The sequence below is a fragment of the Myotis myotis genome, unplaced genomic scaffold (assembly GCF_014108235.1).
Source record: "Myotis myotis isolate mMyoMyo1 unplaced genomic scaffold, mMyoMyo1.p scaffold_m19_p_4, whole genome shotgun sequence".
Lineage (NCBI taxonomy): Eukaryota > Metazoa > Chordata > Mammalia > Chiroptera > Vespertilionidae > Myotis > Myotis myotis.
In genome coordinates this window covers 17,532,494-17,604,582 of record NW_023416346.1, presented here as the reverse complement: position 1 = coordinate 17,604,582, position 72,089 = coordinate 17,532,494, and the positions used below count along the sequence as shown (strand labels likewise).

The 72,089-nt window shown below is 40.1% G+C and overlaps 1 protein-coding gene across 17 annotated transcripts; it reads left to right on the top strand.

The window, feature by feature from the left end:
• Nucleotides 1–26,011: 26,011 nt before the first annotated feature.
• On the top strand, nt 26,012–69,040 carry FMR1 (FMRP translational regulator 1). Of its 17 annotated transcripts, none has more exons than XM_036304497.1 (17): nt 26,013–26,326; nt 39,195–39,247; nt 43,096–43,189; nt 45,781–45,852; nt 46,131–46,279; nt 47,345–47,438; nt 47,527–47,643; nt 48,638–48,808; nt 48,900–48,978; nt 55,401–55,510; nt 56,177–56,314; nt 56,819–56,881; nt 59,125–59,211; nt 61,625–61,820; nt 63,445–63,552; nt 64,693–64,775; nt 67,053–69,040. In XM_036304497.1, the coding sequence occupies exons 1-17, from the start codon at nt 26,276–26,278 to the stop codon at nt 67,161–67,163; spliced, it is 1,776 nt and encodes a 591-aa protein (XP_036160390.1). In that variant the 5' UTR covers nt 26,013–26,275; the 3' UTR covers nt 67,164–69,040. The 17 variants fall into 17 exon arrangements, with proteins under 17 accessions (XP_036160397.1, XP_036160395.1, XP_036160399.1 ...); XM_036304494.1 differs by having other exon boundaries at nt 67,002–69,040; XM_036304496.1 differs by having other exon boundaries at nt 63,406–63,552.
• Nucleotides 69,041–72,089: the final 3,049 nt, after the last annotated feature.

Below are 72,089 nucleotides of genomic sequence, written 5' to 3'. Positions count from 1 at the left end.
TTTTATATTTCCCCTTCACCTGCACTGATATCTCCTATCACTAAATCTAAGCTACCACTGCCAACTGGAAGCATCTTTGCTAATACCTCTGCATTCCAAATAAACCACTGATGCTCAGGTCCATTGCTGAAGGTCCTGTGAAGAGCAAATTGAAGATGTGCACTCTTGTCACTGCTGAAAGAGATAGCATGTTATTTGTTCCTCAGAGAAAATCCTGGGCCCACTGCAGTTGATACGTTATATCCTCAGGAGGACAGCTTTATGAGCTCTTTTACTACTTCCCTTATATCTAGAATTCTGGTATGATTTCAGAGGTTTCAGTGCTAAGGCACAATCTGAATGACTGATATCACACTACTAGAAGCCCAGTGGATGAAATTCGTGCTCAGGTAGGGTCCCTAGGCCTGGCCGGTGATCAGGGCATTCTGGCTGCTGGCCGGGGCCTTCCTTCCCCAGCTGCTGGCTGCCTGACAGCGCTTTTCTTCATTCTACACCACCCCCTGCTGGTCAGCACACAGCATAGCAAGCAATTGAACTCCTGGTCTCCCGGTTGAACTCCCGAGAGGACAATTTGCATATTAACCTTTTATATATATAGACTAGAAGCCCGTTGCATGAAGATTTGTGCAATAGACCTTCCTTCCCCTGGCTGCTGGTACTGGTTTTCCTCTGGCACCTGGGACCCAAGCCTTTGGTCCGGCCACAGCAAGACTTGGCTTCTCTGCTGCGGCCGCAGTGAGGCTTGGCTTCTCCGCTGCAGCTGCAGCAAAGAAGCCAAGCCTCCTTCAGTCCTCATCTTCACTCCATGCCTGAGTATGCAAATTAACCAACATCTTTGATGGGTTAATTTGCATACTCGCTCTGATTGGCTGGTGGGCGTAGTGGAGTGATGCCAATTTGCATGTTTCTATTTTATTAGTGTAGACTAGGGGCCCATTGCATGAAATTCATGCATGGGTGGGGTTCCTCCACCTGGCCGGTGATCGAGGCCGATCAGGGCCATCTTGCCCAGTCCCGATTGGGTCCGACCAGGACCGTTGGCTGGGGAGGGACCACGGCAGTGCTCCAGGGTGTGTCCGGCCCTCTCTCACCCAGTCTCGATCGGCCCGACCCCAGCAGCAAGCTAACCAACTGGTCAGAGCATCTGACATCTGGTGGTCAGTGCACGTCACAGTAACTGGTTGATTGACTGCTTGGTTGGACACTTAGCATATTAGGCTTTTATATATATAGACTAGAGGCCTGGTGCACAAAATTCGTGCACTGTGGGAGGGGTGTCCCTCAGCCCAGCTGGCACCCTCTCTAAACTTGGACCCACAGGGATCGGGTCTAAATGGGCAGTTGGACATCCCTCTCACAATCCAGGACTGCTGGCTCCCAACTGCTCACCTGCCTGCCTACCTGATTGCCCTTAACCACTTCTGCCAGCCAGCCTGATCACCCCCTAACTGCTCCCTTGCCGGCCTGATCGATGCCACTGTTCCCCTGCCAGCCCAATTGCCCCCAATGGCTCTCTCCTGCCAGCCTGGTCCCCCACAATGGTCCTCCCCTGCCAGCCAGGTCACCCCTAACTGCCCTCCCCTGCAATCCTGGTCCCCTCCAATTACTCTCCCCTTCAGGCCTGGTCATCCCCAACTGCCCTCCCCTGCAGGCCTGGTCCCCCACAGAGGCCCTCCCCTGCTGGCCCGGTCCTCCCTGACTGCCCTCCCCTGCAGGCCTGGTCCCCCCCAACTGCCCTCCCCTGTTGGCTATCTTGTGGCAGCCATCTTTGACCACATGGGGGTGGCCATCTTGTGTGGAGTGATGGTCAATTTGCATACTTGTCATGACTAATTAGCATATCCTTCTCTTATTATTGTGTTGGAGTGATGGCCAATTTGCATACTGGTTGTGACTAATTAGCATATCCAGGCTAATTAGCATATCCCTCTCATTATATAGGATTGTAACTCACAGTGCAGAATGCTCGGCATGCACTTTCCCTCCAGCCCCTGGTCTTAGAGACCTCATGTCCTTCCAAGGTTCTGCTCACCCTCTTCAGCTGCCACACGAAGTAAATTGCATCATGTGCATGAAAACTCTTTGCAGGCTCCATATTTACTTCCCTGCAGTTCTGATTATCCCAACATAAGGAGAGACACCCTCATTATCAGGTAACACCATCATGGTAAGACCCCTGCTCAGCCTACTACAGGGGTTTTAAATAGGCCATGGGTTGCCCTAGATCAGGGGTGGGCAAACTTTTTGACTCGAGGGCAACAATGGGTTCTTAAACTGGACCAGAGGGCCAGAACAAAAGCATGGATGGAGTGTTTGTGTGAACTAATATAAATTCAAAGTAAACATCATTACATAAAAGGGTACGGTCTTTATTTTCAATAGTTTTATTCATTTCAAACGGGCCGGATCCGGCCCGCGGGCCGTAGTTTGCCCACGGCTGCCCTAGATGGTTTTGCTCAGTGGATAGAACCATGGCCTGTGGACTGAAGGTTCCTGGATTTGATTCCAGTTAAGGGCACATCCCTGGGTTGTGGGCTCAATTCCTAGTAGAGGGCGTGCAGGAGGCAGCAGATTGATTCTCTCTCTCCCTCTGCCTTCCTCTCTGAAATCAATAAAAATATATTAATAAAAATAAATAGGTCATGAACCAAACATCTCTGTTCTCCATCCATCCAGTCCCCTCACACCTTCTTTTGTCTTTGCCTCCTCCCCCACCTCACACACACACACTCTGCTGGGGTCTTTAAAATGGGGTCAGGATTTCTACTTCAACCAAGGGTGACACTTCCGCACAGCCCACCTTCCCCGCCCATCGCTGTCCCCAGTTCTGTGGGGTCTCTCCCTCCCTCCTCTCCATCTAACTTGGTGGGCCCTGCTCTGCCCCCTCCTCCTGAAACCTCCTGCCTGCAGCCTCCCCCTTTCTCCTCTGGGGGTGGAGCTCCCCAAAGGCGTGCAGGGTGGGACAGGGTGGGGCTGTGTGGGGCAGGCAAAGTGGTGAGGGTGAAGCAGTGCAGGGCAGGGCTGTGCAGGCCAGTGTGGTGGTGCAGACCTGTGCAAGGCAAGCCCAGGAAGGGCCTTGGAGGAGAGCTGGGGTGATGGGTCACAGGGAGGAGGAGGGAGGGACATGGAGCCTGTCTTGTGGGAGAGGCACCAGGCTCGATGACTGTCCCCATCCAGCAGCTTGGCTAGGCCCCTGAACAGCTGTCACCCTCAGCCCCTCACTGCCTCCTGCTTCCTTTCATGTTTTGGACTCGGTTTCTCTGACTCAGCCCCACCCCGCTTTCTGCTGCATCCCCCAGAGCCCAAGGCTGCCCCTTGGCCTCAGGCAGGCACACCTGGCCCCTCCCCCGTAATGGTGCTACCCACTCTCCTGGAGTAGTTAGTGAAACTTAACAAATAAAAAGAAGCAGCTCTGAAGATTATAAATTGTGCACTGAGAACACCAAAGGCTGCGGAGGGCTGTGTAGTCCATGGCTCTCTGATCACATGTAGCAGCCTATGGTGCCACCTGGTCCCTCCTGGTCCCCACCCGCCTCCACCTGGTGCTTGCTCCACACCCTGGCAGCTTCCTGAGGGCTCTCACCTCACACCTCACTTTCTAGTCCAGTCCACCAGCACCCACAGCAAGCTAACCTATTGGTTGGAGCATCTGCCCCCTGGTGGTCAGTGTGCATCATAGTGACTGGTCAAGCAGCCAACTCTGGTCAAGGGGACAATTTGCATATTAGGCTTTTATTATATAGGATACTTAAAATCAGTCCTCCTGTCTCATAGTGGCCTCAGTCCTTGAAACACATTTGCTTGATATCTCTACTCCAAATATAAGTTATTCCTAATAGGCTTCTCATCCATCGTGAAACACAGAATTATGATGGGTCTTTTTCCCATTGGTCTTCTGGACATGCTTAAATTCCAACCGTGAAAATACCTTAGGCTCATACCAGTACATTTTTATCTGATTGGTACTACTTACAACTGCAGTAATTCAATGTAACGTTTAGTTTGTCATGTAACATTTTTTTCCTCCAACATTTCCTTAATATTTTGATAATTTTTTATGTTGGAATAATTTCCATTTACAGAAAAATTAGAAAGACAATATAGCAAGTCCTCAAATAACATTTTTCTTTATATATAATTTTGTTATAATGTTAATAGGAAAAAATCAATTTCTAGCCAGGGCCACTGTCTGTGTGGCTTTCACATTCTTTTCATGTGTGCGTGGGTTTTCTCTGGGGACTCTAGTGTCCTCCACATCCCAAAGATATGCATATTAGGTTAACTTGTGTGTCTACATTGTCCCAGGCTGAGTGAGTGTAGATGTGTGTGAGCAGCCCTCTGATGGAAGGGCATCCTGTCCAGGGTAGATCCTGCCTTGTGCCCTGAACTACTGAGAGAGGCTCCTGTCATCCATGACCCTGAACTGGAATAAACAGTTGGAAAATAACCATATGACTTGCTTTTATCAATCTTTCCTAAATGTATGTATTGCTCACATTTATTTCAGTGATTAATATGAGAAGTTTTTTTGGCCTTTGTTTAGAAGTTTGGTAATGTTTTGTGATAAAAAAAAATATGTCAACTAGCCTATGATAAAACTGGTTTTGCTATGTTGTTTTGCTTAAACTCAGTTTCTAAGACCATGTGAATGACATTAATGAGGACCTACTGTATAGGGTTCCCATATAACCCTCGCCCAGTTTCCCTTATTGTTAATATATCACATTACCTTGTTATATTTGTCACAACTAAGAAACCAACTTCTGTATGTTACTAGTCACTAAAGCACAGATTTCATTTGGATAGCAATAGTTTTCCTTCTACCTTCCTTTTTCTCTTTGAGGATCCAATCCAGGATTATCTCCTTTGGTCTATTAGCATTCCTCAGTCTTTCCTTGTCCCTTTAATTTTAAGATGGTTGAAATATTTTTATGGCAGTTCTACATGAAGAGTCTAAACCCTCCTTTGTCTAGGACTCTAGATAGTAAGGTTATAGACAATTTTCTTCCCATTGATTCTGAAAAGACAGGTTTGCCAATAAAGAGGGTGTAAGAAAGGTCGTTGCTTCATAATAAACAAACACAGATTATATTTCTGAGGTTGGACTTTTCTTTACTCCTTCAAAACAGGCAACAATTTCATAGAGGCCAGGAACAAATATCTCTATACTTTACTCACACCTTTTGCTTGACTGACTCGTTTAAAATTATGAGCCAAGAGCTCCCCAGCTATTACTATTCTACAGTAGATATTGAGGATGCAAAGTGTGGTGCTCACAGCTCACTACATACCCAACACCATTATTATCTTCTTCCATAAGAAACTCAGTTTTGTTTAAAGCAGCAATGTGTCTGGCTAAGAAAGGTAATCCTCAGGCTTCCTTGCATCTATGTGTGGTCATATAACATCATCCTAGCCAATTATATCTAAGCAGAAGTCTACTGGTGAAGCTTCTGAGAAATCTAGTACTTTCCAGGTTAAAAAAAAAAAAGGAGTATCTTCCATGTGCCTTGTGTATGCTATCTCCTCTATTTTTCTGCATAAAATGTAAACTAAGGTCTGGAGAAATAGCAGTCAATTTGCAAGCATGGGAGTGTCAAGACTTGTAAGTGGGAAGCAGAAAGAGCCCACACACAACCTTCACAGTGCTTGTCTCCAGACTTCTTGTTACATGAAAATAGTGAAAAAAAATATAAAAAATAAAACCATTTACTTAAGTTAATATCTGTCAGGTTTAAGTGATATGTAAACAATTTAGTCATACTGATAAACAGCCACATTTGTAGCATGTACTGACCCAGTACTGCAGTAGACAGTAATAATCAGTAACCACTCTAATCTCTGAAAAATCAAGATGAGAAAAATGCCAGGAGATTGGACATAGGCAATATTTCACATTTCAGAAATGGACATAAGGACCTCCAAGAACTCTAAACATGATTCTCACTAGACATATTCATGCTTCCAAAGGACTTTGCTTGCAGCTCTTCAGGTTAAACTTCACTTAACATTGGCAGCTTATCAAGCCAAATGAATGATCAAACCAGTCTAGAAACATTTCTCTGCCCCAGTATCGTGAGCCCTTTTTGGAGTGACCCTTGGTGTGAGAAGAACAAGCCAATCATGTGTACTGTTTCCCAGAGTGAGAAAAGTTCTGGGTGAGTTTGTGGCTCATGATGGCAATGCAAGTAGAGGGCTAGGTCCATAGTCCAGCTGATACAACACTTAACTTTGTTCAGACATTGGTTAAACTCTTTACGGAGATATCACATTTGATGTACACAATGCTCCAATGAGGTACATACTATTATTATCCCCATTTTACAGATAAGAAAACTGAAGCACAGAGAGAGCAAATAACTTGCCCAAGAAGACTGGCTAAAGGAGAGTATCTTGTCCCTAATTCAGAAAACTTTAGAAATATATTATTTGATCAGTTCCCTCTTTGCAGCATTGGGACATTGCTATACACCCTACCTCCCTAAAAATTGCCCTTTTCTCATGCTACTAGTCACTGGCACTTTGAACTTAACACAAAAACAACATTCCCTCCACATCTCATGTAACACATGTGCATAACAAATGGCAATCAACAAAGCTCTAGTCCTTGGTATTTCAACATTAAGACTAGTAAACTTTGCTTTAATTCTTTGAATAGGGGGTATCAGCATTACTCTTTCATTATAGCTAAACTTATACCTGTTTCTCCTATTGTTTACCTATTAGACTGATACCTGGATTTTGTACCTCAGGTTGCAAATAGGTTAGATGCTCCATAAGTTAGAAGTGCATATGGGTGTGGTTATAGAAAAGCTACCTTATAAAGGCAATCAAATAGAGGTTTATTTTTCTTACACAAGAAGTCTGGTGGAAGGTGGCTGCTAGCAATCATTCAATGATGCTACTGAGTCACATACAAGGAGGAACTGGATTGTCTGGTATCAGGGCAGGAACTAGGGAGCGGCTTTCTCCCAGATGGAGGTGCTCACAGCAGTCTTTGTTCCTATGCTGGGACCTCCACATCACAGGCTTACTGGCAGCCATTTCTGTTTGCTCCACCCTGGTGCTTCTGTAAGACCCCACCTCACCCAATTTATAGCCCCACTCAAGCTGAGTGCAGCAGCTTTTGCATAAATGGACTGCCTTGCTCAGGCTAAAACCTGTCAAACAAAGTGAAGCTGGGAAAGGGAGCCCCAAATCCTATATAATAATCTTATATAATAAAAGGCTAATATGCAAATTGTCCCTTTGGGAGTTCAACCTGGAGATGGGGAGTTCGATCACTCGCTATGATGTGCACTGGCCACTGGGGAGTGGCACGGAACATGGCAGGTGACCAGCAGCGGCAGCAAGGTGCTGAGGGAAGGAGGAGACGGGGAGGCCAGGAACCGCACAGTGGTGGCGTGCGGGTGGTGAGGAAAGGAGGAGGTGGGGAGGCTAGAAGGCAGGGAACTGGGGAGGGGGGGGGACCGTGTGGTGCAGTGGTAGAACATAGGTGGCGAGAGGAGGAGATGGGGAGGCAGAGAGGCAGGGAGGCAGGGAGCCTGATTAGCCTTGATCGCTGGCCAGGTCTAGGGACCCTACCCATGCACAAATTTCATGCACCAGGCCGCTAGTGCAGTGATGGCGAACCTTTTGAGCTCGGCGTGTCAGCATTTTGAAAAACCCTAACTTAACTCTGGTGCCATGTCACATATAGAAATTTTTTGATATTTGCAACCATAGTAAAACAAAGACATATTTTTCATATTTATTTTATATATTTAAATGCCATTTAACAAAGAAAAATCAACCAACAAAAATGAGTTCGCGTGTCACCTCTCACACGTGTGTCATAGGTTTGCCATCACTGCTCCAGTCTATCAATCAAAGGCCCAAGACCTGACACCAGCACCACCCTGCTTTGCTTCACAGCTGGGCCTCGTCTGGGTACTTCCAAACCTGATACAAAGAGGAAAAACCTGCAGATCACTCTGTAGCTCCTGCTGGGTGGCCCCAGACAGAGGCTAACTTTTCACCTCCCTGGAGACCCAAGAGCCAGTGTACCCAGTGGTCAGTGTCAGACCATACCAGATTACAACTCTACACATGCATAAGCTACACACTCAAGGGGCAGCCTCACTGAAGCAAGTCCTGCTCCATAGGGGTGTCTCCTGCACAGTAGCTCTTCCATTGTAGACACAGCTGGTCCTCACAGCCAATTGGCCTGGAGGTCAATTCCTCCCAGTGACACCAACAGCAATCAAGTCTTAACTACAACAAAACTGCTCACAGCCCACAAAGGGGTACACCTAGAGCTCCCAGCTCAGGTGACTAGGTAGGCTGAGCCACTGGGCCCTATAGAACACCTACTACACAAGGCCAGTCTACCAACTTAAGGAGACATAACAGCTCTACCCAATACATAAAAACAAACACAAGGAAGCAGTCAAAATGTGGAGAAAAAGAAACATGTCACAAATGAAAGAAATGGAAGAAAGCAAACCACTCGATATAGAGTTCAAAACCACAGTTATAAGTTACTCAAGGATCATCTAAAAACTTCCAAAAATGAAAAGGGACCAGAAATTAAGCATACACTCACTGAAATAAAGAATAATACACAGGGATTCAACAGTAGAGAATTCTGAGAATCAAATCAATGCTTTGAAATATGAGGAAGCAAAAAACACCCAGAAAGGAAAAAAGAATCTAAAAATATTAAGATAGTGTAAGGAGCCTCTGGGACAATTTCAAGCATACCAACATTCACATTATGGGGGTTCCAGAAGAAGAGAGAGAGCAAGATATTGAAAATCTATTGAAGCATACATATGGCGTAGCAATATCATTATTTTTTTTTATTTTTTTTTAATATATTTTATTGATTTTTCACAGAGAGGAAGGGAGAGAGACAGAGAGCCAGAAACATCGATGAGAGAGAAACATCGATCAGCCGCCTCCTGCACATCTCCCACCGGGGATATGCCCGCAACCCAGGCACATGCCCTTGACCGGAATCGAACCCGGGACCCTTCAGTCCGCAGGACGACGCTCTATCCACCGAGCCAAACCGGTTTCGGTGCAATATCATTATTAATACTGCTCCTAGGGCAATGGAAACTAAAGAGAAAATAAACAAATGGGACTACATCAAAATAAAGAGCTTCTGCACAGCAAAAGAAACCATCAACAAAACAACAAGAAAACCCACTGCATGGGTGAACATATTTGCTAATGTTATCTCCGATAAGGGTTTAATCTCCAAAATTTACAGGGAACTCATACAACTTAACAAAAGGAAGGTAAATAATCCAATCAAAAAATGGGCAAAGGACCTAAATAGACACTTTTCAAAAGAGGACATACAGTAACCCAAGAGAGATTTGAAAACATGCTCAAAGTCACTAATCATCTGAGAGATGCAAATCAAAACAACAATGAGGTACCATCTCACACCTGTCAAAATGGCTATCATCAACAAATCAACAAATGACAAGTGCTGGAGAGGATGTGGAAAAAAAGGAACCCTGCTTCACTGCTGGTGGGAATGCAGACTGGTGCAGCAACTGTGGAAAACAGTATGGAGTTTCCTCAAAAAATTAAAAATGGAACTGCCACTAAATCCAGTAATCCTACTTCTAGGAATATATCCCAAGAAAACAGAAACACCAATCAGAAAGGAGATATGCATCCCTATGTTCCTAGCAGCACAATTTACAATAGCTAAGATTTGGAAACAGCCTAAATGACCATCAGCAGATGAATGGATTAGAAAACCATGGTACATCTACACAATAGAATACTACGCTGCTGTAAAAAGTAGGAATTCTTACCATTTGCAACAGCATCGATGGAACTGGAGAGCATTATGCTAAGCGAAATAAGCCAGTCAGTGAAAGATAAATACCACATGATCTCACTCATTTGTGGAATATAAAGAACATTATAAACTGATGAACAAAAATAGATACAGAGGCAAAGAAGCATCAAACAGACTGTCAAACTAAAGTGGGAAGGCAGGGGAGGGTTGGAGGGGGTAAGAGATCAATCAAAGGACTTGTACGCATGCATATAAGCATAACCAATGGACACAAGACACTGGGGGGGAGGGGGGAGGGCATGTGATGGAGGGTAGGGGAGGCCAGGGGGAGGTCAATGGGGAGAAAAGGAGACACATGTACTATTTGTAATACTTTAAAGAATAAAAAAAAAGAAAAAAAGAAAAGCTATTTGAAGAAATAATGACAGAAACCTTCCCCTACCTATTAAAAGAAATAGATTTACAGTCCAGGAAGCACAGAGAGTCCCAAACAAGAGGAATCCAAAGAGAACCACACGAAGACTCATCATAATTAAAATGCCAAGGGTTAAAAACAAAGAGAGAATCTGAAAAGCAGCAAGAGAAAAGCACTTAGTTACCTACATGGGAATGCCCATATGACTGTCAGCTGATTTCTCAACAAAAACTATACAGGTGAGAAGGGAGTGGCAAGAAATATTCAAAGTGATGAATAGCAAGGACCTACAACCAAGATTACTCTACCCAGCAAAGCTATCATTTAGAATTGAAGGTCAGATAAAGAGCTTCACAGACAAGAAAAAGCTAAAGGAGTTTATCACCACCAAACCAGTATTATATGAAATGTTGAAGGGTATTCTTTAAGAAAAGGAAGAAGGAAAAGATAAAAAATATGAACAAAATGGTAACAAATACATGCCTATCAATAATTGAATCTAAAAACCAAAATAAATGAATAAGAAATTTAATGAACAGAATAAACTGGTGAATAAAATATAATCAGAGGCATGGGGATGGAACAGACTGATGATTCTCAGAGGGAAGGAGGGTGGGGGGACGGGAAGAGATTAAGCAAAGATCTTATACGCATACTAGAGGCCCAGTCCACGAAATTCATGCAAGGGTAGGGTTCCTAGGCCTGGATGGCAATCAGGGCCGATCTGTGGGGCGACTGGTGGATGATTGGGGCCCCCGCTTGCACCCGACTGGGCCTGGCACTGCCCACTCTCCAATCGCCCCACCAGTCGCCCCAGAGATGGCAACTGGCAGGCGATCAGGGGCCCTTGTTCACACTCACACCCACCTTGGCCTGGCACTGCCTGCTCACCGGCCTCGTCCCCTGCTGCTACTGTCGGTTGCTCTCTTTGGGGCAACTGGCAGGGTGTTCGAGGCCCCCACTCACACCCGCTTTGGCGTGGGGCCGTCCGGCTCCAACATCCCTCTGCCATCCTGCTCTTGTCAGGGCTCATTGCCGACGACCGCCATGTTCCATGCCACCTACTGGTGGTCAGTGCACGTCTAACTCCCAGTCGTTGGAACCTCTGCCCGTGGGGACCATTTGCATTTTAGCCTTTTATTATATGCATACTAGTATATGCATTACCTATGGACACAGACAATAGGGTGGTGAAGGCCTGGGGCAGGGTGGGAACTGAGTGAAGGTGGGGCAATGAAGGGAAAAAAGAGGGACATTTGTAATAATCTCAACAATAAAGATTTTTTTAAAAAAGAAAAAAGTTGAGCAAATAGAAAAGTAATATTTTTTCTTAGACACACAGAGCAAACTGCTAGCCCAAAATGTGGAGGAGAGTCAAGTGAATACAAAGAATCATAACAGAGATCTGATTAAGGCAGAAGCTGCTGGAGCCAATTATTGCAGAAACACTTAAAGGGTGATTTTGATGAATTACTTGAAGGTAGGCATGGAGTAGGCTGAGGGCTGAAAACACCTGGGGGACCAACCTTAGGAGGAAGCCTACATTTTCTTAGGTTTTGCCTCCAGGACGCCCACCAGGTCCTCACAGTGAAGATCAGAGAAAAATTCTCTCATGTTTCCTTTAGGAGTCTAGGAGGTGGTGCAAAACAATTGTTTTTTTAAAATATAATTTTACTTATTTCAGAGAGGAAAGGAGAGGGAGAGAGAGAGAATATCAATGATAAGAGAGAATCATTGAAGGGCTGCCTCCTGCATGCCCCCTACTGGGCATCAAGCCCACAGTCCAGGCATGTGCCCTTGACCAGAATCAAACTTGGGACCTTTTAGTTCACATGACGACACTCTATTCACTGAGCCAAACTGGCTAGGGCAGCAATCATTTTTTCAATATATCCAGTGTTTTCCATAATAAAGGCCTATTCTCCAAAGGAAATACCTTACCAGAACCCTTCCTGAGAGAATTTGTAACCATTAGATATACCTGCAAGAAATGTTCAAAGTTGTTTAAGAAGAAGTATAATGACATAGGTCAACACTCAAATCTACATACTAAAGAAAGGGAGGACTTTTGAGGTGGGAGAAATGAAAGTAAAATAAACTCTTATGTTGCTTAATCATAATTAATCTAATCCTATATAATAAAAGGCTAATATGCAAATAGACTGAACTGCGGAACTGAACAACTGGTCACTATGATGTGTGCTGACCACCAGGAGGCACGCACAGAACATGGTGGGCATCGGCAGCACGCAGCAGAGTGTGAGACATGGCTGGTGTTGGCTGCAGTAGGATGGTGGAGCAGGTGAGTGGGGGCACCAGGCCAAGGCAGGGCTCTGGTCGCTATCATCAGGGTGAGCCTCTGGTGGTTACTTAAAATTCTCTGCTATTGCATACTGCAGTCCTGCCAGGTGCATGCACCCACTGACGGCACTTGAGCTGCTGCTCACACCTGCTGTAGGGGCAGGCCCCTGCTCGCACCTGCTGCTGGTGCTAGCTGATCACTCTGCACCGTCAGTGGGTGTGAGCTCTGGGCCTGCACTGTCAGTGTGTGGGAGTGATGGTGGGTGCAGGGCTGCTGGCAGACAGGGGACTGGGGGCTGTGACAGGAGGGGCCAGGCAGGGGCGTGGAGAATGGGCAAAGACCCTCCCCCCCATGCCCATGGCAGCCTCGTGGCCCACAGTTCCTTTCAAGTTGCACAAATTCATGCATTAGGCCCCTAGTAGATATATAATAGCAACAATCTATTGGTTGTTATAGTATAGGTATAAGTGAAATTAAATGACAGGATGGACAGGAGACAGGAACTGGCAACACTCTGTAACAGGTATCTGCTCTGCCAATGAAGCAGTATAGTGTTATTAAAAAGTAAACTTAAATGTAAATATATATTGCAAATTCTAGGGAAACCACTAACATTTTTAAAGAAGCATAATTGATATCCTCAGAGTGGAGAGAACATAGAATCATATACCATCTTTATTAAAACCAGAAAAGGCAGAAAAACTGAGGAAGATTTAAAAAGAAACAATGTTAAGAGCAAGAACAATGAACACAAAACAGTTACAAACATGGTAAAGTGGGCCTAGCCAGCTCAGCCAAGGGTTCCACAAGCCTGAGTGAGGGTGGTGAAGGATGGAGAAATGACAAAGAGAATAAACTGGGTCTAGGTGGATCTTCCTGTGCCTGGCTGAAGTCACAGAGAGAGATCCAGAGGCAAGCTGAGCCTTTATTTTATAGCCAGAGGTAAACAAGGTAGTGGTCACCATAGTTACCATGTTCTTATGAGTTTTACTTGTTTTGGCAGCACTTGCTGCACCTCCCACAGGCCATTAGCTTCCCAGATAAGATCTAGGGAGCGTCATAAGGTCAAGCCTAATTACGCTAAGAGGACCTGCCCTCTAAACTGGGACTTGTTTGTGGCTTTGCCAACAGGTCAGTCCGAGGTTTAATCCTATAGCCGCACCCTACAGTATACTAATTTAACTATATCAATAATTACTTTCAATGGGCAAAATAGATTTAAAAATAAAACAAAACTATATATTGTCTCTAAGAAATCCACTATAAATATATAAGACACAGCTAGATTAAAAATGAAAGGATGGAGAGATACAAACCATGCTAATAGTAATTAAAAGAAAGCTGAAGTAGCTATTTTTATTTCAGATAAATCAGACTTCCGAACACAGAAAATTATCAGGAATTAAAGGAGGGCATTATATAATGATAAAGAGATCAATTCTCCAAGAAGGTATAGAAATTCTTACTGTATATGCACCCAACAACCAAGTATGGAATACATGAGGCAAAAACTGATAGAACTACAAGGAGAAATAGACAAATCCATTGTTACATTTGGAGACTTCAATACCCCTCTTTCAGTAATTGATAGATTGAGAAGGCAAAAAATCAGTAAGAATATAGTTAAACTGAATACAGTGGGGCCTTGAATTACGAGTTTAACTCTTTCTGAGACCAAGTTCATTAAGGAGCTTGTTAAGGAGCTCGTTAACTCAAACTACTCTATCAACTCAATGCAAAAATTCGGCCAAGAGACAGCTGGTATCTCAAAAAACTCATTAGTTGGGACACTCGTAAGTCAAGGCCCCACTGTAGTTCCATCAATCAACTTGATCTAATTGACACCCACAGAGTACTTCATCCAACAACAGTAGTATACATATTCTTCTCAAATTCATATGGCACATTTATGAAGACAGACCACACTCTGGTCCATAAAACATACCTTAAATTTAAAAGAACAGAAATCAGAAGAAGAAAGATGGCTGCCGACAGGAAGGCAGACTGCAAGACAGTGTGAGAGTGAGAGAATGAAAGGAGAGTGTGTGGACGTACTGAGAGTGTAAATTTGTGGGTGAGCGATAGCTATACTCCAAGCGACTGCTGGAGACTACCGGATCAGGCTCCCCTAACCGGGCAGCCTCCACTTCTGCCGAAATCTCTCCCGGAGTGGCCGGCTCTGCTGCGGAGACCCCACCATCTTGAGTGGCTGTTATCGGAAGCGTATACATCCAGAGACCCTGCAACCACGGCACCCAGGGACCAGCTAAGAACCCAGGAACACCGGATCTCAAGCAGCATGAATACGTGGACCCAGAAGAGCCCTGATCATCCTCATGGAAAGGAGAGAGGGAACTACATAACCAGACACCCCTGGAGAAGAGAGATCATGGGGAGACAAAGAAACATCCCGCATATGAAAGAAAAACAGGCATCACCAGAAAAGGAAGTGAACAAAGTTGAGGCAAGCAACCTGTCAGAGAAAGAATTCAGAGAAATGGTCATAAGGTGGATGAAAAGAATGGAAGACAAATTCAACAATATGTGTAAGAACCAAGAGGAAATGAAGAAGAACCAAGAAGAAGTGAAAAATGACATCACTGCTATAAAGAACTCAATAGAAAGCATCAACAGTAGACTAGAAGAAGCAGAGGACTGCATCAGTGAGCTAGAAGACAAGGTAGGAAAAAATACCCAAGCAGAGCAGCTTCTAGAAAAATAAAATAAAATAAAAAGCAGGAGGAGAGCCTAAGAGAACTTTGGGACAACACCAAACAAAACAACATCCACATAATAGGGGTGACAGGAGGAGAGGAAACTGAGCAAGGAATAGAAAACCTGTTTGAAGAAATAATGACAGAAAACTTCCCTGATATAGGGAAGAAAAAACTCACACAAATCCAAGAAGCTCACAGAGTCCCAAACAAAATGAACCCCAAAAGACTGATGCCAAGGCACATTATAATTAAATTGGCAAACACCAATGACAAAGTAAGAATCATAAAAGCAGCCAGAGAGAGACAGAAAGTTACCTACAAAGGATCCCCCATCAGACTAGCGACTGATTGCTCAACAGAAACACATCAGGCAAGAAGGGAATGTAATGAAATATACAAAGTCATGCAAAGGGAAGATCTGAATCCAAGAATACTGTACCCAGCAAGGCTATCAATCAAAATTGAGGGTGAAATTAGGAGCTTCACAGACAAAAAAAGACTAAAGGAGTTTATTACCACCAAACCAGCAATGCAAGAAATACTAAAGGGTTTGCTGTACAAAGAAAAGAATAGGAAACGAAGAAGGAACACAGGAGTAAAGAATAAAAATGGTGACAAGTATCTATCAATAATAACTTTAAATGTTAATGGATTAAATGCTCCAACAAAAGACATAGGGTAACTGAGTGGATAAGAAAACATGATCCATGTAACTGCTGTCTACAGGAAACCCACCTCAGAAAAAAAGACACACACAGACTGATGGTGAAGGGATGGAAAAAGGTTTCCCAGGCGAATGGAAACGAAAAAAAAAAAAAAGCTGGGGTTGCAATACTTATATCTGACAAATTAGATCAGAAAGTGAAGGACACAAAAGGAGATACGGAAGGCCACTTCATAATACTAAAGGGAGCAATCCAACAAGAAGAAATAACTCTGGTAAACATATATGCGCCCAATATAGGAGCACCCAAATACATTAAAAGAAAACTTCTGGAGGATATCAAGGGAGAGACTGATAGCAATACAATCATAGTAGGGGACTTTAATACTCCACTATCACCATTGGACAAATCCTCTAAACAAAAAATCAGCAAAGAAACATCAATCCTAAATGACTCACTAGATTAGATGGAATTAAATGGCATCTTCAGAACATTTCACCCCAAAGCATCAGAATATACATTCTTCTCAAGTGCACATGGGTCATTTTTAAAGATAGACCATATATTGGGTCACAGACAAAGTCTCTTCAAATTCAAGAAGATGGAAATCATATCAAGCATCTTCTCAGATCACAATGGCATAAAACTAGAAATCAACCACAATAAAAACAATAAAAAATCAAACACCTGGAGGCTAAATAGCATGCTATTAAACAATGACTGGGTTACCAGAGAGATCAAAGAAGAAACAAAAAACATCATGGCAACAAACAACAATGAAAACACAACAATCCAAAACCTATGGGACACAGTGAAAGCAGTCTTGAGAGGGAAGTTCATAGCTCTACAAGCCTACTGCAAAAAAAAAACAACAAGAAACAATGATAATAAATTACCTAACCCTACAACTCAAAGAGTTCGAAAGAGAGCAAGAAGAAAAGCCTGGTGTAGGCAGAAGGAAGGACATAATAAAAATCAGAGCGGAGATAAACAACATATAGACCAAACAAGACAAAAGAATAACAAAATCAAGAGCTGGTTCTTTGAAAGGATAAACAAGATTGATGAACCTCTAGCCAGGCTCACGAAGAAGCAAAGAGAGAGAACACAAATAAAATCAGAAATGAAAGAGGAGAAATAACAATAGGTGCCACAGAAATACAAAAGATTGTTAAAAAATACTAGGAACAACTCTATTCCAACAAACTGGACAACCTGGAGGAAATGGACATATTCCTAGAAAAATACAACCTTCCAAAACTCAATCAGGAAGAATCTAAAAACCTCAATAGGCCAATAACTATGGAAGAAATTGAAGGAATAATCAAAAAGCATCCAGCAAACAAAAGCCCGGGGCCAGACGGCTTCATAGGGGAGTTTTACCAAACATTCAAGGGAGAACTAAAACCTATCCTCCTCAGACTATTCCAAAAAATTTGAGAGGAAGGAACACTTCCAAGCTCATTCTATGAAGCCAGCATCACCCTAATACCAAAACCAGATAAAGACAACACAATGAAAGAGAATTACAGGCCAATATCCCTCATGAACATAGATGCCAAAATCCTCAACAAAATTCTAGCAAATCGGATCCAGCAGTACATCAGAAAGATCATACACCATGACCAAGTAGGATTTATCCCAGGGTAGTAAGGATGGTACAATATCCACAAATCAATAAACGTGATACATCACATAAACAAATTGAGAGATAAAAACCACATAGTCATATCAATTGATGCAGAAAAAGCATTTGACAAAATCCAACACCCATTTTTGATAAAAACTCTTAGCAAGGTGAGAATAGAAGGATCATACCTCAACATAATAAAAGCCATATATGACAAACCCACAGCCAACATCATACTCAATGGGCAAAATTAAAACCATATCCCCTAAGAACAGGAACAAGACAGGGATGCCCCATATCACCACTGATGTTCGACATACTACTGGAAGTATTACCCATTGCGATTAGACAAGGAGAAGAAATAAAAGGCATCCATATTGGAAAAGAAGAAGTAAAACTGTCCTTATTCGCAGATGGCATGATATTGTACATAAAAACCCTAAAGACTCCAGCAAAAAACTATTAAACTTAATAAATGAATTTGGCAATGTAGCAGGACACAAAATTAACACCAAGAAATCTATGGCATTTCTATACACCAATAGTAAACTTACCGAAAGGGAGACTAAAAAAGCAATCCCATTTACCATCACACCAAAAAAATTAAGATACCTAGGAATAAACTAAAGAGGTAAAAGACCTCTACTCAGAAAACTACAGGACGTTGAAAAAAGGGATAAAGGAATACATAAACAGATGGAAGAACATACCATGTTCATGGATTGGTAGAATCAACATCATTAAAATGTCCATATTACCCAAAGCAATCTATAAATTCAACACACTCCCTATTAAAATACCAACGGCATATTTTACAGACCTAGAACGAACTCTCCAAAAATTCATCTGGAATAAAAAAAGACCCCGAATAGCTGCAGCGATCCTGAGAAAGAAGAACAAAGTAGGTGGGATCTCAATACCAGATATCAAGCTGTATTACAAAGTCACTGTTCTCAAAACTGCCTGGTACTGGCACAAGAACAGACATATAGATCAAGGGAAGAGAATAGGAAACCCAGAAATCGACCTGAACCAATACGCTCAATTAATATTTGACAAAGGAATCAAGAACATACAATGGAGTCAAGACAGTCCCTTCAATAAATGGTGTTGGGAAAATTGGACAGATACATGCAAAAAAATGAAACTAGACCACCAACTTACACCATACACAAAAATAAACTCAAAATGGATAAAGGACTTAAATGTAAGATGGGAAACCATACAAATACTAGAGGAATCCAAAGGCAACAAAATCTCAGACAAAAGCCGAAGCAATTTCTTCACCGATATAGCTCCTAGGGCATTGGAAAATAAAGAGAAAATAAACAAATGGGACTACATCAAAATAAAAAGCTTCTGCACAGCAAAATAAATCATCAACAAAACAACAAGAAAACCCACTGCATGGGAGAACATATTTGCCAATGTTATCACCAGTAAGGGTTTAATCTCCAACATTTATAGGGAACTCATACAACTTAACAAAAGGAAGATAAACAATCCAATCTAAAATAGGCAAAGGACCTAAATATACACTTTTCAAAAGAGGACATTCAGAAAGCCAAGAGACATATGAAAACATGCCCAAAGTCACTAATCATCAGAGAGATGGAAATCAAAATAACAATGAGGTACCATCTCATACCTGTCAGAATGGCTGTCATCAACAAATCAACAAAAGACAAGTGCTGGAGAGGATGTGGAAAAAAGGAACCCTCCTTCACTGCTGGTGGGAATGCAGACTGGTGCAGCCACTATGGAAGATAGTATGGAGTTTCCTCTAAAAGTTAAAAATGGAACTCCCAGTTGATCCAGTGATCCCACTTCTAGGAATATATCCCAAGAAAACAGAAACACCAATCAGAAAGGATATACGCATCCCTATGTTCATAGCAGCACAATTTACCATAGGTAAGATTTGGAAACAGCCTAAGTGCCCATCAGCAGATGAATGGATTAGAAAACCATGGTACATCTACACAATGGAATACTATGCTGCTGTACAAAAGAAGGAATTCTTACCATTTGCAACAGCATGGATGGAACTTGAGAGCATTATTCTAAATGAAATAAGCCAGTCAATGAAAGAAAAATACCACATGATCTCACTCATTTATGGATAACAAAGACCATTATGAATTGATGAACAAAAATAGATACAGAGGCAGAGCAGCATCGAACAGATTGTCAAACTATAGCAGGAAGGCCGGGGAGGATTGGCGGGGGGGCAATAAGAGATCAACCAAAGGGCTTGTATGCATGCCTATAAGCATAACCAATGGACCAAGACACTGGGGGGTAGGGGAGGCCGGGGGAATGTGATGGGGAGGGGGGAAGGAGACATATGTACCACTCTTTGTAATATTTTAAGGAATAAAACAAAATTTAAAAAATTAAAAATAAATAAAAGAACAGAAATCATACAATATCTGCTCTAAAACACAATGAAATTGAACTAGAAATCAATAACAGAAAGATAATTGGGAAATCCCCAAATATTTGGCAATTATACAATGCGTTTCTAAATGACACATGGATCAATGGAGAAGTTTCCAAAAATTTTAAATATATTTTGAACTAAATGAAAAAATACAACTTATCAAAATGTATGGGGTGCATCAAAAGCAGTAAAAGGGGATTGATATGTCAGCAATGAACAATTGGAATTTGAAATTAAAAACACAATACCTTTCCCAATAGCATCAAGGAAACCGTCGACAAAATGCAAAGGGAAACCACTGAATGGGAGAACATATTTGCCAATGATATATCTGATAAGGAATTAACATCCAAAATTTATAAAGAACTCAACACCAAAAACAAACTAACAATCCAATTTAAAAATGGGCAAGGGACTTGAATAGACACTTCTCCAAAGAGGATGTACAGATGGCTAATAGGCATATGAAAATATGCTCAACATCACTAATCATCAGAAAAAAGCAAATTAAAACCACAATAAGATATCATCTCACACCTGTCAGAATGGCTATCATCAATAAATCCACCAATGACAAGTGCTGGCAAGGATACGGAGAAAAGGAAACCCTACTGCACTGTTGGTGGGAATGCAGACTCGTGCATCCTCTGTGGAAAACAGTATGGAGTTTCCTCAAAAACTTAAAAATGGAACTGCCTATGACCCAGTGATTCCACTTCTGGAAATATATTACAAGAAACCCAAAACACTGATTCAAACTAATATATGCACCCTTATGTTCATTCCAGGGCTGTTTATAAAGCTAAGATTCGGAAGCAGCTCAAATACCCGTCAGTAGATGAGTGGATAAAAAGCTGTAGAACATTTACACAATGGAATTCTATGCAGCTGTAAAAAGAAGGATCTCTTACCTTTTGCAACAGCATGGATGGACTTAGAGGTATTATGCTTAGTGAAATAAGGCAGTCAGAAAAAGACAAATACTATATGATTTCACTTACATATGAAATCAAATGAACAAAATGAATAGACTCATAGATACAGAGAATGGATTGAAAGCTGTCAAAGGGGAGGGGGGATGGGAGGCTGGGTGAAATGCATGAAAGGGTTAAGTAGGAAAAAAAACCCTCATAGACAGGTACAACAGTACAGTGATTACCAGAGAGAAGGGGGATGGGAGTAGGTAGAAGAGGGTAAATGGGGGATAAATGGTGACAGAAGGAGACTAGACTTTGGATCGTGAACACACAATAAATATACAGATGATGTATTATAGAATTGTACACCTGAAACCTATATAATTTTATTAACCAATATAATCTCAATAAATTCAATTAAAAAAGAAGATCAGAACAGGGAATATATCAAAGAAGATATTCAGAGGGCTAATAAGCATATAAAAAGATGCTCAACATAAAGTCATTAGGGAATTGCAAATTAAAACATTAAGATTCCAGGAGACACCTATTAGAATGGCCAAAATTCAAAACACTGACAAACAAAATATGAGGATATGGAGCAACATGAATTCTCATACATTGCTGGTGGGAATATAAAATGGCACAGCAATTTTGAAAGATAGTTTGCAGTTTCTTACAGAACTAAACATACTCTTACCATATGACCTAACAGCAGTTCTGTACCTTGGCATTTACCCAAAAGAGTTGAATACTTATGTCCACAGAAACTTCACATTAATGTGTATAGTAGCTTTATTCATAATTGACAAAAAACTAGAAGCAATCAAAATATCCTTTATAAATTAATGGATAAACAAACCATGATACATACAACAGACAATGGAATATTATCCTATATAATAAAAGGCTAATATGCAAATTGTCCCCTTGGGAGCTCAACCGGGAGACCAGGAGTTTGATTGCTCGCTATTATGTGTGATGACCACCAGGGGTGGCACAGAATGAAGGAAGGCCCCAGCCGGCAGCCAGCAGCCAGGGAAGGAAGGCCCCAGCCGGTAGCTAGAATGCCCCGACCAGCCCTGATGGCTGACCAGGCCTAGGGACCCTATCTGTGCATGAATTTCATGTACTGGGCCTCTAGTTCCCCAATAAAAAGAAATGCACTACGAAGTCATGAAAAGACATGAAGAAACCTTAAATGCATATTGTTAAGTGAAAGAAACCAATATGGAAAGGTTACATACTGTATGATTCTATTTTATGTGACATTCTGGATAAGACACATATATGGAGACAGTAAAATCTCAGTGGTTGCCAGGGATTAGAGGGTTGAGCTAATGACTAAGTATTTTTAGGGTGATGGAACATTATGCTTTTGTCCAAACCCATACACTGTACAACACAAAGATTGAATCTTAATGTAAACTATGGACTTTAGTTAATAATAATGTATTGACATTGGCTCATCAATGATAACAATTATAGCACAGTAATGCAAGATATTAATAGAGGAAACTGGGAGGGAAGTGTCAGGAAACTGATATGGGAACTCTATCTTTTCAATTTTCCTATAAGTCTGAAATTGTTTTAAAACTTAGAGACGATGTAATTTTTTTCTACTATCTAGTTCAAAGGTGATGTCAAAGTAGGGCAAAATAGACAGAGAATGTGCTATGAGAGAAATGAAGCTTTAGCGGGGTCCTACAGGGTATGTAAGATTTCTAGAGTTAGAAAGGACAAGGAATTTCAGCTGGGATTGAGGCATGAAAAAGACTCAGAGGGCAAATTGAGGAGCAGGAAATATAACACAGAATAAATCAATGCAAAGACAACAGGCAGCAATTTGATGAAGGCAAGGAACCAAGGCTTACAGGCATGGAAGTGGACTTGACCAGGGCTTTGTCCTCAACACATATACATTCAATAAATATTGAGTAAGCACCTACTATGTTCCAAACATTGTGTTGTAGTAGGCACTGGGGACAAGCAGTGAATAAAAGAAACAAAAAGTTCTGTTCTCACTGAGTTTACATTCTAGTGAGAAGAGACAGACAGAACCTGTCTGGTGTTTTTAAGAAATAGCAAAGAAGCCAGTATGGCTGGAATGGAATGGAGGTAAAAGGTGAGATAGAGGAGATAATTGAGGCCAGTATGTGAAGAGCACTAAGACCAGAATAAATAAGGACTTTGAGTTTTACCCTGAGGCATTGAGAGAACAATTAGAGGGTTCTGAGTGGCCAAGGGTCTTGACTGAATAAGGTCACCCTCTATTCTGCTGAGAGACCAGAGAAGTTGGTGCAGTAATATAGGTAAGAGACAATGGGGGCTTAAACCATGGTTTTACCAGTTCAACCAGTTATAAATAGATTGTGGACTCTGAAAGAATTTGCTGATGAATTAGATGAGTGAGAGAAAGAGAGTCAAAATGAATCAGTTTTAGGCCTGAGCAACTAATTCCAAGAAGAGGTTGCCAGTGACCGAGAGAAGGATATGGGAGGAGCAGGGTCACAAGCAGGGTTGAGCCTGAGTCTGAATTCAGCATTCAGTGGAGCTATCTTGAAATGGGGCATTTCAAGAGCTAGAGATCAGAGAGAGGCTGAGATGCAGAGTTAAGTGGGCAAGACTAAGTCACAGTATATACAGGTATCTAGGATAGTCATGTTGATTCACTGAACATTTCATAAAATCAGCCACATTGTATGTGCCAAAGATACAAAGGTGAACAAGATATCTTTCCTGACCAGAAAGAAGTCACAGTCCAATTAGGGAAATATAAATAAGTGATCCTAGTCCAATAAGCATAATAGTAGAGGTAGTCAACATCTACTGAGTCCCTGCTATATGCCAAACAGTATGGTAAGGAAGCAGGGTGTATGAATAAAATTCTATAAGATCATAAAAGAAATTCTTACAAAGATTCATAAAGACATTCACAAGGATTTTCACCATACTGTGATATCAGGGAGTTGGCAGTGACCTAGACACCCATCACCAGGGAAATGTATTAGTAAAATCTATGGAATACTCAGCAACAGTTATAAGCAAAAACCAGGCGTACGCACAGCAATGTGGATTAGCTCAAGAACATAGTGCTGAGTGGAAACAGTGGGAAACAGATTTACAGTTCAAAGCTACCTCTATAAATGTAAAAGGCATACACACAAAACACTGCATGCCTTAAATTTTCAAAGATCTATATCAAACATATTTCAATTGGTGTCTAGAAAAAGAATGAGAGTGGGGATTGGGAAAGTTGAGGAAAAATAATATTTACAATATAAAATAATATAAATAATAGAAAGGCCTTGCAGGGATTGATGATATTGTGCTGAGAATTGAAGAGCAAAGTTAGCTAAAATCTCTGCACCTGAGTTAAAATAACTAGGTAATAGGAATCTAGATGATAATCCAATGGAGAAGGGTATTTCTGGGGGCCAGGAAGGGTGTGAAGAGACATGAAGGCATGATAGTGCATCATAGGTTCAGGGAACAGCAGCATGTTTAGTGTGGTTTGCAGTGGTTGTGGAGAGCTGATAATAACTGGAAGTTTTGAGTAAAGGGAATAACACCTTACACATGGAAGGTATTATCATTCTCATCAATCCGTCCCTTTTTACACCATTGGGGTTAAAGATCATGCTGTGCTCCCATCCAGGTTATAGTGAGATTTTCTTTCAGCCCTACTGCAGTCTTTGCTTCCGTGACTACTCCAGAAATCCTAGTCCAATAAGTCATTCTTATTTACTGTGGCCTCAAGGAATGTGACCCTTGGTCTGTTGCTTTTTCAAGTAACACTGATGCTCTAGCTAGGAATGAGGTAGGAAGAGAACTGGAGGCCCAAGGATGCCTCTCATTTTGGGGCACTTACTTGGGACAGTTCACCTTGCCCCCACCCCCCCACCCCCGCCCCCAAATCAGTGCTACGAGTTAACTCTCACTGGTCATATAGTCTGGCCACCCCTCCTTCACCCCAGACTGGATCCTTTTCCATTATCATAGGTGTACCTATCTTTATCACAGTTGCAACTCCACATTAACTTTTCTGATGATTTGATTTCTGTCCATCTATGCTTCTGGGATCCAAGTTCAATGCCTACAGTCTTTTCTTTCTTTTTTTCTTCACCAATGATTCATTAGCACTTAGCATAGTGCCTGGCATATGGTAGAGGCTTAATAAACTTCTCAGTTGGATACAAGCCTTCCAAAAGAAAACTAGGTTAAGGTGGATCCAATTATACTGCAGAAGTAGGAATGAGAAAGTTGGGGTTTGTTCTTCTGTGGAGGGTAAGGCGGAAGAGCTGCAAGGAGTGCATGGGCCCCTATAGATGGGTTGCCTGGCTGCTGCTATACATACGCCCACCCCACCCTTTAGGGAAATAAGCTGCAAGTAAATGAACAAGTGTTTAACACATTCTTGTTCTTTTTTTTTTTGTATGTCAAGTAAAACAATGAAACTAAATCAAGGGAAGGGAAGTATATGGGTAAGTGCTGGGTCTGCGGAAGGACTAACATTTCCAGTGGTCCAGTCACCATCCATTGCAACTCAGAGAACACAGGATGTATCTACAGGACAGCCCAAAACATCTTGGGGAGGAGGCAGCATTACTCTCATTGTAGTTGCCACCTTAACTAGTTCAAAGTCTTCAATCTAATGATTCACCTTTATTCTTGACCTCCTCCCCCCCAACACACACTCCACCTTCACCTCAATCAGGCTTTGCCCCACTTTAAAAAAACAAAACTCAAAACAAAACAAAAAAACTCCAAACCAAGCCCGCCAGGTTTCTAAGTGAATGCACTCGATAGCTATGGTAGGCCCTTTCCCACGCCTCCATTTGCCCTTCTATTCAGGAATGAGCACTCTAGCTGTCCCCTAGAGACGCCAGGCGGCCTGACCTCCACCTTCCAGACGACTAGTCGCCGCCCTTCCCACCTTCCCGCGTTCCTCAGAGTCCAGGAACCCTAAGTCCGCGCGCGAAGCAGCTTTCAGGTTACACGCAGCAGATTTCACGCTGTACGCAGGCGCGCGCTCCAAGGCCCGCGCAGAGAGAGGGCGGGGATGAGGGGCCGAACCCTGGGGGGGGAGGGGCGGTACCGATCACGTGACGTGGTTTCACTGTTTACACGCGGAAAGGCCGGAGCTTTTGGCCTCAGTCAGTCGTTGGGCTCCGTTTCGGTTTCACTTCCGGTGAGGGGCAGCCTCCGACTGGCCATAAGCCGACGGTGAGAGCAGGCGGCAGCGGTGACGGCGGCGCCTCTGCCGGGGGGCGTGCGGTAGCGCGGCGGCGGTAGCGCGGCGGCGGCGGCGGCGGCTGGGCCTTTAGCGCCCACAGACCACCTCTCCAGGACGGACTCCAGGTGCCAGCAGGGCCGTCGAGAAGATGGAGGAGCTGGTGGTGGAAGTGCGGGGCTCCAATGGCGCTTTCTACAAGGTACTTGGCTTCAGGGCAGGCCCCATCTTCGCCCTTCTTTCCCTCCCTTTTCTTGTCGGCCTCGGCGGGAGGCAGGCCTGGGGCCCTCTTCCCTAGTGCTGCGCCCTAGGGGACTGGACGCTCTAGGCGGGATGTTGTTTGGAAGGGAAGGACCGGACTTGGGGCCTGTAGGAAGCCCCTCGAGCTTCGCTTCCTTTCCCGTTAGCGGCCCTGGCGCCCTAACAGAATGAGAAGCGAACCAGGAGGAGAGGGTCCCCTTTTGGGGGCCGAGCCGCGCCAGGGAGAGCTGGGAATGGGCGCGGACCAGTGGCAGGTTGGAGATCCTTGCAGGAAGGGCCGATGTCTATGTGAAGGAACTGCATGGCTTATTTCTCTTTTCCTAAATATCCTCTCCCAGTGGGATCAGGGCCTGACGTGATGGTAGTTGCTGAGGAGCGGGGGGCGCTTTGGTGGAGCCACCTTCTGCCTTGCAGAGGGTTTGATATCTCCTTTGGCTTCTCTTTTTCGGTCCAGCATTGGGACTTCGGAGAGCTCCACTGTTCTAGGCAAGGGACGTGAAGAAAGCAGTAAGAAGCTGTAGCCACTACCAAATCACAATGGCAACTGATTTTTAGTGGCTTCTCTTTGTAGATCTCAGAAGAGATTTTTAGATCCAAAACTTTCAGGAAGACACTGACATATCCAAGTAATGTATTAAAGAAGTTAGTAATCTTGAATATTCGTGGCCCCTCTACCTTGTTATAAATGCGAGCAAATTCAGGAATAAAGATGCTTCAGTAACTAAAAACATTAGCTACTGTACCACTTAAAAAACAAAATTTTAACCCTCGAAAGACCTGAATATATGCTATGAAACTAAAGGAAATTAACTGAATGTTATTATAGGGAATTTTTTTAAATGAGTAAAAAATTGTTTTGTACTTAACTGTCTCTCTGAATGTGCAGTGTTGCAGTGGATTGTATTGTTGAGGTTTTAAATAGGCATGATGGCTTTACTGTGTGTTTTTTTTAAGTTATGCCACTGCAAATCAACTAATATCTTACATTTTCAAAAGGAAGATTAAAAAATATTTGAGGTATTAGTAGTGCATCTGTTGTTACACACTAACTCTAGATCTAGTAATCTATAAATTCTTGTTTCCTCTTCAGTATCCTTCTGTAACTTCTGCAGGTAATATCTCACCTTGCTATACAGTCTTGGCAATAGAAGGTGTGTATGACAGGAAGCATGGAAAGTAGCTGTTGCCATTGTCCAGCATGATTCTTAAATTTATTATAGAACAACTTAAATGTTTCAAATGAGACTGATTTGGCTGAAGGAAAATAAACAATTGACTCAATTATATATGTGTTTACCAATTTTATGGAGATATTTGGAAATCAACATATTTCATAAGTGAGTAAAGTATATAAAGTGTTCCATTCCATACTTTTAGCAAAAAGATAAAACATTTTGCTGTAAAAGGAGGAAAAAATAACCCAACATTTATGTTCTTAAGTCTCACCAATATAAAATTGTTTCTGTTGACTCTGCAGTCAAAATTTTGATTGCATTTATTTCAGGGGTCCATAATATCTGCTAGTTAGTTTGTGTGGAATTTTCTCTGGTTCCAAGATGGGTAGTTTTGCTTACTAGATTTGTGGTGCTAAGTATTAATAAATATAAGCAGGGGCTAATGGTTGAACAATATTCTAATCTGTGTTATTAGCTTAGATTGCATGCCACTCTTATTGTTTTGTAGTGGAGTTTGCTTGCTATACAGGGCAAGTAGCACATCCTGGTCTTGAAGGATTTATAATTCTCTTCCAGCAACTTATGCTTTGTTCCCATGATTTTGCTTGCAAACTTATTGGAGTATAAGAAGCCACCACATAATTTTATACAAGAAACATAAAGTGAATTAAGCCTGCTAAAAAAATACCCTCTGTCTTTCCTATCAACCCCAGGTTTTTGTTGTGTGTGTGTGTGTGTGTGTGTGTGTGTGTGTGTGTGTGTGTGTTTAACAAAGTTGCTTAATTTGAAGGTGAATAAAAAGAATGGGTGTCCTGTCCCATAGTTTCCTGAGGGGAAATTTGAACAAATATGTGAAGTGAAATTGCTGTTTTATTTAGTTAATTAGGTTTAAGAAAACCTCAAATGATCTGTATTGGTGGAAAAATAGTTTCTATAATGAAAAAGGTTTAAACTTTTATAGGATTCATTGTTGTGAGTTATAAAAGTAAAGCAAAAGTAAACTAAGTTGCTTATCCAGTGGGATTGGCAGAAAAGATGGGAAATAAAGACCAATAAAAAATAAACTATTGTGGAGAAATGTTAAATTTATGAAAAAAGGAACCTGGTTCATTAAATTGATAGAAAAGCTCTTAAAAACAAAACAACTTCAGTATAATTTAACTCAGACTTTAATTTGCCTAACAGAACCACCATATTACAAGGGACAGTTCTTCATATTCTGTGAGCATATTATATACAACCTTGCAATACAAACTGGGTAGATACGGCAACAGTTGAATTATTTTTTCTAAAAAATAACTTACGCTCAGGATGCAGAATTAACAGAACCATGAAACCTAAACCCTAAGATAATAAAAGCTCATTTCTATTTTTCCCTCTGGTGTTTATTTTTAAAAACTTGAAAGTTAGATTTATTAATTATCAAAACCACTATTATTATGCTTAGCTATTTCTTTGACTTAGAAAATGATAGTCACATGTACAACTTATAGAGCCTTAAGTTATTTAAGACATGAAAACACTTGCATTATACCTCACAAAATCTTTACAAAGCAGTTCCTAAACGAATAATGTTGAAATATAGTCTTTATTCTAGGGCATCTGCCTAAAATTGTGCAGTGGGAGTTTTGTTGTTATTGTTGTTGGGTTTTTCTTTTGCCGAGTTTATATATTGAGAATGGTAATGAATTAACTCCATTTTAGATGTAGAATGTATGCCATTTCAATATGAATGTACTAATATAGCCCAAGATACGTAGGTTTTGTATACTAGTATGGAAATTACTAAAAATGGCTAAGTCGTATGTTGGAAGCATAAGATACAATACCTTTTTGTTTTCTGAAAATACAGGGTTTCTCAAAAAGTATACACACTTTAACAGCTGATAGCTCAATTTTGAAAATGAACTGTATTTTAATAAACACTGCCTTTATAATTATTCAAAGTTTGTATATACATTTTTGGAGGTCACCTTAAATACTGACTGGTAAGTAATATGGTGTAAATATAATGAACTACATTTTTATTGCTAAATTAAATTTTAATATAATTTATGTTTTTAAGTTTGGAATCTGAGGATAGACATTAATTTGGTAAATAGTGATATGGAGCTAGCAGCTAAAGATGGCAAAATCTACAATCCAGGATTTTTTTTTTTTTTTTTTTTTCTGAAGACATAAGTGGTCCAACATGTCATCAGCTACTTAACCTGCTAGAAATCACTATTTTACTAAACTTGCATAAGGCACTATTCATGTTTCCTCTGAAGTCTCTAAATCTAACTTTGCATGCTGGTGATATTCTGTACTTCGAGGAAATAAATTATTCAGTTCAACCACATTTTTTTCTTCCAAGAGTCTAAATAATTTTTTTTTAATGTGCAGTATCTTTGTGGATGCATTATTTTCCCCTTTGAAACTGTGTTTTTTTCCAACTTCATACTCAAACATTCTGAAAATCTCCAAATAATGAATTAAATACAAAATTCAGTGCTGTAATAACTGGATTTCTGATTCCTGCCCACTATGGAATGTACTTACAGATTGATAGCTGTTAACAGATGCTGAGAGCTTTCTAGGTGCCAGGCACTGTTCTAGGTGCTTTCCCTCTGTTAATTTATTTAATATTCTCCCATTATGAGGTACTGTGGTTTCCATTTTATAGATGAGAATTTAGATGTACAGACAGATTAGGTAAGTGACTTAGTACTATATGTCAGCTAGTAAGGGTCAGAACTGAGATTTGAGATCAAGTCTGACTTCCTGAAATGATGAAATTTAGTTTGAAGAAATGAATTGGATTTGATTTCCTACCCATTTTTTTTTTACTTCACTGTAATCTTTTATTGTATTTATTACTGTAACACTGCCTTAGCGTTCTCTAAGTAAGTTGCAAGGTTATATTGCCATTTTTTATTGTTGATACAAAGATGTCATATCATGTAAAATGTTCAACTAATGTATCAGCATCCTTTTTATACACTCTTGCAACTTGAAATATTACACTGTCGTTCTTTGTATGAATTCTTTTAATGAAAGATAAAGTTAGAAATCTTTGACCTTGCTGTGAAACTGGCTTTTGTTACAATGAGAGCACATAAGAACTGAACTATTCAAAAGTTAGAATACAGCCCCTTCCGGGTGGCTTAGTTGGTTGGAGCGCTGTCCAGTGCACCAAAAGGTTGCAGGTTTGATTCCCAGTCAGGGCACATACCTAGGTTGCGGGTTCGATTCTCTGGTTATGCATGAACCGGAGGCAACCAGTCTATGTTTCTCTCTCTCTCTCTCTCTCTCTCTCTCTCTCTCTCTCTCAAATAATAAAAAACATACCCTCAGGTATGGATTTTTTTTAAAAAGTTAGAATATATACAGGAAAATTAATAGCTTTTAATATTATTCTCTTTGTACTTGTATGTTGTCATTGGTTCAGGGTAACCCACATGGACATACACTATGGTTGGAAGGTTGTTGATGAGGTTTATGTACTTTTCCCTTTTTGTTCATTCCCTTGTTTTTGTTTTTTAAAAAATCTTTATTGTTGGAAGTATTACATATGTCCCCCTTTCCCCCCCATTGACCCCTTTTAGCCTGTCCTGGCCCCCCACCCCAGGCCTTCACCACACTACTGTCTATGTCCATCAGTCATGCATATATGCATACAAGTTTTTTGGTTGATCCATTCCCTTATTTTATTATTGCCTACATAGTAACTTTATATGTGAGACCTTGGGTTTGAGTCACAATTTTTTATATGATTTTTAAAATATGTTTTATTGATTTCAGAGAGCAAAAGGGAGAGAGAGATAGAAACATCAATGATGAGGGAGCTGCCTCCTGCATGCTCCCTACTAGGGATTGAGCCTGCAACCTGGGCATGTGCTGTTACCTCTGGTTTATTGGTCGATGCCCAACCACTGAGCTACACCAGCCAGGCTGAATCATATTTTATCACATATTTTATCTATCCTCTATCTCTTATAGGTTTTCTTTTGAAGGATTATTTTGCAATGCTCTTAAGTTTTCTCTAGTGAGAATTATCACTGCATTACATGTGCTGTCTTCAATGATAATATAGAGGTTATATTTATTAGTGGTCAGGGGCTTACAATGAAATTTCGCTACATGATAATGTCTCTAGTGACCAGTGACTCATATCTGTGAGAGTTTACTAAACCAAAGGGTGTGAGGTATAGGGGGGGAGTAAGAGTTCACCCAGATGGGATGGATTTTCATCTTAGTTTCATCCATCCTGATAATGTAATATTTGAATTGGATTTCTAGTCATTATACACTTTGGTAAGTATGACTTTTGTGATTGTCTCTTTGGGCCAGTAGCCAATAACTTGGGAATGCCGTAATGATTTTTTGATTTCTTATTTATTCCCCCTGATGGGGAACCAGTGTCTGCCTTTAGCTGCACTTAAGCACCTTTCTCAGACCCCAAAGATTTTCATCACATTTTTTCTTTCTCAGAGTCTAAATAACCTTTTAGTATTTACTATCTATCTTTGAGGAAATAGCCATTTCCTTTTCTGTCTCAATTTTTAAATCTTTAAAAGTATGATTTTGTTGAGATGTAACTCTGAAATGTAAGAGCACTTATGGTTCTGCATCTTTTATAAAGTATGTTCCTCTATGCTTTACCTCTAAATTATTTAATGACAACTATGTGCCAGGCATTGTGCTAGACACTGGACATGTGTGATTTTATTACTCACAACAGCATTAAAAGGCAGGTCCCGTTCCCCTGTATCTGTTCCTTACTTGCAGATGAATGAGGAATCTGAAGTCTAAACCACTTTTTGGAGATTCCCACAGATATGATGTGGTAGAACCAAGATTTTGAACCTGGATATCATTCACAGCAAAATTTTTTAAAATATATTTTATTGATTTTTTTACAGAGAGGAAGGGAGAGGGATAGAGAGTTAGAAATATCGATGAGAGAGAAACATTGATCAGCTGCCTCCTGCACACCCCCTACTGGGGATGTGCCTGCAACCAAGGTACATGCCCTAGACCGGAATCGAACCTGGGACCTCTCAGTCCGCAGGCCGACTCTCTATTCACTGAGCCAAACCGGTTACGGCAAACAGCAAAATTTTTAACCACTAAGTTTATTGACTCTTACAAGAACCCCAGCTCTCATTCAGTAAAGCTCCCTTTGTGTATTCGTTCAAACCCATTCAATCAACCTTATTTGGTAATCTCTCAGAAATCCCCTCCCCAAGCACCAACTTGACTATATTCTCCCCAAGCACCAGTTTTGCTTGATATAGGTAGGTAGGGATTACAAAAAAATGTAGTTCTCCAAGTTGGTGGTGGGGGTATGATAGTACTCTGGAAGTGTCCAGGGAAGGGAGAGTATGAATGTTGGGGTAAGGGAAGGACAGGGCCAAAAGGAGGATTATTGGAGAAATAATAAGAAACAGAAAGATGGGACCCTTGTTGGAAGTGACACTTAGAAGTCATAGGAGGCGGTTGTTCTTGGTGTGAGTGCAGAAGAAACCAGTTAGTTTCTGTTATTTCACTTATTACAGCAGCAACGAGAAGGTATTATTACATGCCTTCTGTATTTACTTAATATGCAAACAGTGACCAAAAATGACTGATTTTGGAATAATCATACAAATATCCATCCATATACAGATAAGCCTCCTTAATTCAAAGGCAGTGGCCCTGGTAGGCTGTGATGATTACTCAAACCATTTCTGACACTACATCCAGAATTGCTTTCAGAGCCTTTGAAAGCATTCTTGTTTTGTTTTGTTTTGTTTTAAATAGTCACAACAATTGTAGATCTCCCTCCTTTGAGGGAATGTTTGATTTAGGAAATAGACAAATGTGAATGAATATGATTAAACTGTGCAATATCTTTTTGGCAAATAGAAAAAATATATAGCAATGAAGTAACTGATTTTCAGAGTGCTTTTAAGGTGGTTTTGAAAATAATCCCCAACATTTGTAAATGTTTTAAATCAGTATAGTTCAGCGTAACTTTATTCGATGAAAGAAATAGTTTCTACTTACACTGTCCACTACAGTAGGCACTAAGCCATGTGTGGCTATTGAGCAATTGAAATGTGGTAAGTATGAGCAGGAGACTGATTTTTAATTTTATTTCATTGTAATTAATTTTAATATAGAAAGTCACATATGACCAATGGCTGCTAAGGTGGACAGCACAGTTTTATACAATGGCAATAGTATTGGAAAGACACCTGATTTAATGACAACAGTTTTTCACCCAGCAGTAATAAAGTTATCTTACCTAACTAAAGGATTTAACATTTTCAGCATCTAATATACAGTAAAGAATTAATATTAATTACAGTTGACCTTTGAATATCCCTGGGGTTAGGGGTGCAAACCTCCATGCATTAAAAAAAATCTGTGTATAACTTTTGACTCCCCCAAAACTTAGTTTTCCTTTGGTATTTGTGGAAGATTGGTTCCAGAATTCCCCACGAATACCAAAATCCTTGGTTGCTCAAATCTGCTATATAAAATTGTGTAGATGAATGCATAATAGGCCCTTTACATCCGCAGTCTCCAGTGTGGATCGAAAACAGTACAGGTACTTATTAGAAAAAAAAAATCCATGTGTAAGTGGACCCATGCAGTTCAAACCCATGTTGTTCAAAGGTTAACTGTACTGCCAAAATATGCAAACATAAAACTTTAGACAGAAGCAGTGGCCCTTCTACCACACCCATTTCTCCAATTCTAAGCCTTTGTTCCTGCTGCCCCTTAGGCCTGTGCCTCCCTAACCTCCACTGCCTTTTGTTGGGCTAATTCTTCCTTTAAAGCTCAATAGGAACCTCATCTTCTTGTGTGTCTTCCTGATCAACACATCCACACACCTCCCCTCTAACACACATACCTTTCCTCCAAGGCTAGCATAGGAACCCCTGAGGCAATGATCCACTTAATAACTACTCATACAGTTTTTAGTAGGCACTCAAGACCTGCCCTCTCACCCCCAGGAAGTTTGCTGTTAGTGGGAAAATGGTCAATACTGTAGTAATAAAATGGGATATGTTTATAGAAGTGATAAGCATAGGATGTATAAGAATGCAGAAGACAGAATTTAACTTAGTCTTCAGGGTTTTCTCATAGGAGGTGAGATCTGAGCTGAAACCTAAAAGACCAATAGGAAGTAGCTAAGTTAAAAGAGAGGGAGGACAATTGGAAAGAAGGAACAGCATTTACAAAGAGAGGCCCAAATAGTTTAGCACTGCTGGGTCACAACCTCCAAGGATGTGAAAGATGAAGCTTGGAGAGATAAGCAGTGGGGCCAGGTCATGAAGGGACTTTTACAGCCAGGGGAATTTGGCCATTATCCTTGCAGGTAGGGAAAACTACAGAAGAGAAAGGTACAGAACAAAATTGAGTAAGAATCTTAAATCTCTCAAGCCATTATAAAATGAATTAAGATATAAAGCTCTTTGGGTTTCTTTATAGTTTGTCCTACTCCTTTACTTTTCAAAAAACAAAAACAAAACCTTCCGCACCTATTAAAAACTTAATTTTACAGAATTACGGACATGCTGATTAACAAATTCTTCATAATAAGTTAGCTGTTACTTTTGTTATGTCATTTTGTAGAATTATGGACAGCATACTGATTAAGGGATTCCCCATAATTAGCTATTATTTTTGTTATGTCTTTCTGTAGGTTACTAGCAATTGTGGTATCAGATTTCAAAGAGTTATTACCTCTGTGCTTTATATTACTACTAGTGACCTGTTGCACGAAATTCTTGCACATTAAAAGGGAATGAATTAGAGCAGTGGTTCTCAACCTTCTGGCCCTTTAAATACAGTTCCTCATGTTGTGACCCAACCATAAAGTTATTTTCATTGCTACTTCATAACTGTAATGTTGCTACTGTTATGAATCGTAATGTAAATATCTGATATGCAGGATGGTCTTAGGCGACCCCTGTGAAAGGGTCATTCGACCGCCAAAGGGGTCACGGCCCATAGGTTGAGAACCGCTTAATTAGAGGAAATATTTTAATATTGCTATTTTGTTTCCATCTCTCCATCCCAATCTCTCCCAGTCTCTGTCTCTCTTTGTTTTTCTCAGCAGTCCTCCAGACCTCCCTACCTCCCTCTCTCCCTCTTCCTCTTTCCGGGCTGTGAGGGGGCAGGGCCAGTGGGGGCAGCTCCACCCTCTGCCCGCCCTGGGGCCTCATTCTGAGAGAGGCTCTGAGAGTGAGCTGGGAGGGAGGGAAAGAAAGGGAGAAAAGGCTGTGAGCTGGTGGGTGCTGTGTGTGTCTGTGCATGTGTGCGGTTGTGAGTGAGTGTGAGTGCCAGCCCTGCCTCCCCTGGCCCCATCCCGCTGCCACAAATCCCCACCCACCAGAGCCTGCTGCACACACAGCTTGGGCATTAGGTTGAGCCTTTGGTTGTTTTGGATGTAACAGACCCTGGCTCTTTATATATATACTAGCAGCCCGTTGCAGGAATATTCCTGCAAGATTAGGGCTTCCTCGGGCCAATCTTCCCCCAAGCCCCGCCGCACAGGGCCGCACATGGGGCTCCCGGCTCGGGGCAGGGCTTACGCGGCTTGTTTGCGCCGCCAAGCCCCGCTGCGCGCAGGGCTGCACATGGGGGTCCCGGCTGGGGGCGAGGCTTAGGCAGCACACAGGGGCCTGGATGGCGGCTCACGCTGGCCCGCCCTGCCTGCAGTATGCAAATTAGCCGCCATCTTTGTTGGTGGTTAATTTGCATATCACACTGATTAGCCAATGGGAGGCGTAGCGAAGGTACAGTCAATTACCATGTTTTTCTATTATTACATAGGATACTAGAGGACTGGTGCACGAAATTCATGCACGGGGTGGGGGGGCTGTGTGTCCCTCAGCCCAGCCTGTACCCTCTCCAATCTGGAACCCCTCGAGGGATGTCAGACAGCCCTCTCATAATCCAGGGCTGCTGGCTCTCAACCACTCACCTGCCTGCCTGCCTGACTGCCCCTAACCGCTTCTGCCTGCCACCCTGATCACCCCTTAACCACTCTTCTGCCAGCCTGATTGACAACTAACTGCTCCCCTGCAGGCCTGATTGCCCCTAACTGCCCTCCCCTGCAGGCCTGGTTGCCCCCAACTGGCCTCCCCTGCCAACCCAATTGCCCCTAACTTCCTTCCCCTGATGGCCTGGTCACCCCTAACTGTCCTCCCCTATAGGCCTGGTTGCCCCCAACTGCCTTCCCCTGCAGGCCTTGGCCCTCCCAACTGCCCTCCCCTGGAGGCCTGGTTCCCCCCAACTGCCCTCCCCTGCCGACTCGATTGCCCCTAACTGCCCTCCCCTACAGGCCTAGTTGCCCCTAACTCTCCTCCCCTACAGGCCTGTTTGCCCCCAACTGGCCTCCCCTGCTGTCCCGGTCACCCCAACTGCCCTCCCTTGCCAGCCTGGTCACCCCTAACTGCCCTCCGCTGCAGGCTTGGTTGCCCCCAACTGCCCTCCCCTGCCGACTCGATTGCCCCTAACTGCCCTCCCCTACAGGCCTAGTTGCCCCTAACTCTCCTCCCCTACAGGCCTGTTTGCCCCCAACTGGCCTCCCCTGCTGTCCCGGTCACCCCAACTGCCCTCCCTTGCCAGCCTGGTCACCCCTAACTGCCCTCCGCTGCAGGCTTGGTTGCCCCCAACTGCCCTCCCCTGCAGGCCTAGTCCCCCCAAACTGCCCTCCCCTGCAGGCCTGGTCGCCTCTAACTGCGCTCCCTGCCGGCTATCTTGTGGTGGCCATCTTTGACCACATGGGGGTGGCCATCTTGGCGTTGGTGTGATGGTCAATTTGCATATTACCCTTTTATTAGATTAGATAGACTAGAGGCCTGGTGCACAATATTCATGCACATGGCGGGGGTTCCCTCAGCCTGGCCTGCACCCTCTCCAATTTGGGACCTCTCGGGGGATGTCTGACTGCCTCTCACAGTCCGGGACTGCTGTCTCCTAACCGCTTGCCTGCCTGCCTGCCTAATCACCCCAACCACCTCTGTCTGCCTGATTGCCCCTAACCACCTCTACCTGCCTGCCTGATCGCCCCTTACTGCTCCCTTGCTGGCCTGATCGCCCCTAACTGCCTCTGCTTCACTCCGCACCCAGGACCCAGGATTTCCTCCTCTGGCAGGTTGCAGGCACCTGGGACCTGGGCTTCCCTCCCTCTGGCTGACCATAGGCACCCAGGACCCGGGCCGGCTTTGCCCGGGCTGGCTGCAGCTGCAGGGGACTGTGGCCCAGCGACTTTACCTGGGCCGCAGGTGCTGGCTCCCTAGACCATGGGGTGGGTGGCTTGTCCGTCTCCCGTGCCACAGTCACAGGCGAAGCCGCTGGCGCCTGGGACCACAGCGCAGGCGGCTTATCCCTCTCCTTGGCTGCAGCCCCAGCTGCTGGGACCATGGGGCGGATGGCTTATCCCTCTCCCGGGCCTCAGGCGCAGCTGCTGGCGCCTGGGACCACGGGTTGGGCGGCTTGTCTCTCTCCCAGGCTGCACGTGCAGCCACTGGCTCCCGGGACTGCGGGGTGGGTGGCTTGTCCCTCTCCCGGGCCACAGGTGCAGGCGAAGCTGCTGGTGCCTGGGACCGTGGGGTAGGTGGCTTGTCCCTCTCCTGGGCTGCAGCCCTAGCTGCTGGCACCCGGGACTACAGGGCAGGTGGCTTGTCCCTCTCCCGGGCGGCTGGTCCCCATTCTTCTCTTGCGAGCTCATTTGTGCCTGGCTGGTCCCCATTCCTCTCTCTCCGTTGTTGAGTGTCTGAGCTGTTATGGCATGACAGCGTGAGGGTGTGACATTCATTTGCATATTAGCTCTTTATTATATAGGATATTTTTCTCCAAGTACATATGAGATTGAGAATTTAATTAAACTCTGGTAATGGGACATTTTAGTCGTATTAGAAGTATATTGTTGTTAAAGAAAATTTAGTGTACTTGTGTATATATAGATTTTCAGTTTTTGCAGTTACATTTAGTTATTTATTACTGTATACTAACATTTTATTAAGGAGAAAAAGATATGTTACAACAGATCTATACCAGCTGGCATAGGGCTCTGGAACAAGTTTCATAGTCTCCAGCTTTGTACTCACTACCTCTCCTATTAGATGCTGAACTCTGGAGCAGTTTTTTCATGTTTTCTTTTAACTAATCAGTATTCCCAGGGCCTAGCACAGAGTAGGTGACTACATATAGATGTGATTCATGAATGAGTTATCCTCATGAAATGAACAAACTTTAATTTGAATTTCCATTTTATTATTTTTTTTAATATGTTTGTATTGATTTTAGAGAAGAAGGGAGAGGGATAAAGAGACAGAAACATCAATGAGAGAAAAGCATCGATGGGTTACCTCTTGCATGCCCCCCACTGGAGATCGAGCCCACAGCCCCTGCATATGCCCTGACTAGGAATCAAACCGGAAACCTCTTGGTTCATGGGTCAATGCTCAACCACTGAGCCATACCAGCCAGGCTCCATTTTATTCTTAAATATAAAATATTTGGTATCTGTGATTTTTATTTATTTATTTATTTATTTATTTATTTACTTATTTATTGGTATCTGTGAAATTTAACTAAAAACAAATGATCTTCAAGTTTAGAAGGTAATTTAACTGTTTGTTTTTACAGGCCTTTGTAAAGGACGTTCATGAAGATTCAATAACAGTTGCATTTGAAAACAAGTAAGTGTCGATATAATTTTAGTGTTCAGGTTCTTTAATATTTTATGCTAATTATTCCTTTTACTCCTCATTAAAAAAAATTCAAGTTTAGTTTGAGTGTTTTTCAGGAATGCATCTTCATATTACTGACCAGGAAGTTCCTGAACAATTCAGTATTAAACCAATGGAAAAACTGTTCCTGCTAATGACCTCAGAGATTCCTTTTGTATATTCTTGATCCTTATATCTCAGTTTCCTTGAATGTGAAGAGAGAAACCAGATCCTTCTCTATTAATAACTGAGAGTTTGGATAGGAATATTTGTAATTGTTAAAAGATGAAAATGAATGGATTCACAGGTCTTGGTAAAATTGATGTTTTGTAAGGTTAAATTTAAAATTAGTGGCTTTAGTTTTCTAGTATATTTTGTTGGAAATAATCATGTTTACCCCTTAACTTACTTTTTATTTGTTTCATATATTTATATTCAATAATAGTGGTAACTGATCTTTTCTGCTTTCTTCTGTTAGATGAGTAAATAAACATATTATAGGTCTAGGAATATTAGCTGTACAAAAGTATCAGTAATATAGATGTTACCATTTTATTTGGGGAGACCAGTCTCTTGCTTAAAACTTGTTTTCAATTACAGTTTATATTCAGTGTTATTCTGTATCAATTTCAGATGTACAGAAAAGTGGCCAGAAAAATCCTGCACTTTACAGAGTGGTCCCCCCTGGTGCCCCAAGCACCCACCTGGCCACATATAGTCATTATGACACTGTTGACTATATTCCCTATGCTGTAATCCACATCTCTGTGACTATTCTGTAACTACCAATTTATACTGCTTAATTCCTTCACCCTTTTCACCCAGCCCACCTTACCTCCTCCCATCTGACAACCGTCAATCTGTTGTCTGTATCTATGTTTACTAAGATTTTTGATTGCTAATAAAGGCTATTTTCAGAGTAGCCATTCAAGATTCTAAAATACGAACAAACTCCTTGACTGCAGTGTAGACATGGTCATGATATTAGAATTTTATTGAACTCTGAAGAATAGTCAACAATGATAACATTTTGACTTTTATATACCAAGAGAATTAACAGTACATCAAAAGCAAATTACAAATTTACAGAGAGAAGAAATAGATTAGTGGTTGCTTAGCACTTGGGGAGATAGGGAGCTACAGCTAGAGTATAAGATTTCTTATTGAGATGATGAAAATGTTCTAAAATTGACTTTAATGGTTGCACGTATCTGTGACTATACTTAAAACCATTACATTGTACGTACACTTAAGTGGATGGATTATATGATATGTGAATTATATACCTCAAATCTGTTAAAACATAGTATCTGACCCAGATGTACTGTAATTAGATTGTTCACAGATTCTTTTAGCTACCAACAGGGCAAAGTAGTATTCTCTGATCCCTAAAACACATTTAGGTGACAGAGATAAAAGGATTTAGTGTATCTGACTCTGTTCTTAGTTCCAGACTAATAATTTCAGTCCAAATTACAGTTTACATGTTAGAATACCTTTCTCTGTATACATAGAGCCAAAAGTTCTAGAATCTGCGTCTTTGCTGTTTCTGGTATCCACGGTTATACACTAGACCAGTGATGGCGAACCTTTTGAGCTTGGCGTGTCAGCATTTTGAAAAACTCTAACTTAACTCTGGTGCTGTGTCACATATAGAAATTTTTTGATATTTGCAACCATAGTAAAACAAAGATTTATATTTTTGATATTTATTTTATATATTTAAATGCCATTTAACAAAGAAAAATCAACCAAAAAAATGAGTTCGCGTGTCAGAGGTTCGCCATCACTGCACTAGACAATAGCATCACACCTCTAACGGAGGAATCTTTGATAACTTGGAGAGTAATTTTTTTTCCTCATAATTATACTCTTTACTGCTTGCTCCAATCACTAGTTAAACACTGTTTCCCATAAAAGGAGAATTATCTTTATTTGCCACTTTTAGTTTCTCCTGTAGTCCTTAATCTAGAGTATTAAGCAAACAGTCATTTCCTCTGTATTTAAGAATTATCTAGTTTACACACTGCTTTATCAGATCATTTCTCTTGTTTTCAATCAAATTTCTACTATAAACTTAAAATTATTTTATCTTTGGACCTACTACTTCTCTTGTGTACTATAGCTGTATAAAAATTTCTCTTCAAACTATCTGCCATCTCTGGAATTTGAAATAGATAAACTGTTTTTCCTTGAATTCATAGAGTATATTTTAGAATCAACGCTGTATTTAAGCACATCACCAGGACTTGCTAGGTCCCTACCAGAGTAGTCTCTTTGCCCTTTTTTGTTTTCTTTTTAACAGAAAAGCAACTAATATTTTATAGAACTTCGGACTATATTTACCCTTCCTTTCAATCATAACCTCCTATTACTGTAATACAAAATTATTTTACATGCTTTTTTTGTTTATTTGTTTTTTTACCTTCCCTATTTCATGTATTTTGAATAAAGAATTTGAATTTTTCATTCTGGCTGGTTTGGCTCAGTGTTTAGAGCTTCGGCCTGCGGACCAAAGGCTCTCAGGTTTGATTCCCAGTCAAGGGCATGCACCTCAGCTGTAAGTTCCCCAGCCCTGGTAGGTTGTGGGAGACAACCAATTGATCTGTCTCTCTCACATGGATGTTTCTCTATCCTCCTCTCTCCCTTCCACTGTCTCTGGAGATCAACAGGAAAAATATCCTAGGAACCAAGAAAATGACATTATGTATTATTACTTGCTTTACAAATCGAATTTAGCAATGATTTGTAACATGTTAAAAGTCACTGGTTTTCAGTAAGTTGAAAAAGGCTTTTCTGAAGTAAAGACATTTTTTTTTTGTTTTATAGTTTTCAAGTATGTATAATACTAGAGAAAGGGCTCAGTCTAACATAGGTCCTAATCAGATTTCTACACATTCTGACTTAATTACCTACTCTCCTGTCTTATATAATAGCTCTTCTTTAAAAAAAAAAATTGTACTTTTCTCAGTAGAATTTTACTAAGAAAGCTCTTTAGTAAAAAAAACAGAAAACAAAAACCAGACATGACTGCTCTAGCAGTTGAATCCTCCAGTGTTTTGTTTTTTTTTAAGTTTGTCTTTTAGTATTTTATATCATTGTGAATATAAAAGAGTAATGTGGTGTTTTTCAAAATTGTTCCATATCATTTAAAATTAAAAACAAACAGGCAACTTACTGAACTCCTATAGGCTGTCTCCATTGGGTTTCTGTGGTTTAGGAGACCCCATCAGGCCCCACCATACTGATCAGCAGCCAGCTATCCATGGCAAGAATTGACCACCTCGTGGGATCTAAAATTTAAATAGGGAAAAGTGAGTTCTGAATTGCTAATGTGCTGACTGCCCCATTTTGCTTGGGAATTAGATGGCATTTAGTACCAGTTTCTGTGGTAATTGGAATGTGGTTAAAATTCCTTTGCAAGTAGAAGTATGGTGATGGTATTACTAACACTTACTAATACTAACATATTTAATTTAAGCATCAAAGGAAATTGCTGTTGTGACCTTACATTTAGAACTCTTAGAGGTTGGAATTAATGAAAAAAGACTCGTTTGGAAAATTGTAATGTTGATCTGTTGTGTTTAAAGAAATATTCCAAATGGAACTACAGGGCTCCTGTGCTGCATGCAGGCTTTGTTGAGATGTCTCTATATTGCCCTTGTGCCCCACTCAGCAAAACACTGACAGTTTTAAAGCATTTGCTTCTTTAAATTAGAAAAACAGAGGGTCACATTTAACCAAAGTTGTTGGCATCATGGTCATTGTTTCTATTAAACCCACAAGCTTGTTAAATAATTGTGTTTGCTTATTTGCAGCTGGCAGCCAGAGAGGCAGATTCCATTCCATGATGTGAGATTCCCACCACCTGTAGGTTATAATAAAGATATAAATGAAAGTGATGAAGTTGAGGTAAGTTTCCCATGTCATCAAGTTATTGAGCACTGAAGGAATGGGAGCATTTAAATTCCCTGTGCCTTTTGTACTCCTTGTTTTTAACACTGTTTAAACTACCTTGAGAATTTTAGCTGTGATGGACATTTGTTTTTAATTTGAAATATATGTTGCTTAAATGTGGCTGCCTGAGTAGCGGTTTTGGGCCCATTTTTTAAAATCACCACTGATTTCCTTTGTCCACTAGTACTTCTTTTCTTGCTTCCCTCAATCTCTGAATCTTTGGATTAGGAAAATTAGTTTTACAAAGGAAAAAAATCATAACTTCATAATAGAGCATCATCCTTGAATTTCTTTAAGTAGTAGTAAATCATCCTGGTATATTTTTTCAAAGCCATGTATGTGTTTTAATATATACATATCTAGGCAAAACCTTTTTACAGGGCATGCTGTGAACCACCAGCTCATGTACTATTTATGTCTTTGACCAAAAGGTGCTGTGGAGATGTAACACATTAACCGAAACATTGTGTTTGTGTTTTCTCTAGTTACAGAAAATTGGGGGGCATGGCTTAAGACACTTAGAGTCTGGCTTATGTTATGATTGATCTGTGTAGTATCCTCTCTTTCCTCATCTTTCACACACTCCATTTTAAGTTTCTTCTTTCTCCACAATGCCTTGTTAGTAGATGCCACTTTATGAGTATGTGTGTATTAAGGAAGCAGTTAAATAGACATTTGTACAGGTAAGGTAAGTATACTAGGTCTTTGAATTCTTATTTTTTGTACTAGGTACAGATGGTGCAGTGAAACAGAAGAGTCCCTGCCTTTATGAGGTCACATTCTAGTGAGGATTGCTAACATGGCAGGTGTAAGTCCTAGGAAGAAAAAAAAATTCAGGATAGAAGGTGATGTAGGGGTAGGAGTGCTCAGAGAAGGTCTCTGGATGTTCAGGTCTGTGTTCTTTTCTCTACAATTATAAATTAGAAATAGAATAAAGTACTATTTATTTACAAAAAATGTACTCAGTACCTACTAGGTGTAAGGAACTGGACTTGGTTTTATGAGGGATCCCAGTAGAGAACTAAACACTGTTTATACTTGAGAACCTTTAACTGTTAATTTTCCCCAGGAGACTACAAGCTTCCTGAAGGCACGAATCAGGACTTTTGGTCTGTCTATATTGGGAGTGCTTATAATACTGTTTGGGTGGATAAATGGGACCTTTTTTTCTTCAAATGAAACACATGACAGGTAGTAACCAATGAGACCCTGTTGCCATGGTGACCTCCCTATATTGCCTAACAATAATACCTAACTGAGGTTACTTACTGGTCTGGCTAGAGCAGAGTTGAAAGGGACTGATGGTGGCAAGAGGGGGAAGGTAGGTTAAATTAAGCTGTATTTAGTCACTGTATTGTATTACTATTAACTTAAGTTATAAAAGGGAAGTAAGATACCAGGTCTTTTGGTCTGTCTATATCAGGAATGTTCATAATAGTGAGGGATAGAGCTTTTTCCCCCCCACCCCTCACCCCAAACTTAGTCACTTGACAGGGAGACCAATGAGACACTGTTGCCAGGGCAACCTCTTTGTTTTACATAATAATGACCAAGTTATATCTCTGGCTAGGGCAAAGTTAATAGGAAGTCATGGAGGCAAGAGGGAAAGGTAGGTTTGGTTTAGTTGTATTTAGTCACTGTATTGTATAACTATTACAATTATAGTTACAACTATTAACTTCAGTTGTAAAAGAAAGACAAGAGTTGGAGCTTTGTGTTGCTTGTTAGCCTTAGGCTCTGTACCTTTTTCAGTTCTCTCCTCCCCACCCATCTTGTCCTCCTCCCTTCTGCTGCTGCTTCTGCTTCTTAGTATTTCTGTTTCTTTCCCCATGTATACTGTATTGTCTCTATTCCTATTAACTTTAATTTGCTAGTGTCTTCACAAAAGGTTCCATGCTGAACATAGTAAGTGAACTTGAAGTGGTCATGAGGGAAATTGATGTGAGAGCAAGAAGGTGGTATCCAGAGTATTGCCAGTGTGGAGTTGTCCATTTTAGTATAGAGCAGACAGGAGAAGAGAGAGTGACCGAGGATCTCTTCATTTAGTCCTTAGGAGACATGAATGCCAGGATGGTATTTTCAGTGGGCTGTGAGTGGTCAGTGGCCTTACCCATTTAGTGACCATGCAGCCAGGTGTAGACCAGAATCAATAACTTCCAGTTATTTGCTTATTAGAACAATACAAAAACAAGATTGTACATTTTAGATAACATTTTTAGCCTTCAAAGTGTCTAAGGAAAGTATGCCCAGGTTTATGGCCAGTTAGCTTTTCCTGAGCATTCATATTCAGAGTACTAATTATTATTGAATTAGAGCAGATAAATAGGAAAGCTCTTTTTACAGGGCTCTCCGAGGTAATCAGGCAGCTTCTGATTATGTATCTGTGTTTAGCTGTAGGGGTACAATCTGATTTAAGGATACAGGATACAGGATATGGGTTCAAAAGACACCTAGAGTCATTTTAAGAAATTTTCCTCAATGTCTGATAATCTATAAATTTCTGAGTGATGTTAATCATGAAATATTCTCTTGCAATTTTTGTGTAGGTTTATTCCAGAGCAAATGAAAAAGAACCTTGCTGTTGGTGGTTAGCTAAAGTGAGGATGATAAAGGGTGAGGTAGGAAAATGCATATTTAAAATTTTTTCTTATACTATTTCCCTTTTCTAAATCCAGGTACTACATTTCAGTCTGGATTTTTATTTTAAAGTAATAAGTAACGTGAGTCATTTTATTACAATGTTTTCTGTATATTTTAAGTATGTTTCATGTGTTTCAGTAAGTTGATCAAAAAGTGTTTTTTAATATCAAGAATTTAAAAATTGCTGAATTGGCAAAGCTTATTGTTCTTTCTATAAATACTATGACCAGGAATGAATTTTATTTATTTCTCTCAGTTTTATGTGATAGAATATGCAGCATGTGATGCTACATACAATGAAATTGTCACAATTGAACGTCTACGATCAGTTAATCCCAACAAACCTGCCACAAAAGATACCTTCCATAAAATCAAACTGGATGTGCCAGAAGACTTACGACAAATGTAAGTTGATGGGCAAGAAACTCTGAGAATTTACAGGTGATGTGCAATGAGTTTAAAAGAATATACATGTTAAAATAATAAAAATTAATTTTTAAATTCAGTGAAAATGGTTTTTAAAATGTAGTGAAAAAAAGTGCTTAGCTTTTTTGAGTATATAACTAAGCCAGCATTGCACTTGTTTAAACTTACTTGGCTAGATACCTGGCTCATGTACATTTGTTTTCTAAAATAAACTAACTTTTTTTAACAGACTTTTAAGGTTTTGAAGCTGATTAATACAGATTGTCATAAGTCACAAATAAAATTCTAGACAATGAAAATTACTCCAGGTTTTTTTTCCCTTTTAGCTAATATTTTCAGATAAATATGTAATAACTAGGGCTAATGGAGCTTCAAAAGGTCATCTCTATCTTTATCTGTAGTAATGCTTAAAGATTTTTAGTTAAGAGATTCCTTTTTAAAGATTGCATCAAAGGAATATAATATGTTTTATTTGTACATGCTGTACTTTAAACATTAACTTGCAGTTCAAACTACATAGGAATCTTACATTTTGATCATAGAGATTAAATAGGCATGTACATTTTTGTGCCTTCTGATTCATGTACATTTCCTTCTCTTCCTTAAATTGGTCAGCAGTTTTTCTTTAGAAAAAAAACAAAAACAAAAGTTGGGTGCCCTATAACTATCCCAACAGTTTTCAACAGTTAATTCAAGAAAATAACTTACTTATATGTAAATGAAATGAGGAAGTCTGCAGAGGAATAATGGCTTTCCTAACTATGTCACCTTTAGTAATCTAAGACCATCTGAAATCCCTTAAGAACATAACTGTGTGGGGTTTTTTTTTTTCTTTTTCTATAATCTCAAATGCTTGACTGAGCTGAGTATTGCTAAGGTGAATAGCAAAGGAACTAAACTTTTAAATGGATATAAGTATATCTTGCATAAATCAAATTTAATATGAATCCACAATTCTAATTGGAAATCTCTCTGCATATATTTATGCCAGTAGTTGGTAATCATTCATTTTAACTTCACAATGGATATTTATTTTATTTTTAGGTGTGCCAAAGAATCGGCACATAAGGACTTTAAAAAGGCAGTTGGTGCCTTTTCTGTAACTTATGATCCAGAAACGTATCAGCTTGTCATTTTGGTGAGTGTTTTTGAGTTATTTATTTTGGTGTATATCATTTGGGGTATTTGCTTTGATAATAATGTTGTTATATAATAATATCTTTTAGTCTATCAATGAAGTCACCGCAAAACGAGCCCACATGCTGATTGACATGCACTTTCGGAGTCTGCGCACTAAGCTGTCTCTCATACTGAGAAACGAAGAAGCCAGTAAACAGCTAGAGGTAGGTTGAATAATGAGAAACTAGTATGCATGCCTATCTTTCCTCACTACTATTAAAGAGATACACATATTCAGATAAGAAATTTTCGTTTTTCAACAAAAGTCACGAATATGTTTGGGCTTCATTAATGGCATGCTAGAACTAAATATTAAATTGTGATAATAATGTTTAAAGAGAGTGCTTATCCACAAGTTTTGGGTGTCATTTTAACTTAGTTCAGTCATCACTGAGTATTTGAAAGAATTCATAGTATGTGTGGATCCAGATCATTAGGTCTTATAGACTCTGATCTCATTTTAGGTTGCAGGTGCATATGTAAGATAAGTTGTAAATCACTGACATTCTATAATTATTCAGTGTAATTTAATTACTGTATCAACAGTTTTTATAAATCCCTTTTTTCAGGTTGGGGGGTGAGATGAGATGATATCATTTTAATGCTTCCATCACTTCATCAAAGGGCTGTCTAGACCCTAGTATCTAGTGATAAGTTATATAAATGGCACTGTTTCTAGAATATATAAACCAATGTCCATTAATAAAAGTGAAACTAATACAATTTTCTGTGGAGATGCTATTTAATTTTTTTTTTTTACTTGAAAAACATTGAGTCTAACAGACCCAGTGAGCTGGTTTTTATTTAGGGAACATTTGATCTGATTCTTAATCCTACATTGTTTTCATCACTACATTGTTGATGTCATTGGCTAACTAAGGCAGCCTTGCAAATAGGTTTTCAAAAGTTACCTTGGGAAATTGTCAACAAGCCCTTTCCTGTTAACAAAAATATCTCAAATAGCATAAAGACCTTCAGTAACCTAAAAAGAACTTATGCTATGGGTGGGTGTTATTTTCTAAAACCTGTTAATTTCCAACATAAATGAATTTATAGGCCCCTGGTATACAGGTTCAAGATAATTTACATGGCTGACCTAAATACAGTTGTCTCAATAGTGAAAAGCATAATATTAATCAGATCTACATTTCCCATCAGAGTTCAAGGCAGCTTGCCTCAAGATTTCATGAACAGTTTATTGTACGAGAAGATCTGATGGGTCTAGCTATTGGTACTCATGGTGCTAATATTCAGCAAGCTAGAAAAGTACCTGGGGTCACTGCTATCGATCTAGATGAAGATACCTGCACATTTCATATTTATGGAGAGGTAAATATTTGACTAGTTTTTTTTTCTAAAATAAAATCCAGTATTTCAAATGGTTCATCTTTTGGCTTAAATCTTTTCCCCCTTTTATTAGGATCAGGATGCAGTTAAAAAGGCTAGAAGCTTTCTTGAATTTGCTGAAGATGTCATACAAGTTCCAAGGAACTTAGTGGGTGAGTCAGAAATTGCTGTTGAGCCCTGGCCATATGCTAAGTGATTAAAGCACCGGCCCTCGCAAGGAAAGGTCATGGGTTGGATTCCCGGTCAAGGCTACATACTTGGATTGTAGGTTTGACAATTCTTGTCCTCGTTGGGGCATGTGTGGGAGGCAACCAATAGATGTGTCTCTCTTACATTGATGCGTCTCTCCCTATTCCTTTCCCTCCCTCCCTTTCTTTCTCTGCCCCCCTCCCTCCCTTTTACTCTCTCTAAAAACCAATGGAAAAAATATCCTGTTGACATACTCTACAAAAACAAAAGTTTGGTAAATCATTTACACCAATAGAATTTCATTTTAATTCATTTAATTGAAATATAATATTTGAAATATGATCAATTGCTATAATGTACAGAAAATATTAGGTAAATGTGATACTCCAAGATTACATTTCAGAAGGTGTACAAAAGATACTGCTTTGTTAGTTCAAACCAATTAGTGCCGAGAAAGATACATTTTGCACAGCCTCTTCACTATATTTTACATTTATTAAAATTAAGTATGTTTTTTCAGAATGAATGACATTTTGGGTGCTTTATAATTTGGAATAGATTCATATTTGATCCCTCTAATGGGGCTATAAAACAATAGCATTCTTAATTATCTCAGAGTTGAAAATCTGAATGTAGGCTTAAATCTAGTAAGTTTCAAAGCTATAAATATCTCTGAAGGTCTTGGGCTTTCTGCAACATCAATGGTAATTATATTTTTACTAGAGGCCCGATGCACAAAATTCGTGCAAAGGGCTCAGCCCTTGAAGCCCTGGCTGCTGCGGCCCTCGCAGCCCCAGCTTTATCCGAAAGGTCCTCCAGACAGTCGTTCTGCTGTTTGGCCGTTTGGTCAATTTGCATATTATGCTTTTATTATAGATTCTACCCATTTCCTCCTCTCACTTGGCATTAGCTTGTTCTCTGTACCTATGGGTCTGTATATGTTTTGTTTTGTTTGTTTTGCTTACTTCAGTTTCCACATATAAGTGAAATCATGGTATATGTCTTTAACTTCTTTCATTTACATAATACCCTCTGGGTCCATAGGTTCTGTTACAAATAGCAAGGTATCATTCTTTTTAATGACCGATTCCATTGTGAGTGTGTGTGTTTGTGTGTGTGTGTGTATTTAGCACATACTTATCCATTCGTCTATCCATAGGCACCTAAGTTGCTTTCATATATTTTTTTAAATATATTTTTATTACTTCAGAGAGGAAGGGAGAGGGAGAGAGAGAGAAGCATCAATGGTGAGAGAATCATTGATCAGCTGCCTCCTGCATGCTGTCACTGGGGATGGAGCCCACAACCTGGGCATGTGCTCAAAACAAATTTTGGCTTCAGTTTTACTCCATCCCTTCCTTAGATGAGATGGTGGGGCAAGCACGTGATGAAGGTGGTCAGTGCAAGGGTGCTTTAGGTACTTTGGGAGAGCCCTTGGAGTTAGATGTAATTTACATGTAGATTGCTTGAATCAGTATTTCTTACATATGTAATTTATGATGATGTCTATGAAAGCAGTCACTTCTCAGTTAATAATATGACTGAATTTTATAAAATGAGTGAAAGAATAAAGTGCTTGAAGTCTATGGAGTTTTAACAGATGTATTGAATAATAATCTTAAACTGGTGTTGAGCTTTTTCATAGTAGTTCTGAGTTATTAAAGTGTGATTTCTTAATCTTTTACTCTGTGACGTATCCCTTCAACTTTTAATATACTGATATAATTTGTGAGTAAGGCACAGAAGAATATTCTGTTAACACATTGGCCTGAAGAATGTGCACTTCTTTTAGATGTATCTGTAGCTGCTTAAGCTGCTTTAAAATTTAAAGGATCATTTATAAATCTGTCATATAAAATTCTAAAAATACATTCATATGCTACATATGACATTTTGGTCAATAGCACTCCACATATACTTCAGTGGTCTCATGAGATCATAATGGAACTGAAAAATTTTTGTCGCCTAGTGACACTGTAGGTATTGTGACATCATAGTGCAATGCATTACTCACATGTTTGGGTGATGCTAGTGTAACCACACCTACTGTGCTGGCAGTCATATAAAAGTTTAGCACATACAATGATCTACAGTGTATATACTTGATAATGATGATAAATGACTGTTACTGGTATATTTTCTATGTTATGTTCTTATCATTATTTTAGAGTGTGCTCTCTACTTACAAGAAAAAAATTTGCTGTAAAAGTATACCGTGTTATGCCAGTAGCAGCCTCATACATCTCCTGTTCATTGTGTCTCAATTGCATCATTTTCTCTTATGCTTTATTTAATTTATTTTTGTTTTATATAATGACACTAGTGGCCTGGTGTACGGAATTCGTGTACGGGGAGAGGGGGTGTCCCTCAGCCCACCCTGCACCCTCTCCAATCTGGGACCCCTCGAAGGATGTCCTACTGCTGGTTTACAGGGATCGGGCCTAAACCGGCAGTCAGACATCCCTCTCGTAATCCGGGACTGCTGGCTTCTAACCACTCACCTCCCTGCCTGATTGCCCTTAACCACTCTGCCTGCCGGCCTGCTCGCCCCAAACTGCTCCCCACCACCGGCCTGCTTGCTCCCAAATGCCCCCGCTGCTGGCCTGCTTGCCCCCAACTGCCCCCCCTGCTGGCCTGCTCACTCCAAATTGCCCCCCCCCGCTGTCCTGATCATCTCCAACTGACCCCCACTGATGGCCTGCTCGCCCCCAACTGGCCCCCCTGCTGGTCTGCTTACCCCCAACGGCCCCGCCCCTCATCAGCCTGATCACCCACAACTGCCCTCCCCTCTTGCCCTCTAACCGCCTCTACCTCAGCCCAGCCACCATGGCTTTGTCCAGAAGAACATCTGGAAGGTCTCCTAGTCTGATTAGCATATTACCCTTTTATTAGTATAGATAGAGGCCTGGTGCACAAGTGGTGGCTGGCTGGTTTGCCCTGAAGGGTGTCCCGGATCAGGGTTGGGGGGGGCCGCTGGGGTGCCTGGCCAGCCTGAGTGAGGGGTTGAGGGCTGCTTTCAGGCTGGCGATGCCCCCCGGCAACCCAAGCTCCCCGCCTCTCCTTTTCTTTTTTTTTAAGCACCTCCTTGAGCGGAGGCCAGGATGGGCTGGACGCAGGTATCTGGGATTTATCTTTTATAATTGAAACTTTATAGCCTTGAGTGGAGCCCACAGCCGGCCAGGGCAGGTGGGAAACTCGACTTCCTCCATCGCCGGGGGAAACCCAAGCCTCCTCACTCCAGCTCTGTGGCTGCCGCCATCTTAGTTGGGTTAATTTGCTTACTTGCTCCTGATTGGCTTTTGGGTGTAGAGGAGTGGCAGAGTGATGGTTAATTTGCATGTTTCTCTTTTATTAGTATAGATGCTGTAGAGACTCATAGCCTAAGGGTTGGCTATAACATAGCCTAGATTCACAGTAGGCTATACCATCTAGTTTTGTGTAATTGTACTTTAGTTTTTGCACAATGACAAAATTCCTCAGCTAAGCATTTCTCAGAACATATTGTTAAGTGGTGTATGACTGTATTTGCCATGGGCAAAGAAGCAAATTTAAATCAGGTACAGATAGAATTGAAATTGTCAAATAAATATGCATATATTTTTTATTTGTTAATACGTTTATTTAAAATATATTTTTTATTGATTTCAGAGAGGGAAGGAGTGGGAGTGAGAGAGAAAAAAACACCAATTATGAGAGAGATTCATTGATCAACTGCCTCCTGTATGATCCCTACTGGGGATCGAGCCTGGACCAAGAATCACACTGACCTCCTAGTTCATAGGTCAATGCTCAACTACTGAGCCATGCCAGCTGGGTGCAAAGATATTTTTACTGGAGGCCCAGTGCATGAGATGCATGCACTTGGGGAGGGGAGTTTCCTCAGCCTGGCATATGCCCTGTCACAGTCTGGGGCTCTTGCAGGCCGGGCCCCCTCACTCATTACTGCCCGCCAGCAGTGGAGGCAGGAGAGAGGCTCCTGCCAACTGCCGCTGCACTCGTCAGCCATGAGCCCAGCTTCTGGCTGAGCAGTGCTCCCCCTGTGGGAGTGCACTGACCACCAAGGGACAGCTCTTGCATTGAGCATCTGCCTCCTGGTGGTCAGTGCACAGCACAGCAACTGGTCATTCCGCTGTTCGGTCAATTTGCATATGACCCTTTTATTATGTAGGATTGTAGGATTATATATCCTTTTCCTTAACTTTTAATAGAATGTTGAAGAAAGATTGATATACACTAGCAAGTTTAAAGTGTACACTTTTGTGCAAAATAAGAACCTATCTTTGAAATGCTTTAAAAATTCAAAATTCTCCAATCAGTTTATGAGTATTAATCAATTCTAATACCTAGCCATGGAGTTTAAACAATAATAACCTAGTAAAATGGAAAGCCAAGTTTAACTCTATCTATTCATTTGAAGAGTCTCTGTTTTGGTCTTTCAGTTTTATTTAAAACTAGAAGCCCGGTGCATGAAATTCATGCCAGGGAAGGGGGGTGTCCCTCAGTCCGGCCTGTGCCCTCTTGCAATCCGGGACCCCTTGGGTAGGATCCCTAGGCCTGGCCAGCAATCAGGGCCTATCAGGACTTTCCTTCCCCTGGGCTGCTAGCAGCTGGCCCTGCCCTCGCCACTACCACTGCTTGCCATCTGTGTGGTGCTTGCCCGCCACCGGTCACCTCCCTCTGCAGGCAACAGGCGGGTGTGATCACTTGGCTGGCCTGGACCTCCCTCTGTGGGATGATTGATCACGGGGCCCCCAGATTGATCATCCTGCAGAGAGAGGCCCCACCCACCCGGCGAGGGCTCCACAATCAATCGCTACTCAGAGGGTGGTCTGGGTCTCCCTTTTGGGGGCAATCGTGGAGCCCCCTCCCCCAGTTGATCACCCCGCCTGGGCCCCTCTGCGGGGCGACCAATCATGGAGCCCCCACATCGACTGCCCTGCAAAGGGTAGCCTGGGCCTCCCTCTGCGGGGTGATCATGGGGCGATGGCAGTGTCCCCCCGACCAGTCACATCACACCTGCCTTGGCTGACCTGGCACCAGTGTGTGTCATAGTGTGGTTGTCCAGAAGATCGTCCAGACAGTCGTTCTGCTGTTCCGTTGTTTGGTCGATTTGCATATTACGCTTTTCTTATTATAGACTAGAGGTCCAGTGCATGAAATTCGTGCACAGGTAGGGTCCCTAGTCCTGGCCGGCTATCAGGGCTGATTGGGGCCTTCTGGCTGCCAGCCGGGGCCTTCCTTCCCTTGCTGCCGGCTGCCAGTTGGGGCCTTCCTTCATTCTGTGCCGCCCCTGGTGGTCAGCACACACCATAGCGAGTGAGCAAACTCCCGGTCTCCTGGTCAAACTCCCAAGGAGACCCTTTGCATATTAGCCTTTTATATATATACTAGAGGCCCATTGCAAGAAGATTCCTGCAAGAATAGGGCTTCCTGCGGCTGGAGAAAAGCAGAGAAGGGAGCTAAACCCGCTGAGACGGGTTTCGCTCCCGCTCCCAGCCACTGCGGCTGTGTTTCACCTCCCGCTCCCAGCCGCTGCGGCAGTTTTTTTTCTCCCACTTCCAGCCTCTGCAGCCGGGTTTTTTTCTCCCGCTCCCAGCCGCTGCGGCCAGGTGTTTTTGTTTTTTTTTCTCCTGCCCCCAGCCACTGCGGCTGGGTTTCCCCTCCCGCTCCCAGCCACTCAGGCTGGGTTTGCCCTCCCGCTCCCAGCCACTGCAGCCAGGTTTTTTTCTTTTTTTTCTCCTGCTCCCAGCTGCTGCGGCTGGGTTTCCCCTCCTGCTCCCAGCTGCTCCGGCTGGGTTTCCCCTTCCGCCTCCCACCTCCGCAGCCTTGGCTCCATTCCTGTCCACACCGCCTCTACTTTGCTCCCTTCTGTAGCGCTTCGCTCCCACGTTGGCTTCAGTCTTTGCTCCCAGCTGGTATATGCAAATTAACCGCCATCTTTGTTGGCGGTTAATTTGCATATTGCACTGATTAGCCAGTGGGAGGCGTAGCAAAGGTATGGTCAATTACCATGTTTGACTAGAGGCCCAGCGCGTGCAGCGCGTGATTGAAATCACGCAAGGAGGCGCCCTGCCTCCCGCCATGCAAGGAGGCACCCCACGGGACCACTACCCGCGCCTGACCCACGTAGCCCCTGGCCGTCATGTTGTGTCCACTGGGGTGGGGGCAGGCGTGCTCCTGTGTGTTGTGTCTCCGCTCCCTCCCGCCCCCAGCCCCAGCCTCCCTTCCTGTCCATCTGCGTGTGCAGCTCCTCCTGAGCAGTAGTGAAGCTTGGCTAATTAGCATATTCTGTTTATATAGATAGATAGATAATGCAATTGTTTACAGTGGGGTGTAAGGTATGTGTTCTTAAAGCCAAACATGAATTATTCATTTCTTAATTTAGGCAAAGTAATAGGAAAAAATGGAAAACTGATTCAGGAGATTGTGGACAAGTCAGGAGTTGTGAGGGTGAGAATTGAGGCCGAAAATGAGAAAAATGTTCCACAAGAAGAGGTATGTTCTAATGCATATGTTTCTGGTTTGTATAAGAAAAGTAAAAGATTTTTATTTTTTTATTTGAGATTAATTTAGGGTCCTGTGATACGCACATAATGTAGATGTACAAATTCTTGATTATCAGACATGCCAGTTAGTGGTATAGTTGTAGATACGGCCTCTGTTAATTCTCTAATGCCGTGACTTTGGATTGGTCACTTTAATCCCTTTAACTCTTATTTCTCAATCTTTAAAATGGGTTGTTGTAATTGTAAAAAAAGTACAAAGCACTTTTCAAATATCATTTAACTTTACTGATAAAATTGGGACACTGCTTAGGTTTTCTGGCTTTTATGTTTTGCCTTTATTATTTTGTGTGTATGTATAAATATTTGTGTGGGGGTTGGGGAGGTGAGGGCATGCTCTTCTGTACAATGGTACTGTGTTTAAAATAAAATCTAAATTGCCATAATTTTCATATATTATCTAGTCTTCCTTTTGTGAAAGGTTCTTTTGGCTGAAATTAAATCTTTTGGGGTTTTTATTGCATGATTTTTGCATTCTGTTTTGTTTACTAAAACTGTTTATAATAATTTATCTTCTTAAAATACGATCATTGATACAATAATGGAGCTAAATAAAGACTTAAAATTAGTTATTTTTTCTCTTTTGTGTTTTACCAAGGAAATTATGCCACCAAATTCCCTGCCTTCCACTAGTAACTCAAGGGTTGGACCTATTCCCTCGGAAGAAAAAAAACATATAGATATAAAGGAAAGCAGCGCTCATTTTTCTCAACCTAACAGTACAAAAGTACAGAGGGTAAGAAATATTTATCACATTGAATTACACTGAAAGTAATTTCTTCCACCCAGATGTTACAAATGGGCATTTTGGGTATTTTCTCTGGTTAGACTTACAAGATACTCATGTATTTTTTTCAAATCTGATTTTTAGGTTATGAGATATTACAAACCAAAGTGATACCTACTTTTCATTTTATTTACAGTGACAAATCTTATGTTGTAAACATAAAATATGGGGTTGCATTTAATGGTCACATTTTTCTTTTGAGGGTGGACTTTAATTTTTCCATGTTGTATCTCTTGAAATTTTGCAGGTTGTATTAGGTCAAAATGTACCATCTGTTTACATGCATTAGTTACTACTTAAAACCATATTTTAGAAACTGATTTTCAATATTTGAACTAACCTAACTGTTTAGAAATGAGTTTAAAAGTCCTACAGTGAAAGTCCTGCGTTCAGGCTTCTGCGTATCATTTGTTATAGTTAATGACATCACTTGCATTCCTTATACTGCTTTAGGTGTTAGTGATTTCATCAATTGTAGCAGGGGAATCCCAGAAACCTGAACTCAAGGCTTGGCAGGTAGGAAAACATTCCTTGAAAAATACATTTTAATTTTATATTTTAATGTTTATCACCCTTGTTAAGAGAGACTACAAATGACCTTCAGGGTTGGAGGCTGGTGGAGGAGTGTTTATGGGTACATGAATTTATTGCCCTGGGGAGAAAGCTCAGATTTCTTCCTGTTGCTTATAAGGCCTTTCTTTCATGGTAACCTGTCCAATATCATTTGTTACAACTCCTCCCCCTTGCATTCTAGAGAGACTTAAAGTCATACTGAAGTATTTAGAGGTCTCTGAACAGTCATACTGAACAGTCAGATGCATATATTTTCTCTGCCTAGAACACTCTTCTTCCTGCCACCATGCTTTGACCTTACTCCTTATGCAGCTTTCTGTGTGTACTTGTCACAGGTCCCCTATCGTAGCACTCAGAACGTACACATTTACTTATCTACCTCCTCATCCACATTGTGAGTTCCTTCCTTGAGTGCAGGGACTTCTACATAGCTCGTGAGAACTGTTTATGGGGAAAATGTTGTGACTCACGAGATTCAAAGCAAAAATGCCATTTTATAAAGAGAAATATAACCTCAAGTGCCTTAGATATTCCTCTCTGCTGGGCAGCTCAGTTCTCACCCTAGAATAGGGAATCAATTTTCTTGGTGTTAAGTATAGAAGGCCACCATTCTACTCTCACAATTTTTTCATTTTAATTTACTATTCTGGTCCACTAGCGATAATGCTTAAATTAGAGTGGCACTTGGATACACTAACAGTTTGGATATGTTGAAAAATAAAATGTTTTAAAATTATTTGTCCCAACGTTGATCAAACTAAATCAGTGACATAGGGTTTCAAAGCTTATTTTGGTAGCATATGATCCAAAGGATCATATAGCATTTCATCATATGACATTTTAGAAAATGGTACACTTTACTGCTTTCTAACAGTCAATTGGGGGAAAAACTCAATAGTCAAGATGTTTTTGAGAAGGAGATCTGATCCATGGGCTTGATAATTTCCATAGTTCATTTATTATTTGATGCAAAAAAAATCCATTATGAAGTCCATGGGTTTTCAATTGCACCTGATTATTCAGATGGTCATTGCTACTAGGAAGCAGTTCCTTTTCTACCAGATAAAGGTCAGTCTGCAAGCTATATTTCCTAATTGTTCAGTTTTGTTCCCCATTAATAGCCATGTTCATGTGGAAGGAAAAAGAAAAAACCTGTTCCAGCCCCACATCCGTTTAAGATGCTGTGTACTGAATGCAAGCAAGCAAAAGCAGCCCAGGAGTAGCCACACCTATCAAATGAATGCTCTTTTTAAAAGAGTGATACTTGCTAAAGAGACAGCTTCTTGGCTTCTAATACCTAGAAACTTCGCCTAGAAATTATAATATTCACATCAGAGCCATTGTATGCTTTTTTAGTTACTTGTGAATATTAGTAACCATGTGTATTTCTTCAGCAAAATGTAGAACTGTTCTCAACTTTGAACGTCATAATTGCCAGCTGTTAGTTTGCACAACTGGCCTAGGCTTCCCTATAACTTGTGACAAGAAATAGTGTTTTTTCTCATTTGTACTGATGGGCTGGAAGTATAAATTTTTAGTATACAACTTTTAAAAAATCTATCCTTATATTAAAGTAGTATCATAGAAAGAAGATGAAACTTATGATTCAGCTTTTTTTATAATTTTCAGAGCAAATTGTTGAAATGTATTGTAATGTTAAATTTTATGCTCATGGAAATGCCCAGGTTTTTTTCCCCCCTCACGGAATAATTACTCAGTGCATTTTAATGTATCCTAATTCTGTTTGTGTGTTTTTTTGTTCTCTGTTGATTTGGTTAGCTAATTGATTTAATTTTTAATTTTGTACCATAATATCTAAATTTTAATGATTTTTAAAAGAATTTGATTTCGATAAAAATTTTAGATGAATTAAAGTATTTTGTTTATGCATCTCATGTTAGTTAAAGCCTGTATAATTTTGAATTACATAATTTGTGACTTTGCCAACATTATTAATTGTAGTGTTTAAAACATAATAACCTGATGCATTTAAGGGGTTGCTATATTGATCTGTCCTTATTCACAGATGTGTAAAATATGCCAGCTATTTTTGTTTTCATGTATTACTGATTATTTGTGTACCTACTGTTTGTCAGACCTTGTCCTAGGGATTTAGTCATTATTTGCATTTTTCAGATTAATCCATTATTAATTTTATGGGATCATTGTCACCATTTCTTTTCCAGGGTATGGTACCATTTGTTTTTGTGGGAACAAAGGACAGCATCGCTAATGCCACTGTTCTTTTGGATTATCACCTGAACTATTTAAAGGTGAGAACAGCAAGAACTTTAATTTTAAATTCTTTTTGCACTAAAATATAAAAACTCCATAGTAAACCTTTCAGTAGTTAAGATTCATTCTGAACATATAATGAATGACCTGTAAAAAGTAATAGATAAAATACTTTGTTTAGCTTATTATATTCCTTTTGAAAACACAAGTCAATTTTCATCATCATCATAAATGTAAGAACCAGTATCCCAGTTCTCGGTAAATTCCCCCGTTTCCCATTATTCCTCTTTTAAACCTTGCACTTAATTTAGGTTAATCCTTTACACAGCTTTTTCATTAGGTAGATCCTTTCTAGCCTTTGTGAGTTTTCCACTTGCTTTTGTTGTCTCTTTTATGTCATTTATTAAGGAAATCCCAGTGTTTCACGAAATCTTTTTAAATGTGTACCCTTCATATTTTTCTCTATACTCTGTTATACAAAACAAACAATTTTTGTAGCATTTATCCCCCCTCTAGATTGCAAACTGGAAAATAGGAACGAGGTTGCTACAAGGTATAAATAGAAAGGGCACTAGATTGGCAATCCAGCGATTTGCTTCTAGATTATCTTTTGTCAGGGACTAGCTGTGTGACTTTAGGCAAGTCGCTTCCCTAGATGCTTTTTAAAATTTCTGGCCAAAAAGTTCTATAAATCAATAAGATGGAGTCTTATCCATGTCACTTAATAATTCCTTCGATCCATGTGTTTCAAAATATAATGTAACTGGTACTAAGTAATATTTTAAAAGTAATCCAAGTTTCTATTTCATTTATAATGCTATCTTAAGAATTTGTTGCCTATATCTTAGAGAAATAAAATTAAACAATTTCTACTTGTATGCAAATAAGGGAAAAAAAGGTTTAGTAGTTAGACATTTCATTCATTTTTATGGTGGTTAGTTAATTGAAAGTGGGAAAGTTTTATCCAGCAAGGCTTGCATGGGTAGGATTTCCCATTGATTTGCTTATTTATTTTTGTTTTAAAACATGTTTATGTGTAATCTGTTGTATGTGTTTTTCTTCATATTCTTAGCTTACATTATAAAGACCTGGAGAGTTAGTGTTGCATTGTATTGATCCCTTGTTCTTTTGACTAATCTTCTTTCTTAGATCTTTTGATTTATTCTTCACAATTGAATATCTTTTTTGGTTATCAGCAGCTGTCCTGTTGCCATTCTTTCCATCACCAGATCTTCACTTGATTGGGCCTGGCATCTTTCACCAAAAGGTGACTGCTTTGCCCCAGTGAGATAACATGGACTACCATTCTGTTTTGCAAGATATACCCATTCCATTAGCTATAACTATACTTTTGGAGTAAGCCACTCACTCAGCTGCAGTCTCTTCTTTGTTCAAGTCCGTTATAAAACAAATTCTAGTTCAGAGCTCAGATCAAACTCACCCAAATCCTTACCTGCCCTTTCTTTTCCAGAAAACTGCCACAACCAAGATTTTAGGAGCTTAGCTTTTCAGGGGCTTCTCCAGTGACTATTCATGTAGACAGTTTCTCTGGTGGCCTCTGCTTGACTGAGACACTCAGTACTACTATATTTATGAATCTAGCTCCCTATTGCCCATAAATGAGATGTTTATGGGTAGATTGGAAGGATGAGGCTTATAATTGAGACTGTATATGGATTTGACAGAACCCAACATATTGGAAGCACTGTATGTAAGGATCTGTCTGTGGAACCTAGGTGTATATTTTGATCAACTAAATTTATATTGTTCATCATACTTGGTCTAGCAGAGTTGTAGTGTTTAAGAGGTTTGCAAGGCATAATGTAAGACCTAACTTTTTTGGCCAGCTATTAAATAGTTTCCTGCCCTGTATAAGGAATATGAGAATTTTCAGTTCATTGAAAATAATTGTTCCTTAATTGTATAATCACATCCAAAGACCTACTGTAGTATATGTTCTTTGCAAACAAGATGGCCCAAACTCAATGCTTTGTAAATTAAGATTAACTGGCAAATCTATTTCAATTCAGAGTATTTACAATGTGTGATTTTTAGGGTTGGCTGGTTAAACCTTAAATGTCTATTTCTGTATTCATACATTTTAGAGTTGTTTTATTCAATATCCTGTCATTAAGAAGTCCCAAAATTAGCATATCTGTACCTTAGCAGATTCCGTTGAGTAACAGTGCCAAATCAAGCAACTTTAAATTCTATTAATGCTGAGTATTTTTGTTATATCTCTAATTCTGGGCATCAGTAATCTGTTATTTAATTTTGTTTTTTAAGGAGATCATTCAATTTCCTGATAATTCTGTGTAACAGTGTTTACTATAAATTAAGAACTGAAATTGAAATATTTCCAGTATACTTTTTTATCTTATGAAAAGGAGAAAGGTATTATTAAGTAAAATGTCAAATTATTTTTACTGTTATCTTGTATATTTTAAATAGGAAGTAGACCAGTTGCGTTTGGAGAGATTACAAATTGATGAGCAGTTGCGACAGATTGGAGCTAGTTCTAGACCACCACCAAATCGTACAGATAAGGAAAAAGGCTATGTGACTGATGATGGTCAAGGAATGGGTCGAGGTAGTAGACCTTACAGAAATAGGGGGCACGGCAGACGCGGTCCTGGATATACTTCAGGTACAAACTAAGCATTTTACTCAGTAACTTTATCTGTTCCTACACTTAATAGCTGCTAACCTCTAATATTCATTAGAACCCCATTATAACTATTTCTCACTACATGGTTTCTGATTCACAATGGGTCAAATTGTGTTGCAAGAGACATAGAGTAAAAACCTGATAATGACACATAGAGTTCACAGGGCAGGTGTGAGTTCTGTCCACGTTCTGACTGGGGATAAATCTGCTTAAGCCCTTGTGTGTTGATGATTTTCTTAAGGCCTTTCCTAATTTTATTACTGTATAGCCAAAACTTTTTTACATTTGTGTACTGTGGCTCATTTTTTGTCAGGCATGTGCTGGTCATACTTGCTGGATGGACTGTGTAAATCAGGGGTCTACATCCTGTGGCTCATAAGGTGATTTTGTATGGCATGGCCAAAGTCAGCCCTAGGCACAGTCAAGAAGTCGGCAAAGTTTCTCTTTGCCTTCCCAGCTCTTCTGTCAGTGCTTCTTTCTTCTCTCCCAGTACCTTTCCTGAATGCTGTCCCCACCTGCCAGTGCCTACTGTCTTTCTTGATCAACTGTGTAACTACTATGTAACTTGCTGATGATGGTATAAGGTATAATCCATCTCACAAATATTTGCGTTTCAAAAAGGAACTCTTTAAGATGGAAAGCCTTCAAGATCCACAGGAATGAAGCTATAATGGTGAAGCTATAATTGGTCATTAGCTCCAACAAAGGAAGAGAGAGAGGTAGTAGAGTTGACATTCTGGAGTTGGGGAGAGATATACCTACTCCTATGGCCAACTTTGAACCTAACCCGTAACCCTCTTTCAAAAGTCTGTTCTTTTTGATGTTGAAGTCCCACCGCACTTTGGAGCTCTTTTCTTCCACTCCCATCCCTTAGGTCATTAATCCACCTTCTCAGGCATAGTGACTGTATCATAATAAAACTTTCATTAATAATAAATTATTCTAGTGGGAATGGGAGGGAAGGTTGTGGACCAAGTATCAGGAAAGCATATCCCCATTCATCTGGTCCAATCCCTGTTCCTACAAGAGATCCTTCCCTGAGACAGTTGCCATGGTGGCCGCCTTTGCCAGTCTCTCAGAGGTGACCAAAATGTGTGCTGCATTCCCCTATGTTCCTTAGCCAAACCTTATTAAAATGAACTCTATGAGAGGTTTTGTTTCTCAGGGTATTACTTTTAAACATTGTAGACAACTTTTCCTCCAGAGAGCACAGATGGTTAAAGGAGTACAGCTGTTTAATGATGTGGCATACTCAGATTTGAACTTAGATGGCTAATAAAATGCCTTTTTTTAAAAAATGAGAACCAAAAATGTTTTCCAAGATTACCTAAAAAATTGTAAAACCCTTCATTTTGAATTTAAGATAATTTGTTTCACAAAGTAGAAGGTGATAATACCTTTTGGTAGACATATAAATTGGGAGGAAGAGTATTAGATTACCCCTGAAAGGTTTCTGGAAGCTTCTGATAACCTAACTTTTTTTTTTTTTTAAGTTGGACAATGGTATATAACTTTTAACTCTCGATAGGAACTAATTCTGAAGCATCAAATGCTTCTGAAACAGAATCTGACCACAGAGACGAACTCAGTGATTGGTCATTAGCTCCAACAGAGGAAGAGAGGGAGAACTTTCTGCGCAGAGGAGAGGGACGACGACGTGGCGGTGGAGGAAGAGGACAGGGAGGAAGAGGACGCGGAGGCGGCTTCAAAGGTAGAGGTTTTCTTTTTTAAAAAATCTCTGTTGTTGAAAGTATCACATATACCCCCTTCTCCTCCCCTCCATTGACCTCTTCTAGCCCACCCTCACCCCCCATCCTATATAATAAAAGGCTAATACTAGTATGCAAATCTACCGAACAGCGGAATGACCAGTCGCTATGATGTGCACTGACCACCAGGGGGCAGATGCTCAACACAGGAGCTGCCCACTGGTGGTCAGTGTGCTCCTACAGGGGGAGCACTGCTCAGCCAGAAGCTGGGCTCACAGCTGGCAAGTGCAGCTAGGGTGGCAAGAGCCTCTCCCACCTCAGTGGCAGCGCTAATGATGTCCAACTGCTGGCTTAGGCCCTTATCCGGCAGTCGGACATCCCCCAAGGGCTCCTGGACTGAGAGAGGGCGCAGGCTGGGCTGAGGGATCCCCCTGTCCCCCAAGTGCATGAATTTCATGCACCAGGCCTCTAGTAAGAAATAAAGGTGAATTGTAACAACTGCCTGAAGTTCAGTGAAAAATCTTGGTGATTTAACACTGTATTACCAAGACCCCATTTCTCCTGTTTTGTGCTGCTCATCATAGTAAAGCCTCAGCCTTTCATACAGTAATTGGCAGAATATTAAGCCTTTCTTATGGTTCATGTAGAATATGTAAATCAGCACTGATAACTAGTTCAGCTTCTTCGGAGAGTCTAAACATAGCATCTGAAATTAGCTCAGATTGACCTGTGACAGTTGCACAGTTGTAATGCCTTCAAAATATTTTGTTTCTATGTAACTGTAATCACTAGGTTGATTATATTTTGGATTTTTTGGTTGGTGTAAGTCTGGTCGGCAAACTGCAGCTCAGTAAACTGCGGCTCATGAGCCACATGCGGCTCTTTGGCCCCTTGAGTGTGACTCTTCCACAAAATACCGACTCTGCACATGGGCCACGAAGTTTCAGTCGCACTGTACATGCGCGCCCGCACGTGGTATTTTGTGGAAGAGCCACACTCAAGGGGCCAAAGAGCCGCATGTGGCTCGCGAGCCGCGGTTTGCCGACCACTGGTCTAAGTAAATAGAGGATATGGGAATAAAGAGCTTCCAATAAGCATGTTAGAATCAATAATTGTTGAACCTTTTTAAAACGCCCCTATAGGAAACGACGATCACTCCCGAACAGATAATCGTCCTCGTAATCCGAGAGAGGCTAAAGGGAGAACTGCAGATGGATCCCTCCAGGTAAACCCATATGCCTTTTTCATCTAAATTATTTGCATACGGTAGTTTGAAATTTAATGAGTTTATTTTTGAACATATTCAAAGATTATAAATTTGATATCTGTGAAATAATTTCCTTTTACCATTACAACTGTGATAATCTTTGTTTTCATGCAAACATACAAAGATTTCTCTAGAGAATATGTAGTTAAAGTATTTGTGAAGACTTTAATTGTCATATGACTTCAATACCACATTGGTGGTCCCTCTGATTTCCCCAAGAAAAAAAAAACACCCTGGAATGTACTGAGAGTGAGACCTGAGTCAACCTTGTGGGTCCCTCTTCCCCTGAGAAGCAGGAATAGAATATCCTCTTTAAATGGAAAGTAAGGAAAAGAAGGCATGTATTTCAAAAGTAATAATTATAATAGGCAGGGCTGATGATACTCAGCTAGAACCTGCTGAATCAGTCAGCTGCTTGTGTACAGCCAGCCTCTATTCTGAAACTCCCATATCAATTGGTTGTCACCTATACTGTATCTATTGTTAAATAATTTTAAAATTACTTCGGACAATGTCCAGACACCTTTGCTAAGTGTTTTGTGTGTATTTTATCTAATTTAATCTTGCAGCAGCCACCTAAGGTAAGTCTTTTTGTTCTTCTGTTTTAAAGGATAGTAAACAGAAGTTTAGAAAGATTCAGTCCTTTGCCCAAGATCACATAGTTAGCATATGGTGCAGTGATATTTGAACACTGGTGTCTGATTCCAAGAGCACATGTTCTCTATTACTTCTTTGACTCTTAATTCTTACCCCAACTAGTTAGGATTCCTTCTCGACTATGGATTGGTTTGGGACCAACACCCTAGATAATTGAGAAAGAACTTTTTAAAAGCAGAATCTTTATGACAAAATGTTCTTTAAAATTCATAGTAGTTGTAAGTACATGTTAACTACTGGTGGGTTCTTCAGGACCAGCATAGAAAAGACTTTAGACCTAGATAAAAATATGGATGAAATAATGTACTTACATGTATTTTACAAAGATATAAGGCATTTAATGTGCCAGTTTTGTAATTCCTTTCTTAAATGGACATATTTGATGAACTAGGCTTTCTGATCACATTGGTTAAAAGGATGCATATTTGTAACTAAAATAGCATATCAAAAGAAAGGCTGTACTTTCTATGTAAGTATGAGAATAGATGTAAATCAGACACTTACTGGCTCATTTCACTTAACATAATACTCTCCAGGTCCCTCTGTGCATGCAAAAATGAAATAAAATAAATCAAAGCACCAAACCCTTGACAACAAAACATTTAAAACATACAATCATACCCAACATTTAAACACTCTTTGAAATTACATTGAACCATTTTGGGATATATGTAGCATTTGTACTTGAAGCAGATCAATATTTGTCATTATTTTAGGCCCATTTGTCAATATTACCTTCCCTTTGTATAGTGTCTAGAATTCTATTAGCAGTGTTTTAAGTGTCCTGTGTTAGCACTTAAAATATTGTATAAATCAGTATTTTATTTGTAATTGCATTCATCTTTACACTCTTCCTGGGATTACAGTTCCTCTGGTAATTAGTGTCTCCAAATTTCCCTGTACAGCTTTTATTCAAAGTTCAAGTTATATTATCATCTGACTTTCCTTACTGAAATACAAGCTGCTAGAAACCAATGCTCATATTCTTCTACCATAGACAATGGGAGCGCTCAGTATAGACAAACTTAATCACACCCATGATGGATATAAAGGTGTAAACTGAAGGCTAGTTAATAAGAGAGTTGAGTTATTATCCTGGTAAAGTCAGATTCGAAAGATATTAATTTGCCTCTTTTCTCCTGCATTTCATAATCTTTGAAGAATAACTCACTTTTAAACTCTGAATATTATAGCCATGTTTATTTTGTAATAATCATTCGTTTTAATTATTTGTTTCTCACTGTTTTATTCTGCTTAGAAGAAGACACAGTAGGATTGTGAGTTTTTATCTAACTTTGAATGCAATGGGATGACCAGTGTGTTCCAGTTAAAGAAGAAGAGTGTCTTAAAATCATAAACAAAATAAAGATCCTGCCTGACCTGATTTCTTTCACTACTTCTATTCTCATCCCTCATTTCCCTTTTTGACATGTGGAGTTTACACTTCAGGCTTAAATTTCTTGTCAGGCCAATTACAGATTACAATAGGATTTGGTGTGTGTATATAACAAATATAACTTGTTTTAGATCAGAGTTGACTGCAATAATGAAAGGAGTGTCCACACTAAAACATTACAGAATACCTCCAGTGAAGGTAATCGGCTGCGCACGGGTAAAGATCGTAACCAGAAGAAGGAAAAGCCAGACAACGTGGATGGTCAGCAACCACTTGTGAATGGAGTACCCTAAACTGCGTAATTCTGAAGTTATATTTCCATTACCATTTCCATAATTCTTATTCCATATTAGAAAACTTTGTTAGGCCAAAGACAAAAGGTAGGCAAGATGGCACAGGGCATGAAATGAACACAAATTCTGTTTAAGAATTTTATTTTTCTGGTATTGGCCATAAGCAACAATTCTCAGATTTGCACAAAAATGATATCTTGATCTTGAAATTTTCAAGCACTGCTTTTAAGTATACTTAGCACTTCAGGACAGGATTTTAGTTTGGTTTATTTTTTAAAGTACTGAAAAGTGATATTCTTTGTTAATTTGGATCATTTTCCTACATAGGTGATAACACTGGTACATTTCAGTTTTTCTGAATAAATAGCACTTATGGTAATCATATTAGACTTCTGTTTTCAGTCTCGTATAGAAGTCAATGAAATAATATGTCATTTCATGTCCTGTGTCAATTTATGTGTTGGTCCACTATTTCAGTATTTTAGTGGACCCTGAGATGTGTGTGATGTGACGTTTGTCATTTCATTAGCAAAAAAAAAAAAAAAAAAAAAAAAAAGTTGTATGATCTGTGCCTTTTCTATATCTTGGCAGGTAGGAATATTATATTTGGATGCAGAGTTCAGGGAAGATAAGTTGGAACACTAAATATTAAAGATGTTGCAAACCCTGTCAAACATTAGTACTTTATAGAAGAATGCATGCTTTCCACTTTTGTTCCTTGCATAAACATCAGGTTAGGCAGTATAAAGAATAGGATTGTTTTTGTTTATGTTTTGTTGCACTGAAGTTTGACAAATAGTGTTATTGAGAGGGTTGTGTAATTTTTTTCTGAATACACAGGAGAAGAAGTAACTGTCTTTTCATTTGAGAGAGGCTAAAATGTTTTCAGCTAGGAGTAAATCTTTTTGGTTGAAAGTTAGTAGAATATGCCTGCTCTTTGGCCTGATGACCGGTTTTAACTTAGAGCCTTTTTTATTTTGTTCTCCCCTTGTTTTGTGAAGATTTTCATATTTTAATTTCAGGCTTAATTTGGGGAGATAGGAGGGTCATTTCTGTGTGTGCATAATAAACCTGTGAAGTACAGGTACTTTGTCTAAAAAATATTGGAAGCAGGTTAAATGTTTTGTAAACTTTGAAATATTAGGTCTAATGCATAAGCAGAATTGGAAAGCAGACTAAGATTAATTAACAAAAAACTTTTTTTTTCTTTTTATTAAGCAGAATTGGAAAGCAGACTAAGATTGGTTAACAAAAACTGTTGTTTTTTTTAGTTTCTTTTTCTTGTTTGATGTGTTGGGTTTGGTTTTGTTTTTGAGTCTTTTTTTTTTTTTTAAATGGGTGAAACTTAGTGAGGCAAATTATGTGAAGGACCTTCACTCTAAGATGTTATATTTTTCTTAAAAAATAACTCCAAGCCGGGGTACCACTGAATCTGTATAGAGCCGTACAAACAGAAGTTCTGCCTCTGATGTATTTTGTGAGTTTGTTTCTTTGAATTTTCATTTTACAGTTACTTTTCCTTGCATACAAATAAACATAAAATGGCAACAAACTGCACATGATTTCAAGAATATTAAAAAGTCTCTTAAAAATATTGCCAAAATTAATGTTGATTTCTAGTTATTTATTCTTGGAATGTATAGTATTTGAAAACAGAAATTGGTACCTTGCACACATCATCTGTAAGCTGTTTGGTTTAAAATACTGTAGATAATTAACCAAGGTAGAATGACCTTGTAATGTAACTGCTCTTGGGCAATATTCTCTGTACATATTAGCGACAACAGATTGGATTTTATGTTGACATTTGTTTGGTTATAGTGCAATATATTTTGTATGCAAGCAGTTTCAATAAAGTTTGATCTTCCTCTGCGAAATTGATGTTGATGCAATCCTTACAAATGATTGCTTTTAAAATTTTAAGATAGAAAAAGAAATCTATAGAAAGTGTTCTGTTATAAAATGTAACTGTTACCATTGGAAATTCACGTCATAGAAAGTTAGCCGTTATCTACCAACTTTCAATAACTTGATCATATTTAATAAGGTGAAAAAAATCAACAAAATGGTACAGAAGCACATTGTGCCATTACAATATGCACTAAGTCTCTTTTTTTACAAAGGCTGAATTCAGCAGGGCGCTAACTTGCTTAAATGTGAATTACTAACTTCTAAAACTGTAATTTGATTCACATGTTTTCAAATAGAGTTGGAGTTGATTCATATTACAATATTTGTGTGCTAAATGTGTATGTTTTTCAGTTAAAAGTTATGATGTTTTTAAAATCTTATTAAAGTTTCAAAAAATCTGAAGATTGTTTATCTAGATGTAAATTTTTATTAAAAAGTTGCACTTATGAAAAAGCAAAAAATTAGTCTGACAAATGTTTGCTCCTGGTCTTAAATTTCTAAATATATTTTAAAAAATTAATGATATGTGGGGGGAAAGTTATTTACCATGCATAGCATATATGCCTTGCAAATCTTTTTATGTGTCCTTAAAAGGTAAAAATGTTGATATTTGAAAATATAATTATCCATATTCCCAGTTAGAAGATTTCAACACATTAATTACATAGAATGCCACTAAACCATATTAAACACATACTTTTATCTGTGTAACCATAAACATACCCTGCCATTTGGAAAATATTAAAGTGTCTATGTAGCTAAAAATGAAAATAACTTTGATGTCAATATCCATTAAGAAAATAAATGACAAGACTGAGGTAGAATGAGCCTGAATTGGCTATTGTGGTCACTTCAAGGAACTCTGGCACAGCCTGGAAAAGAAGGATAGAAGTGGAGAGGCAACAGTGTCAAAGTTCTACGTGGTGTTAGTCCAAAATGATTCAACGATGCAGGACAATCTCCTCTACATTGATGTTTTTGTTTGGTTTTTCAGAAAAATTAGCCTTTGTTTTCTGCTTGTCTAGTTTTTCATTGTGGTACTTTGTGGTTCTTTGATACTTGTTCTGCCTAGTTCTGGGCTCCTCCAGAGCCAGAAGAGCTGATCACAGTCTATTAGAGGTGGTAGGCAGAAACAATCCTCAAGTAACTTGGTTGAGTTTTCTTGGTTTCACAGTCTTTTTTCAGTGCTACAAATGAACAGCCTGCTGGCAGTACTGACCTTGAGACTCAACTGGGTTCACTCAGAGGCATTTCTCTCATCTGATCACGATCTTAAAGGTCCTGGTAGCTTGGAGTCTACTGCCCTTTTAGAGTCAATATACTGATTTGATCCCTATTGAGCCAGTTTGTTTCATGACCATAAACAGTATCTCTCCCTCATAACCCTCTGATCCCTCTGATAACCAGATAATTCTGAAATAGCTATTACCAGATGCTCATCTGATCGCTTAGAAGGCTTAACAGGTACCAGCATTTAAACCTTGAGCATCTTTTCCTCTGTGTGTTTGTCTAGGGCTGTTGAAAATATTTGGGACTATTTATAAATTTTCCTTCTATTTTGCAGAACTTTAAGAAATGGGGAAATTATTTTTTATGCTGAGTTTTATTGTTAGTGGGAGAGGTTTTTTAAAAGTCTTTGCAAGTATAGCTGCTAAATATGTTTAAAAACTGACCTTCAAAATTGATTGCTTAAAATTCTTGCCACCAGTTTTGGTATACCATACACTTTATCACAGGAGTAGTTTGAAAGTTCGAAAGAAGATTACGTATCAACAAAAGATGGTTCCACGGAATACTGGGAATTAGAGTCTATGATCATTATTCAGTATATACAGAACTTGAATGACTTGCTAAGAGGAAAAAAGAATGCTAGTGTTATTTCAAGTATATAGCTTTTTTTAAAATACTAAGACATCTTTATTAAATTTCTCTGGTGATCAATACTTGTAAGATAATTGCATCAAAGAACAGTACCTGTGATCAAGGAATATATATCATTGAAGGGGCAAGTGCAGCATAGATACTACATGATAGAAAGGGACAGACGGAGTTTTGCTGTAAAATGGATGAATCCAGAGATAGAGTCCACACTTGACCAGGGCATGAATAGCTTTGTGATAACTGGATGAGTCATTTCACCTCTAGGTTTTGATCTTTTGGGTTAAATAAATGGTTGCTAAGGTATCTGAACGCCAAAGTGTGTACACATTAACCCTGTGAGTGCCAACCAATATCCTAGGAACTATGCTAAAATTACCAAGGCATTTTTGCTGATTTTTACAGCAGTTTAGGAAAAAAATAATGAATTGCAAGTAAATGAAGTCACACATTCAAAAACTTAAGGAAACCTTTACTACATTTGTTTTCATCTTTGACATATATTGTTTGCTGATTGTATTATAAAATACTAGTAGAAAAAAAATTGCCGATAGCGCTCCTGGCACTTTTGGCAAAAGACAGGAGGAGCGCGATTGCGCTCCCAGGCACTCAAAGGGTTAATAAAGTATTCATGATTTATATGGAGAAAGCTACAGAGAGTATTAACAAACCACCCACCTGATTTCATCAGGTTCTCATTAAATATTTACCAAACATTCACTAAATAGCAGGCACTTCACAAGCTTTTTAGGGATACAAAGATTCTATTTCATGCCTTATGAAAGCTCAGTTTTTTAATAGAATTTATTGGGTTGACATTGGTTCACAAAACCATACAGGTTTCAAGTGTACAACTCAATAAAACATCTGCACACTGCATCGTGCACCCATCACACCAAGTAAAGCCTCTTTCAGTCCCCATTCATCTACCTTTGCCCACCTCCACCTAGCCTCCACTCCTATTTCCCCCTGGCTATCACCACATTGTTGTCTGTGTCTGTGTGTTAGTGTTACGTATATACGTTTTCTGGCCAATTCCTTCACCTTCTTTCTACTAGTTCCCCCACCGCCCTCCCCTCTGACAGCTGTCAGTCCATGCCTCTGTTTCTATTTTGTTCCATCAGTTTATTTTGTTCA

Bases quoted from the DNA above. Each gene is read 5' to 3' on its own strand.
- FMR1 (XM_036304490.1), top strand. From the start codon at position 26,276: ATGGAGGAGCTGGTGGTGGAAGTGCGGGGCTCCAATGGCGCTTTCTAC. The intron at 47,439-47,526 runs GTGAGTGTTTTT...AATATCTTTTAG, and splicing joins CGTATCAGCTTGTCATTTTG to TCTATCAATGAAGTCACCGC. The intron at 48,809-48,899 runs GTAAATATTTGA...CCCTTTTATTAG, and splicing joins CATTTCATATTTATGGAGAG to GATCAGGATGCAGTTAAAAA.